General features: G+C 34.3%; 2 pseudogenes; both read right to left on the bottom strand.

Annotated features, from left to right (window-relative positions):
* Positions 1-14,564: 14,564 nt before the first annotated feature.
* LOC149538090 (uncharacterized) lies at positions 14,565-25,912 on the bottom strand (annotated as a pseudogene).
* Positions 25,913-29,236: 3,324 nt separating this feature from the next.
* On the bottom strand, positions 29,237-45,010 carry LOC149538091 (uncharacterized; annotated as a pseudogene).
* Positions 45,011-72,089: the final 27,079 nt, after the last annotated feature.

The raw sequence follows: 72,089 nt of genomic DNA on the forward strand, positions 1-72,089 counted from the left end.
GAATTCCTCTAACTTGACTTTCAGATTATCAATTGTCATTTCCTCTTCCCTTAATCTTTGTGATAAAAAGGATGCAACTGCATTTGATATTCCTTGCTTGATGTTATCAACAATCTTTTTCAATCGACTGGATTCCCTGGTAAAGCTTTCAAACATTTCCTTAGCCATGTTCTTGGATTTTTGGATTTGAACTTTCATCTTTGAACCTTGAATGTCTAGGACCGGATCACTTAGTACTTTGATCTTGGTACTAGAATTTTGGATTTGAGCATCTTTCTTGAATTTCTAGAACTAGAGCTCTCTCCTCCTTTTTCTTCAAATGCTTTCAATTCACTATTATGCCTTTTCTTACATTTTGAAGAATTCATCCTTTTTTTTTATCATCATTAATCATTTTTCTAGTCTTGGGTACACACTTGAAGAGGTTGAAATTCAAGATCTGAAGGAGAAATTTCTAGCACTTAATCCTTTTTCATTTTTCCATGAAGGAGAAAGTTTCCAACACTTAGCCATTTTTTCTTCCATGAAGGAGAAATCTTCAACACTTAGCCAGTTTTCCTTCCATGAAGGAGAAAGTTTCTAACACTTAGCCATTTTTTCTTCCATGAAGGAGAAAGTTTCCAACACTTAGCCAATTTTTCTTCCATGAAGGAGAAACTTCCAACACTAGCATTTTTTCTTCCATCAAGGAGGAATTGCCAACACTTAGCCAATTTTTCTTCCATGAAGGAGAAAGTTTCCAACACTTAGCCATTTTTTCTTCCATGAAGGAGAAAGTTTCCAACACTTAGCCAATTTTTCTTCCATGAAGGAGAAACTTCCAACACTAGCATTTTTCCTTCCATGAAGGAGAAAGTTTCCAACACTTAGCCAATTTTTCTTCCATGAAGGAGAAACTTCCAACACTAGCATTTTTTCTTCCATCAAGGAGGAATTCTCAACACTTAGCCAGTTTTTCTTCCATGAAGGAGAAAGTTTCCAACACTTAGCCATTTTTTCTTCCATGAAGGAGAAAGTTTCCAACGCTTAGCCAATTTTTCTTCCATGTAGGAGAAACTTCCAACACTAGCATTTTTTCTTCCATCAAGGAGGAATTGCCAACACTTAGCCAATCTTTCTTCCATGAAGGAGAAAGTTTCCAACACATAGCCATTTTTTCTTCCATGAAGGAGAAAGTTTCCAACACTTAGCCAATTTTTCTTCCATGAAGGAGAAACTTCCAACACTAGCATTTTTTCTTCCATCAAGGAGGAATTTCTAGCACTTCGTTGTTTTTGCTTCTATGAAGGACAAATCTCCAACACTTAGCCATATTTGCTTCCATGATTTCTAATTCTCTTGCTCGTGGAAATTTTGAGTGGTCATGGATTTTGTCCATGATGGAAGAATTTTGCAACAACCATTTTTCTCCAAGGCTGAAAATTTTGAGTGATCGGGGATTTTGTCCATGATGGAAGAATTCTGCAACAACCATTTATCTCCAAGGCTGGATTTTTTGAGAGATCGTGGATTTTTTCCATGATGGAAGAATTCCACAACAACCATTTTTCTCCAAGGCTGGATTTTTTGAGAGATCATGGATTTTGTCCATGATGGAAGAATTCCACGACAACCATTTTTTCTATTATCTTCATGCCTTTCTACTTTTGGATATTTCATGGGTGATTCTAGACTTGAGCATTTTTTTCTTGATTGACTGTCATGCTTGCTCATTCTTTTGGATATAGACACATGTACCCTTTTGGCTCTTTATCAACCATAGCTCACTTGTTGCAGAAATAGACCTGCCATAAATAGACATTCTAAAAATAGTAAGTTGTCCCAAAGTCAAAATAAGGCCAATCTAAGAGGTAGTGAAATTTACTAAAAATAGACTCACTAAAAATAGTAAGTTGTGCCAAAGTCAAAATAAGGCCAATCTGTGAGGCAATGAAATTTACTAAAAATAGACTTACTAAAAATAGACATTCTAAAAATAGTAAGTCAAGACATTCAATTCTCAAACAAGCAAATAATTTCCATTCTCAGAGCTACATGGACAACACTTTTCACATCTGGCCAATTTTACCAATTCTCATTTGAAAGAGTGAACTTTAGAAGATTTAGCCCAATACTACCAAGAACTAAAGCCAAAAGGACAAGACCAAGAGACAAAAGGGGGCCCCAGGCTTGGGCGATGATGTGACTATTGGTCACAACATCTGGTGACTTCACGGGTCAAATGTTACAAAAATTTCAAGGATAAAACTTAATCTGAACTCAGAATCTCTGGTTTCTCAATCTTACATTACCAATAAGAGAGAAAACAAACTCAAAAAGGGAGAATAATCATATATTGGATCAAAACACATTTACTCTGTGACAACCTAAGTGTGTGCAAATGTATTAATTCCAGCTCGACAAGACCATTCAGAAATCCTAGGATTAATCATGACAAGTTATTGATTCCTCTTGACTTCAAAAGCATCCTGGACATTGCCCCGCTGCTAGTCAGGTATCCATAGCCTCGACGGAGTTGTCGTTGTAAAACCAATGGAGATTGCTCCACTTCCGGTGAATTATTCTTTTGAACACCTATGGAGATTTTTGTGTACCCCCAAAGCCAATCTTATTATTTCATCATTTTATTTTGTATTCCTTTTGAATTGGTATTTCACTTGGCTTGTAAGCAATGAAGCTTACCATGGGTTTAGGAGTTACAATCGCGCTGAAGCAAGATTTTAAAAATTTTCACAAGTCATGACCTTTCCAAAGACACATGAATGGACTTAGAGCAATAGTTAAGAGTGTGAAATATGTGGCAACCTCAGAGTTCATGCATCAAGACACAATGTATGATTAACCTTCCGAGTCAAGTATGTTTTCTAACCCACTGAAAATATATGAAGGATAGCCATGATTCTAATGCTCTTCATAACAATTATCCAAGAAATAAAATAAAAAAACTTAGTGAAATCTTCAGATGAAGTAACCAAATCATCACATAACTCCACTTGCAAAAAAAAAAAAAAATTCTCACAACTATGAGCCACCTAGCAAAAGCCAGAACCAAAGCCAAACCAAAAGAAGAGAAAAAACTGAACCACCCAAGGAAGACAACCTAACAAGGGAAAGAAACCTAAACCATGCAAAGCCAAAACTCCTAACCAGGAGAGGGGAGACAAACCAAAACCCCACCTAACTAAAAAAAAAAAAAAAACAAAAACAAAAACACGCCACAAAGGAAAACCTAAACTAACTATGTACATGTTAGGTTTCTCAAAGAAAACCTAAGGGCAGAAATAATGCTTAAGGAATTGCCCATTGACAACCAACTGAACTTCCTTTCCTGTTAGAGTCTTAAGCTTGAATGCATTATCTCCCAAAATTTTAGAAATCTGATAAGGACCTTTCCATAGATTATCAAACGTGTCATGTCCACCTTTCTTTTCATGTGCCTTATCCCAGGGAAGTATCAGATCTGAAATTCAAAATTCTTTAACCTTTGCCATTTTGTCAAACCATCTCTTAACAACTCCTTGATGTTTAGAAAACTTTTCCAATGCTTCATCCCTCTTCTCTTCCAAGTGCAATAATTGGGTCAAACATGTCTGCACTCTATCTTCTCCTTCCATAAAATCTTGCATGAATCGTAGTGTTGGAATTCTTAATTGGATAGGAAAAACTGAATCTTGTCTGTAGACCAAATGATATGGAGATGTCCCCAAAGAACTCTTTATTCTGATCCTATCCACCCAAAGTGTGAATCTCAGCTGTGTATGCCAATCTCTAGGGTTATTGTCTAATAACTTCTTCATTGCACTCAATAGATTTTTGTTTGTTGATTCTGCCAATCCATTCCCTTGCAGATAGCGGTTTGATGAAAATTTTAGTGTGATCCCATAGTCAAAAGCCCAGTTTAAGAACTTCAATGATCTAAATGCTGGCCCATTATCACATACAAATGCATGGGGACATCCAAACCTGATAATGATATTTTCTTCAAAAAATTTGATAACAACCTCCATTGTACAATTTTTTAGTGATTGAGCCTCGGTCCATCTGGTGCAATAGTCTATAGCAGTCAGGATATACTGGTGGTGTCCTGATGATGGTGGATTGATGGGACCGATGAAATCTAACCACCATTTTGCAAATGGTTTTACTTCAATAACAGGTTGTAATGGCATAGCAGGATTTCTTTCACGTGTCACAGCTATCTGACATGTGTGACAAGTCTTCACGTGTTCATAAGTGTCTTTAAACAAGGTTGGCCAATAATACCCTGCTCTTGATATTTGATGAGCCATAGCTAGACCACTTCCATGACTAGTTCCATATTTACTATGAAAATGCTCAATGATGTGTCCAACCTCTTCCTTTCCAACACATCTCAAATAAACCCCATCATGATTCTTTCTATATAGCACAGATCCTTGAAGCATAAAATTTTGACTCTTCATTCTCAATGAACGCTTTTGAACAAAGTTCAAGTGTGATGGAGACTTATGGTTTAGCAGATAATGAACAATATCATCATACCATTCATCTGAGGATACTTCTTCTAACACATATACTTGTTGTACTAATCCCGGACCAGTTGTAGACAAGGTTTGAGCTAGAGCTTGTCCTCGTACCAACTTCATTGGTTGTATCTCCATGTCATATTCTTGAATAATTGCCATCCACTTTCCTCTTCTTTCTCCCAATTCAATCTGCATTAGCAAAGTCTTTACTACTACATCAGGAACTATTGCATAAACCTTGCTTCTTAGGATGTAATGTCAGAATTTCTTTATTGCTTTAACCAAAGCATAAGCTTGCTTTTCAACATTCAGATATCTCAATTCTGCATCTTTCATGGGCGAACTCATGAATGCAATAGGATGTTCATCCTAATCATCTGCCTTTTGGGTGAGGATAGCTGCGCATGTATGTTCTGAGGAAAAAGAATATATATAAAAAGGCTTGGTATAGTCAAGTTTCAACAAAATAGGAGCATCCACAATTGCTTGCTTGATTTCTTTGAATGCCTTTTTTTCTATAGGGGTCCAATCTATCCTTGCTCCTTTCTTTAGCATGTCATTTAATGGCCTTACTATCTCTGCAAATCCAGTTATGAACTTCCTTACAAAGTTAATTTTCCCAAAGAATGACTTTAATTCTTTCTGACTAGCTGGCAATCCTATCTTTGATATTGCCTCAATGCGCTCAGGATCAATTGAGATTCCTCGTTCTAATATTACATGTCCTAACAATTTCCCTTCAGTGATAGCAAACATGCATTTCTTTGGATTCAAGGAAATCCCATATCTTCTACATCTTTGGAAGATTCTCCTCAAATCAAAGATGTGATCTTCCCTATGTCAAGAGAATACTGTGAGATCATCCATGTATATGATGATGCACTTCTTTACCAAGTCCATGAAAGCATAATCCATGGCTCTTTGAAAAGTAGCTCCTGCATTGATCAAATCGAAAGGCATTCTTCTATAAGCAAATGTACCCCATTTAGTTGTGAATGTCTTCTTTAGTCTATCTTCTTCTTCTACCATCACTTGGTTATATCTAGAATAACCATCTAAAAATGACATCATTTGAGAACCATTAACAACTTGTATCACTTCATCTAATGACGGCACTGGATAATTATCCTTCTCTGAAGCTTTATTGAGATTTCTAAAATCCACAAACAACCTTATCTCTCCATTCTTCTTTCTAACAAGTACAAGGTTGGTGACCCACGTTGAGTGTCAAACTGGGAATATAATCCTTGCTGACAATAACTTCTTCACTTCTTGATGTATTAGTGGTTCTAACAATGGATTCATTGGTCTCTGCCTTTGTCTAAATGGTTTACTATTTGGCTTTAACGGAAGAGTATGTGTAACGAGAGACGTATCATATGTCTTCAGATCTTCATATCCCCAAGCAATCACATCAGGGAACTCCTTCATAAGCTTCAATATTTCCTCCTTTTTATGGGGGTACAAACTTTCCCAATAAATACATTCTTGACATTTTCTCTCGTTCCCAAGTTCACCTTTTCACATTCCCCTCCTTCAGTACTTTGGTACTTGAGGGAACTTAGTCTGTCAGCATCAAAAATTCTTTCTAGTTCAATCATTCCTTTTGGAATGGTATTTGTCCTTAAATTCATAATCTCATCGATTTCAAATTGAGCTTGTTGTTGTTCTCCTTCAACTATGACTTGTGCTTCAAATACCCTCGAGCTTGTCAAAAAATCAAGAATATGCTTGTCATCTTCAAACACTAGAAAATTTGTGATGTTGTCAGGGACTGATGGTACTGAAGTCATCTCAACTGTAAATTTCTTCACACAATCCATGGCTAATGGTTCTAATGAACTTGCAGATTGAGCCAAAGAGTTTGCTACTAGATTGCTTGTTCGACTTATCCTTTTAATATTGAAAGCATCAAACTTTCGAATAGGTCCCAAACTCTATTGCGATACCGACCCAATCTTTTATCATGGCATGTATATTTCTTGCATACCTGCCCAATGACTATGTCTAAATCTCCATGTAAATGTAGGATTTTGGCACCCTTTTTGATAGTGAAGAGTAATCTAATGACCAATTATTCATACTCAACCACATTATTAGTACAAGGGAATTGCAACCTATGTGTTGCCAAATATGTTTCTCTAGTTGGGCTGATGAGTTCAACACCAGCTCCACTACCTTTCTTTGATTTGGATCCATCAAAGGATAGAGTCCATACTTGATCATTTTCGTATTCCATGGGTGATCTTACCTTTGAATCCTTGGATTCTTTTTGATGTTCTTCTTGTCCTATTTTACCTTCTTGAATTCTTTCTTGTTGTGGGTCTAAAATTTTCATACAAGATGAGTTCATTCTGACCACTTTTCTGTTATCCATGCTTGTGAAACCATTTTAGAAACTTGTGCAATTGCTTCTTTGCACATAGTGCATGATATCTCAGAATGAAAAGCATCATGTATTCTACACCAGTTGGGTAACAACAGATTTTGAATGGATGCATCTTAGCAAAAATTGGAGTCACATCAGGACATCCCCCTTGATTGTAACCTTTCAACATTAAAACCTCTCCAATTTTGGGAATATATGATCCCAAAGTGGTTTCCATAAACAAGATCTCATTGTGTTCACCATACTTAGTGATCAACAACTGGAGCCTTGGAGTGCTCTCTATCCTTATCTGATTGGGAATTCCCTTCCATGGAAGCCACATGTGTGAAAAGTCTGTTGCAATATAACCATTCAATTTCCTTGCCCAATCTCTACTAAGAAGCATGCCATGCCCTTTAGGAATATCCACAATAGATATGTCAATACAACTTTGAACACGTGGATCAGAGGCCAATTGCATGTGAATATTATTCAACTCTCCCATGACTGGGACTTCAATTTTATCCAATTGTGTGACTTTCTTGTCATTCTGAAGTGGAATCAATCCCAACTTTCTACATATGTCCAATGGCATTACATTACTTGATGCACCAGAGTCAATTAAACAATTATGTAACATTTTTTTGAAAATTCTAACAGATACTAGGAAAGGTGCAGGTTCCTCCTTCCCTTGATAAAAAACCACTGGCTTCTGCCCTTTTGAATCAAATGTCTCATTGTTATGTATATAATTTCTCCCATTTTGAGTTGTCATGGAACTTTCCACTATAGGAGAATTATCTTTGATCATTTCTAGTGATGGATCCTTTGAAGATACTTGTCCATTTGATGTAATCTTATGATCATCCTGAGAGTTTTGCACCATTCCAATGAAACTTGAAAGATTCTGAGCAAGCTTAGATGCATATGGTGATACATCATCTACAACATTGGTGTTTTGCACAAAATTGTATTGTTGGACATTGGATACCCCTCTTGGAGGATGTGATACATTTTGAGAAACAATCTTTGTGGAGGCGTCATTGAAGCTTTCCAATAATGTATCTCTAATTTTTGAAATCTTCATCAATTCATATAGTGGAAGACTTACTTTAATTTTCTTGAATTCCTCTAGTACATAAGAACTCAACCTTTTCAATTCATCTCTAGAAGGACTTCCTTTCTGTGTTTGTCCTGGATTTTCACATTTCCTTTGTTCTCCTTGTTGAGCGGAGGATTGAAGATTATTGTTTCCTTTATCATTTTGTGAAGAATTTGTCATGGGAGATTGGCCTCTATCTCCTTGAGAGCCTGTGAGTTGTCGATATTCAGGGGAGTCTCTGAGAGGCTCAGGATTATTATTTGCATTTGGATGCGGGGGAGTTGAAAAGTTATTTGGAGGAACTGATGATGTTAATGGCTCATGGTTCCTATAATTCCTCTGATATGTCTTTATTGGAGTATTACCAGATGTTTGTTGATAAGCTTGCACTTCACTTGTCCCTTCCACCAAGACACTATTATATAGAGGAGGGAATAAAAATCCATCCTTATGTAGTGATTCATTCAGGGATACTGGTGGAGGTTGATTTTCCAGTGGGACTTGATAACGCGACATCTCTATAGGACCATTTGCTGAAGCTGGTGGGAATTTTTTATTAGCTTGTATTGGCATGTAATCTTGAGAATCAGGAGGAGGAAACTTAAAATCATCAAAAACCAATGCTAGGTCATATCTTGGTGAGGGTACTATCTCATATCCCGTAGGAGGAGGATTCTCAGATGTGGTAGTGTTCCTCACTTCTCCCTTGAAAATATCTACTGCTCTTTGAAATTCGTGACACTATAATTCAGAATGTTGACTAGTCTCATGTAATCTACACCATCTAGATAGTGCAACTTCTGCTAAGAAAACTTTATCAGCTAGGTGATTCTTAGATGGAGGATTATCCAATGGTGATGGTATGCCTCCATTATTTGGATTAGTGTTCTATGATCTTCTTTGATGACCTTGGTTATTATTACGATATCCTTGATTACCTTCATTGAATCCTTGGTTGTGTCCTTGATTACTATCATGATGTGGAGGGGTATTCCCTTGATAACCTCGGTTGCTACCTTGATATGACTGATAATTTCTTTGTGTATTTTGCAACTGATTATTTTGATTTCTAAGGTAAGTGACCTCAGTGGACAACTTTTTCACTTGTTCAATCAGATATCTCATCTCATCTTTTTCCTCTTGGGTCCTTGTAGAATTTGTCATGTTCTGGAGATAAATTGGTTGTGTGGACATTGCCTGTGACATAGGTGCTTCGAGGTGCAACACCAATTGGCTTGGAGGGGCAGGAACTGGATTGATAGTCGGAGCATAATTCAAAACTCCTTGATTCAATGCATTTGCATTTCCAAAATAGCAAGGTGCTTCATTCGTAGTTGTTGGTGATTCTAAACTAACTTTCTTTGCTTCAACATATGCTTGGATCAAACTCCCAAGAGCCAGATGCATTTTTTGAACAAACATAGATGTGAAACAGTCTAGGGCTGCATAGTAGATAGGTTGTGCTGCATCATCTCCTATGCGATATGGATCATGCAATCTCAAATAAGCCCTTTGAAATTGGTTATTGAAAGCACCAATTGATTCACATTCTTGTCTCCTTATCTTGATAAATTGTTTATACAATTCTGCAGGGGTGATAGGAAATCTAAACTTCTCGAGGAATGCATCCTTTAATTATTGCCAAGTCTGTATTTAATTTGCAGGTAGGTTGATATACTAGTAAAATGCTTCCTCACCCAATGAATAAGGGAATAGTCTACATGCAACATCCTCATCTTGCACGTTTCTATTCTGGAGGACATCCTCAAAAATTTTAATGTGTTTATCAGCAGTGCGATTCACATCATTCACAAAGAATTTAGGACAAAAGTGTTCAGCATTCTTTGGCATATTATTGTATGCAGAAAATGTTGCAAGGGGTGATGCATTCTGCGGACGCCATTGCTAGGCCGTTGCTGGAACTTGTTGTTGGATAGTTGCAAGTGAAACAGGTATTTGCACAAATGACTGTTGAATTTGTGTAGCTCCTGGTGGAACTCCTCCTTGGATTGATCCTTGTGCTTGATGTTGAGGTGGTGGAGTTTGGAATATCCTTGTGAGATCAGCTACACTTGGTGAATTCTGACTCATAGATGCTTCTTTATTTCCTCGCCTAGGCTTTGGATCAAAACTCAACTCTTGTAATTCGTGCACTCTCGGGGTGAATCTCAAGGATCTTCGATGTACCTTGGGCAAGGATGAATTAATGTTCTCTAGTATATGCAACTGCTATGAAATCTTTTAGTTAAGGCCCTCCTTCTAGCGCCAGTTTCTGTTGATGTGTGTTTTATGACTCACCAAATAGTAGAACAAAATATCGAAATATCTTATCCTCTCTTGAATAAATTCTTGTGTATGCTAAGATTGCTAGAAGATCATACAATGAATTCAAGGTTCCTTTAATACAAGGGGCCTTACGTGTTTATTCATATTCATTTCAAGCCATACTGGATGTGGGAGCTATCTTAAGGTTTTGCAATGAAGCGCTTTTTTTGGATTTTTTACAGAATATGCAGAAATTAAATAGGATGGGGTTCAAGAATTCTATTCTAATCCTAATGGTACTAATAACAACAAATAGTATTCTAGTGGACAAATTCCTCAATTTACTAAATTCAGCTTCACCAAGTTATACTACAACTAAGCATGAAACAGTGCAATCTTCAAGGGTTATGCCAAAGATTTTCATATCACCGCATACACCATCATAAAGAACAATGTATACAAATGATAGAAGCTGAGCATATCCATGAAAGAGGTTCATGCTAACTTTACACAATGAATTAGAATCACTTAAATGTCAAAAGTATGAACCAAAGGAATTCATCAATACACCATCATATTCTCCATTGTAATCACCACACATTGACTATGCTAAACTTAATCTACTTGAAGAAATTTTAGGAGAACAAGCAAGCACTAAGACACGTCAAGTATTCACCAAAATCCAATGAAAACTTTATTATCTCAGTAACTCATAGCAACAAACTCATAAAAATCTCCCTTACAAATGAGAAAATGAGGCCTTTATATAGGTCCTCGATTACAATGGGTGGCCCAGATGATCACAATAACCGATGGCCGAGATCATGCCACATCAGCCCTAATTAGGGTTAGGGAAATGGAAAAGAATCTATGTTAATGCCATAAGGAATCCACTACTGTAGTGGGTAATAAATTCCCATCATGCATGCTAATTTAAGAAAGAGTGGGGTGTAATAAATGATCCCTATGCACACCCACTCTGCATTTAATGCACATATCCTTGATTTCTTTGCCTGAAAGATCAAAATTGATCTAATACTATTTCCAACTCCTCTATACTGATGCTTGGTACAGATTCTTGCTTGAATTCTAGAACTGCAATTGCTCTTTCTGCTTTTCCCAAGCTTTCATCCCAATCTGGTAGTAAGTCCTTAGTAGTGTGCATTGTATTTGAGAAGATGGAGAAGTTCTTAAAATCATCTCTTCCATATACGTTTAGCTGAAAGAATTCCTCTAACTTGACTTTCAGATTATCAGTTGTCATTTCCTCTTCCCTTAATCTTTGTGATAACAAGGATGAAACTGCATTTGATATTCCTTGCTTGATGTTATCAACAATCTTTTTCAATCGACTGGATTCCCTGGTAAAGCTTTCAAACATTTCCTTAGCCATGTTCTTAGATTTTTGGATTTGAACTTTCATCTTTGAACCTTGAATGTCTGGGACCGGATCACTTAGTACTTTGATCTTGGTACTAGAATTTTGGATTTGAGCATCTTTCTTGAATTTCTAGAACTAGAGCTTTCTCCTCCTTTTTCTTCAAATGCTTTCAATTCACTATTATACCTTTTCTTACATTTTGAAGAATTCCCCCTCTTTTTTTTTATCATCATCAATCATTTTTCTAGTCTTGGGTACACACTTGAAGAGGGTGAAATTCAAGATCTGGAGGAGAAATTTCTAGCACTTAATCCTTTTTCATTTTTCCATGAAGGAGAAAGTTTCCAACACTTAGCCATTTATTCTTCCATGAAGGAGAAATCTTCAACACTTAGCCAGTTTTCCTTCCATGAAGGGGAAAGTTTCCAACACTTAGCCATTTTTTCTTCCATGAAGGAGAAAGTTTCCAACACTTAGCCAATTTTTCTTCCATGAAGGAGAAACTTCCAACACTAGCATTTTTTCTTCCATCAAGGAGGAATTGCCAACACTTAGCCAGTTTTTCTTCCATGAAGGAGAAAGTTTCCAACACTTAGCCATTTTTTCTTCCATGAAGGAGAAAGTTTCCAACACTTAGCCAATTTTTCTTCCATGAAGGAGAAACTTCCAACACTAGCATTTTTCTTCCATGAAGGAGAAAGTTTCCAACACTTAGTCAATTTTTCTTCCATGAAGGAGAAACTTCCAACACTAGCATTTTTTCTTCCATCAAAAAGGAATTGCCAACACTTAGCCAATTTTTCTTCCATGAAGGAGAAAGTTTCCAACACTTAGCCATTTTTTCTTCCATGAAGGAGAAAGTTTCCAACACTTAGCCAATTTTTCTTCCATGAAGGAGAAACTTCCAACACTAGCATTTTTTCTTCCATCAAGGAGGAATTGCCAACACTTAACCAGTCTTTCTTCCATGAAGGAGAAAGTTTCCAACACTTAGCCATTTTTTCTTCCATGAAGGAGAAAGTTTCCAACACTTAGCCAATTTTTCTTCCATGAAGGAGAAACTTTCAACACTAGCATTTTTTCTTCCATCAAGGAGGAATTTCTAGCACTTCGCTGTTTTTGCTTCTATGAAGGACAAATCTCCAACACTTAGCCATATTTGCTTCCATGATTTCTAATTCTCTTGCTCATGGAAATTTTGAGTGGTCATGGATTTTGTCCATGATGGAAGAATTCCACAACAACCATTTTTTTCCAAGGCTGGAAATTTTGCGTGATCGGGGATTTTGTCCATGATGGAAGAATTCCGCAACAACCATTTTTCTCCAAGGCTGGATTTTGTCCATGATGGAAGAATTCCACAACAACCATTTTTCTCCAAGGCTAGATTTTTTGAGAGATCATGGATTTTGTCCATGATGGAAGAATTTCACGACAACCATTTTTTCTATTATCTTCATGCCTTTCTACTTTTGGATATTTCATGGGTGATTCCAGACTTGAGTATTTTTTTCTCGATTGACTTTCATGCTTGCTCATTCTTTTGGATATAGACACATGTACCCTTTTGGCTCTTTATCAACCATAGCTCACTTGTTGCAGAAATAGACTTGCCATAAATAGACATTCTAAAAATAGTAAGTTGTCCCAAAGTCAAAATAAGGCCAATCTGAGAGGTAGTGAAATTTACTAAAAATAGACTCACTAAAAATAGACTTTCTAAAAATAGTAAGTTGTCCCAAAGTTAAAATATGGCCAATCTAAGAGGCAATGAAATTTACTAAAAATAGACTTACTAAAAATAGACTTTCTAAAAATAGTAAGTCAAGACATTCAATTCTCAAACAAGCAAATAATTTCCATTCTCAGAGCCACATGGACAACACTTTTCACATCTGGCCAATTTTACCAATTCTCATTTGAAAGAGCTAACTTTAGAAGATTTAGCCCAATACTACCAAGAATTAAAGCCAAAAAGACAAGACCAAGAAACAAAAGGGAGCCCCAGGCTTGGGCGATGATGTGACTATTGGTCACAACACATACAATCAACCTGGAGCTTCTTGGAGCTCACACAAGAGTTACTAAATCTGAAAGACTTCCTTTTTGGCTGGTGCACTCTAACTGACTGAATGAGAATAATGGAATGAAAAACATCACCTCGTTTCTGTCTTATTGTTGTCCACAAACCTTTTCTACACAAAAACTGAACTCAAAATTACCTACTGTAATCAATTTTCTGACTGTTGTTTCCCTAACAGGTAGGTGCGCGCATGGCTCAAGGGAGACCCAAATAATATTAAATTCTAACACTTTAAACGCCTTTGTTTCAAGTATATATATATAGGCTATTTTTCTTGTGTTAAAAAAAAACTGTCCACATGTGTATATACCATGTACATGAAAACAGCCCAAAAACAAAATAAAACACATTTAAGATTGCTTACACAGATCATCACAACACATGAACACATGGGCCTTGCTCAACACCTGTTCATCCTTCTCACAAAACATGCTGTCTACAGGGGTAAACTCGCTAAGCTGAAAATACTTATTTACAGTGAAGGACAACTCAGTAGAGTAGGGTGAAGCAAGGTGGCATTTACAAATTCCTGTAAATGAAGATCTTCATGATTGGTCATTCAATACGGTAAATGAAGATCTTCATGATTGGTCACTGAATTCAACTTAGCAACACTCTTAACAAATTGAATCCTGTTACTGCCTATTTGAAGTGGAACAAAAGGGCAGTTTTACAGATCTATAAATTGTTGTGCCAGATCATGTACCCAATCAGTGAGCCTTTAATTCTTTTCCTAAAGATCAACCAACAAGAATTCCTAACCCGACACAGATCAAATATCAATCTCTTCAACCAGGGAAATCAATAAACACTGTTGAACTGCAATTTCTTTTAAGCCATCATCATCCACAACTAATGGTTCATGCTGTAGTTGATCCCTTAACATGGACAGCCTGTCTGCTTCCGTTTGGAATATTAAATAGCTTCCAGTTTTGTGGAACAAATCCAGAATTTTCCTGAAAAGGTGTGAAGGAATGGGTCAACTGCTAGACACTCTGCTAGTATTTCTAGTTTTTCAGTTCTCTCTTATTCAGCCAGTTTTTTTCAACATTTTTCAGTGCTCTAGTGAAGTTGGAGGACATCATTCCAGAATAAAGAATGAATGGCATTACATATAGCAAATATAGAGAGAATACTAAATAGTAAACTATTCATTTTATCTACTAAAAACTATGTAGATGGGCAAACAAACAATGGGAACAGCTTCTATGCATTAATTTGAAAGGCATGCTTGTGATCTGGGTCTGATTTATCAGCATCTTATGACATTGTTACAGAATTCAACTGAGGAGTTTTCAAGTCGATATTGCATTGATAGCAACTCATACAAACTTATGTCTCATGAAAATCAATTGTGGACTTAACAGTCATTGAATCTAAAAATAAGAGTGAAGCATGAAGATTACCTATAGTATCACTCAAAATAAAACGTACGCACTTGGCTATACAGTTTTCTCAAAATAAAACCCACTTAAGAACATGCTCAAGTTGGACAGCCAGTCTGCCCCCATATTTGTCTCTCTGTGACAATGATTAACTAAAAGGTCTTGAAATTTCAGAAGCAATGCCCAAACCTCCTCCAGTACATACTAAAGTTTCCAACTCATTATATTAATTACTAATCAAATCAGAGTATTCTAGAGATGCATCAATTTATAAAAGCAATTCAAAAGGAATAGAGATTCTTTAGTAGCTCTATTAAATTATTTCAAGGAGAAGCAAATAAATTCCTTTGTGAATTAGAGAAAGAAGAATAATGGTTTATTTATGACACAATTAGATTAATCTTAGCTTCAATCTTCTGTCCGAATCATACGCCTTCCACTGAAATAAGTGGTAAATCTTAGATCATGAGACATTGATATTAGACATAAAATTATCAAGAGAACTAAAATCTCAAGAATATTCTTAAGACTAAATTAGATCACATCTAAATTATTTAGAAAACTTGGATATAATGAAATATTTGTTTACAGATGATTTGAAATGCACTGCAATTGACAAAAAAGTAATTTATAATACTATGTAATGAATAGTTTTGGTCTCCCTTCACAGTTATTTGGTTTAAGGGAGAAAATAATTAAACTTATTTGAATATTTTAAAAAAAGAAGTAGCGAAGCCATCCATGCTAGACTTGTGGCTCTGGAGGGCTACAACAAATGTTCACTTCCTGATTCCAAAAGCCTATTTGGCCTCAAGTAATATAAAGCTCATGCAGACCTCTATATATAAGCTATAAGTAAGTTGAAGGGTTTAAACCCTTCCAAAAATTGTCAAAATAAGGATCTAAGGTGTTACATTTCACTATACTTCCCCATATAAAGTAAGCAATAGCAATATATAGAATAAGTATTTACTAAGATTATCTCATGATCAGAACCCACATTACTCATGCATGTTATGCATGTCACTCCAAATAGTGGAAACTGAAGTCTGAATAGAAGGTGTCATCAAGTTGTTGTTGCATGTTAAATTCTCATTCCCATCTCTTCCAAGCTGCTACTGAGTTAAATGGTATAAGCCAATTCCTAATGGATCTGCTGAAAATATGGTTTCATAGTTTGATGGAGCTTTGGAAGCAACTGGTCCTTCTGAATTGTCACTAAAGTGGGTGGCAGAAACAACTGATGAGTTGGCGAATTGCGTTATAGAAGAGTTTTGCATTCTAAACCCATTTGTCGCTAAAGTGTTTGAGATGTCATTGTAGATTCCAGCAGTTGAACAATTGGCTTCTACAGATACCAAGCTCATGTGATTGTGCAAAATAGTGTCATTGGTTGGTAACATGGATGGGTGAGGATGATATGCTGCTGCCATCGATGGATATGCTTGTTGTTGGAATGACAGAAGAGGGCATTCATTTGCAGCTAGGGCATTGTCAAATCTTACAGTATCATGCGTATTTTGGGAAATCAATGGCCCTTCCAGTATAGTCTGCTTAAGATGAGATGATTCTATCTATTTAATGCAGTTTGCACTATTTATGATGCTACTCACATCATAATTCTGATTCAACTGCATTTGATAATCTTGGTGTGTTTGGCTGTCATTTGCCTATTTCGACCACATGCTTCTTTGTTGATATGTTTCTGGCATTGATGGATTTGCTTGCTATTGAAAAGGTGTTGGAAAATTTAATACGGCAGTTGACATTTGCCCCTGGAGCCAAATGCCCACCTACCACCTGACGACCAGCAGAACAAACATAAAACATAAATATGATGGGTGATATTTTGAAATCAGAAAAGAGGGGTGAAAACATTTTGCAAGTATAACAAAAGGAATGATCAGATTCATTTGTTCCGGAAGAGTTAGCAAATCAAGTAGATTAGAGAGAAGTTGTAGAGCTAAGCAGAGAAGGAAGAAGGAAAGAAGTTTGTGCCTGCAGTTGCACATGTTTTCTTTCCTCACTCAGTAAGTTTGTTGTTGTTTAGATTTGTCCTGTTGAAGCAGTGATTTCTCTAGGTACCATTGTATGCATCCATTAGAGTTGCAGGTTTAAAAGTTTATTGAAGTTTGAAGTATTATCAGTTTAGGGTTATTTTAGGGTTTTTTGGTTGAAGTTGAATGCTCCCAGATTTTGTAATAGTTTAATGAAAGATTAAATAGAGAGCAAGCAAGGATATTTGAATCTATTGATCTTCCCTTGTATGTTGCATTTGAGAAATTCGTTTGAAAGCTTAAAGCTTTGGCTCTTTGATTTTAATGGTGAATGCATTCACGTTGGAATTTTCTAAGTTATAAATTTTAGTTGGAGCCGAGCTCACTCAGCATCTATTGTTGCAAAGCATTTTTTTGGAGCCGAGCATACTCGGCATCTATTGCTGCCGACCTTTCAAGTGCTAAGCTCCTCTTTGTGCCAAGTTCACTCGGCACTTGTTTCCTGTCACTCGGCACCATCAAGTGTCGAGCAACTTGCGACTCGGCACCATCAAGTGTCGAGTAAAATTGGCACTCGGCACCTTCATGTGTCGAGCAACTTTTATGTGCCAAGCAAAGATTTTAAGTTTAGGGTTGTGAGTTTAAGTTAAATTTTAATTTATATTTTTCACATGGTATCAAAGCTTTGAGGCCCCACATCCACAGTGAGTTAGAGCATTTTTTTTCTTGGGATATTTGACATGGCAGGAGATGTAGGAAAGATATGGCAGTAGCCACCATAATTTAATGGACAGAATTATGATACATTTGCAAAGAAGATGAAGACCATTATGGTTGTAAATGATTTGTGAGAGTTTGTGGTCAATGGATTCAATGATGTGACTAATCCAACTCAGTATGTTGCTCTCACAAATGCACAGAAGACTCATTTGAAAGAGTCAAGGAGGAAAGATGCAAAGGCATTAAGTCTTATTGAAGCAGCAATGACAGAGATAGTGTTTACAAATATTGCAGTAGAAAATTATGCAAAAGAAGCATGGGATATCCTTGAGACGAACTTCAAGGGGACTAATAAAGTTTGTACAGTAAAGCTACAGAATATAAGGAGAGAATTTGAGAACCTTCAGATGAAGGAAAATGAATCAGTTGTAGACTTCAGTTCAAGGACCTCCAATGTGATTAACCAATTGAAGTCAAATAGAGAAGACTATCAAGAGTAGAGGATAGTGGAAAAGATATTGAGGAGTTTACCTCATAAATATGACCATTTGGTCATGACCATAGAAGAGGCAAAAGACCTCACTGTTTTGACAATGGATGAGTTGATGGGCTCTCTTCAAACCCATGAGCATAGGATCAACAGATCTACTTCTTCATCTTCCCAAGAGCAAGCATTCAAGGCTCAGAAAAATCCAAGAGGAAGGGGGAGAGGAAGAAATGGCTTAGGCAAGAACTCCAAAGGCAGAGGCCGAGGAAATGGAGGACAAAGGAATACTGCAGCAGAAAGCTCAGGAAGAGCAGATGGAGCAAGTAGCTCACAAAATACTTCAAGAGGAGGTAAGAAAAACTACAACTCAAATAAGAGTAATGTAGAATGCTACTACTATCATAAATATGAGCATTATGAAAATGAATGCTGGAAGAAGAAGAATGATCAGTCAGGACAAACAAATGTGGTTGATGTAAACATGGGAAGTGGACCCAATGCTACTGCCTTCATCATGTGTAATGTTGGTGAAGAAGGAAGCCCTGAAGTTTGGTACCTCGAAAAAGGATGTAACAACCACATGAGTGGTAGTGAAACCTTTTTTTTATTCATTGACAAGAGTTTCAAATCAGAAATTAAGATGGGTAACAATGGAACCCTACTAGTTGTGGGCAAAGGATCTATTATGGTCCGCACCAAGAAAGGTGAGAAAAGAGAAATACAAAATGTGTATTTCGCCCCTAGTATGAAGCACAAATTTGATGAGCATTGCTTAGCTCATTCAAAATGGATACAAAGTTCTGATGGAGAATGACACGTGTGTCATTCATGAAAAGGATGGGAGCAAGAACCTACTTGCAGCAGTTCAAATGACAAAGAACAGAATGTTTCCCTTGAGGATAGAGACATGTTTCTCATCTCAAGTTTTTGCTGCACCTCACACACAATCAGCTCTAAGGAGTGTGATTGAAGACCCTTCACGGTTGTCGCATCTTAGGCATGGTCATCTTGGCTATGCTGGTTCAAAATTATTGTCAAATAAAAGAATGGTAGATGGTTTGCCATGTGTAGAAAATTCTTGTGACAAGTGTGAGGCTTGTATTTTGGGAAGGCAACATAGGCTTCCCTTTAATTCTGAAAATTCTAAGAGGGCTAGATATCCATTAGAGTTAGTGCATACCAACCTAGTCGATCCTATGCAAGTTACTTCCATTGGGGGGAGTACTTACTTCATGACATTCGTTGATGATTTCAGTCGTAGGACATGGGTGTATTTTTTAAATAATAAATCTGAAGCATTTGGTAAATTTGTAGAATTTAAAGCCCAGGCTGAAAGAGAATGCGGACATTATATCAAGATCCTTAGATCAGATAGAGGAGGGGAGTATACCTCCAATTCTTTTGTAAATTTTAGCAGGAAACATGGCATAAAGAAAGAACTCATAGCCAGCTATACACCATAGAAGAATGGAGTGGCTAAAAGAAAGAACAGGACCATTGTTGAAATGGCAAGGAGCATGATGAAAGAGAAAAGTCTCCCAACTGAATTTTGGGGAGAGGCTATGGCAACAACAGTTTACCTAATTAATAGGTGTTTTACAAAGGTAGTCTATGATAGAATTCCAATGGAAGCATGGTCACGAAGAAGATGGACAGTTGAACACTTAAGAGTGTTTGGATGTGTAACATATGTGCATGTGCCTAAAGAGCAAAGGCAAAAATTTGATGACAAAGGTGTGAAATGCATTTTCATAGGGTACAACCTAGAATCAAAGGCATACAGATTGTATGACCCTTTGAATAACAAGATAATGCTTTCAAGAGATGTGGAATTTCTTGAAAATCAGTATTGGTATAGTTGAATTGATGAATCACGGAGCACATCAAGTAAAGTGCCAATTATGAGTGAAGAGGATGCTGATGAATAGCAAGAAGAAGGAGCAAATAGAAGAAAAGGCAAGCAGGTTCAGTCATTGCCGAGCTCCTCTAGGCATGACCCAATGTCAGTGCCAAGTACCGGTGAAGACTGAGCTAGTCGGCAAAGCAACAACAATGAAGATTCTAATCCCACACTCTCTTCCTTGTTACCAAGAAAGACCAAGAGTCTTAGGGAGATATACCAAGATGAAAGGTATGAAGATTATGATGAGAGTGTTACTTTTGCATTATTTTCTCATAGTGATCCAGTATATTTTGAGGAAGCTATTAAGGAGGAGAAATGGTGTAAAGCCATGGAAGAGGAAATAGATGCTATAGAAAAAAATGAGACATGGGAGCTAACTGAATTTCCTCCCAAAAAGCAAGTGATTGGAGTGAAATGGGTCTATAAGACCAAATGCAATGCTGATGGCAAGATTGATAGGCATAAAGCAAGGCTGGTAGTCAAGGGCTACAAACAACAGTATGGAAGAGACTATGATGAGACCTATGCCCCTGTTGCAAGAATGGAAACTGTGCGTGTTGTCATAGCAATTGCAGCTCAGCACAAGTGGAAGGCATTTCAAATGGATGTGAAGTCTGCCTTCCTGAATGGTGTATTGAAAAAAGAAGCGTATGTGGAGCAGCCACCTAGTTATGAAGTTGCAGATGAAGAGCACAAAGTATATAGATTGAAGAGAGCTCTTTATGGGCTCAAGCGAGCTCCACAGGCATGGTACAGTAGAATTGACTCATATTTGATGAGAAATGGCTTTAGCAAAAGCAATGGTGAGCCCACTCTTTACATCAAGGTAGCAGATGGTAATGTATTGATTGTTGTCTTGTATGTAGATGACTTAATTTTTACTGGAAATGACAAGGCTCTAATTAGTGGGTTCAAAGAGGCCATGAAAAGTGAATTTGAAATGATAGACCTAGGTCTCTTGAAATACTTTCTAGGCATAGAAGTAAAACAAATGCATGATAGCATATTCATCTCTCAAGAAAAATATGCAGGGTAGATCTTGGAGAGATTTAAAATGCAGAATAGTAAGATAGCCCCCACACCAACAGCAATAGGTTTGAAGTTGAGCAAGGAAGACTCTAGCAAGAGAGTGGATTCAATAATATACAAGAGTATGGTTGGAAGTCTAATGTATTTGATTGCAACTCGGCCAGACCTAATGCATGCAGTAAGTCCAATTTCCAAATTTATGGAAACACCAAAGGATTCCTATTGGAAAGTGGGAAAGAGGATCCTAAGGTATGTGAAAGGTACCAAGGGATTTGGAATTTTATATATTGCAAATGATGATTTCAAGTTGGTTGGTTACACTGATAGTGATTGGGCTGGAAGTTTAGATGATAGGAAGAGCACTTCTGGATACATGTTTCATATGGGATCGGGTGCAATTTCATGGGCATCCAAGAAGCAACATATTGTTGTTCAATCTATAGCAGAGGCTGAATACATAGCAGAAAATGCAACAACATGTCAAGAAATTTGGCTAAGGAGGATCTTGAAAGATTTGAATGAAAGGCAAGAGGATGGAACCACAATTTATTGTGACAACATCTCATCAATTGCATTGTCCAAAAATCTAGTATTCCATGGGAGAAGCAAGCATATTGGAATCAGATATCACTTCATTAGAGAGTTGGTGGAGAATGAGGATATCAAGATGGAATTTTGCAGGTTTGAGCAGCAGCTAGCAGACATCTTCACAAAGCCATTAGGCATTGGATCTTTTGTACACCTAAGAGAGTGTCTTGGTGTAGTTGATTTGGATCAGCTATGATCCTTTTTTGTTTGGCTCGAGACAAAGGGGGAGTGTTGAAAAATTTAATACGGCAGTTGAAATTTGCCCCTGTAGCCAAATGCCCACCTACCACCTGACGACTAGCAAAACAGACATAAAACATAAAAATGGTGGGTGAAATTTTGAAATAAAAAAAGAGAGGGGAAAACATTTTGCAAGTATAACAAAAGGAATGATCAGATTCATTCATTCAGGAAGAGTTAGCAGATCAAGCAGATCAGAGAAGGAAGAAGGAAAGAAGTTTGTGTCTGCAGTTGCACGTATTTCCTTTCCTCACTCATTAAGTTTTTTGTTGTTTGGATTTGTCTTGTTGAAGCAGTGATTACTCTAGGCATCATTGTATGCAGCCATTAGAGTTGTGGGTTTAAAAGTTTATTGAAGTTTGAAGTATTATCAGTTTAGAGTTATTTTAGAGTTTTCTGGTTGAAGCCAAATGCTCCCAGATTTTGTAATAGTTTAATGAAAGATTAAATAGAAAGCAGGCAAGCATACTTGAATCTATTGATCTTCCCTTGTATGTTGCATTTGAGAAATTTGTTTGAAAGCTTAAAGCTTTGGCTCTCTAGTTTTAATGGTGAATGCATTCATGTTGAAATTTTCTAAGTTATGAACTTTAGTTGGAGCCGAGCTCACTCGAGATCTATTGTTACCAAGCATTTCTTTTGGAGCCGAGCATACTCGGCATCTATTGCTGCTGACCTTTCAAGTGCTGAGCTCCTCTTTGTGCCGAGTTCACTCGGCACCTGTTGCCTATCACTCGGCACCATCAAGTGCCGAGCAACCTGCCACTCGGCACCATTAAGTGCCGAGTAAAACTGGCACTCAACACCTTCATGTGCCAAGCAACTTTTATGTGTCGAGCAAAGATTTTAAGTTTAGGGTTGTGAGTTTAAGTTAAATTTTTATTTATATTTCTCACAAAAGGTAAAAGAGGCCATTCGGGTGCAGCTGAGTCGCTATGAAATCTTACAGTATCATGTGTATATTGGGAGATCAATGGCCCATCTAGTAATGTCCTCTCAAGATGGGGTGATTCTACCTTTTTAATGCACCCTGCATATCCTTCAATGGGCAGTGCACTGTTTAAAATTCTATTAACATCATACTTTCTCATGTCAAAGTTTGTGACAGCTTTGAGGCCTCTGAGTTTGATTGCAGCGATGTTATATGCCTTAGTTGCCTCTTCCTCGTGCTGGGAAATCCAAACAGTTAGTTCAATTGTTTCCTTTTTCACGTGTTGTTCTCATTTTCTTTGAATGTTCAAATAAGAAAGAAAATTCAGGTTTCAAAAGACCACCTAAGAAATGGTTATTTAGTAATATGTTTCTTGAGGATTGAATCATAGGAATATATTGATAAATTCTTTATTTCTATATATTGCTTGATCAAAATATACGCTCAAATTATTGTAGACTATAGACTGTAAAAATCTAATATCTTCTATTTGGTCAACTTACTGTAGTATAATATAAATGCTCCATTTATATTTTCCATTCTATGTTGTACAATACAATGAAAATGGTTTACTCACTAAATTTTCTAAGATACAAATTCTTGTTGCCAACAACTCTTGCAATCTTAGCTTGGCACTTTTCATTATAACGCACTCTGCCATAGAGTTACAAATAAACATTACATGAAATTACATTCTATAAAGTTTGACTCAATATTTACATTAATATTCAATATCTTTTGAAGACCTTAAAAAGTCTAGTTAAATTGATAAAAAGAAACCTTTTTACTCCGCAGTAAGTGGATGCACCCCTAGAAAATGAACTGTTGTTCTTGTAAAGTTAACAAATGCCAATTAATGCCTCTAATTGTTGGAATGAGTAATTTCTCCCTCAAATGAATATAATAGAGAGGATTCTAGAAATTCCTAGATGGACAAATAATGTTAGGTAAAGTTCTGGAAGTCATAGATAATTCTAAAAAAGTCTATTTAAATGTTTCCAAAAGACAAAACAGTTATTGAAATGTATTACTACCGCAACAGATTGAGCATTTTTCAATTTTAGTTTATTTTGTCCATCCACCTTCCACAAGGTTTATTCCTAGATTTCTAAAATTTGTATCAGAGTTGTTCTAGGTTTCTACAAGTGGTATCAAAGCTAGGGCAAGAAAATCCTGTCACCATTTGTAACAAATGAATTAGAGTCAAGTTAATTGGGAGCATCCTGTCATTACTTTTTAATAGAAGTAGCTAATCATTGGATGGCTAAAGAAGGAATTTGTTTGTCACCATTTGTGACAACAAAGAGAATTTGTTTTGTGGAGCAAGGTTAGCTAAAAGAAGACATGATTTTGATCAACGTTATTAGTGAATCCTGTCATCAGCATTTGTGATAGATGATGTAAGATATTTTTGGAAATTAAAGACCACAGCCTTGGAAGACACTATTCATCAAGAAATTAATTGATATGAAGCATTTTGGCATCAGGGAAAAGAAAGGATTTGGATTCATATGCAAAAACATTTGAGGTTGAAATTAGGGGGAGTGTTCAAATGAGTAATTTCCCCCTCAAACGAATAGGATTTTAGAAATTCCAAGATGGACAAATAGGGTTAGGTAAAGTTTTGGAAGTCATAAATAATTCTAGAAAAGTCTATTTTTGTTTTGTCAGCTAATTTAGATGTTTCCAAAAATGATATCAGACATCTATAAAAAGAGGCATCATGTAATATAATTGATATGGACAAAACAGTTATTGAAATGTATTACTGCCACAGCAGATTGAGTATTTTTCAGTTTAAGGTTATTTTGTCCATCCACCTTCTACAAGATGTATTCTTCGGTTTCTACAATTTGTATCAGAGTTATTCTAGGTTTCTACACTAATGTGAAGAACAAATGCAATCAAACCTGTATTAAAATAGACTTGAGGACTCACCTAATCTTTTTTGAAAAGTGGAGAGCTAACATTTAATACCTTCATTTATATTACAAATTAATGGAATTTTCATTATGCTTAATTAGATATTAGAAATAAGATCTAAGGACCCTTAATTTCTTAGGGTTTTTGCCCTGGAACAAGAAATGATGGTTCTGTCGAATGCATTGAAATTTAAACTTTTCCTTCCTTATTTTTCTTATAACTTTGACATCACGGTCATAAAAATGCTCTATTGCATTGCTACATCATTTACAAAAGTTAAATGTAAGAAAAGTCATATTGGTACCTTCCGAGATGAGCAACCTAATCTTCCCTGGACATAGGTTTCATCTCTTCTAGCTCTTGCTCGTAGTTGGAAATCTGCATTTAATATTGGCAAAATTAATATTAAAACCTTAATACATCAATGGACGGTACATACATAAATTGTGCTTAAATCCCAATACCAAAAAACAACAAAATAAATTTAAATGTCATACAGGAAAATTCGTTATGGTGGATGGACCCCAATATTTGAGAGCTCATGCCAGACCATAAGCCCTAGCTGCTTTCTCTTTCTTGTCCTACCCACTTAGATTAAAATTTCAACCACCAATTCAATCTTAAAATTTTAAGAGTGAAATAAGGAAAACATACAACGGCAACTAGCTAAAAAAAGAGAAGAGATTTCAGGAAACTAAAACATGATTAAACCAGTGATAAGATGTTTCCTCACCCAAATATACTACAGAAGATTATAAGGATCGTCCACAGTTCATGGTTACAAAGACAAACGAAAACTTTTTTGATCAGCACACATAGAAAACAAGTGATGTTTGCATAATCCCATCTTAATTAGCAGTCTGCAATCGACCTCTAAAACATCTAAAAGCTTACTAAAAAGGAAAAGGGAATTAGGAATTCTCATCATTGCATTAAACTTACCTTGTGTACCCTTTCGTCTCTGGCCATCCTCGTTGTGGCTATAATCCCACAGATGCGCTTCATATCTCTTTATTTACTCTCTATTTAAGATATAGTTTACAATACAATTTAAAACTAGATTTATCTTTTTATTTACTCTCTATTTAAGATATAGTTTACAATACCATCTAAAAACCAAGGATTAACTATGTCATAGATAGCTTATAACACATAGGAATATAAACAAAATTCTAGATATAAATAGTATCGAGGAGTTTACTGTATCTATAGGGTATGATCGACTATTCTATTAAATAATAATAACAGAAAAATTTAGCGAGCTCTTTGGCCAAAGGTATTAACGGATTTCTCTTCTCTGGATTACTCCACTGGTACAACTGCCTGCTCAAAACTTATTTTCTTTCTCTTAGAAGAGGGGCTTATATTTTCAATCGAATTATCCTTCTGAGCAATGACATTTATCTCAAGTCACAAAATCTTTGAACTAAAAGAGGGGTAAAATTTTTATTGAATATCAAAGAGAGCAGAACAACACAAGAAACAAAGAGAACCACATAGCTTTATCTTGGTTCACAAGTTGAACCAGCATCTGAGATAAATCAAGTGGAAGCATCCTATGATCAAGAATATTCCAAGCCAAACCCTGCTCAGAGGCCCATTTAGCCAGACAATCAGCCACACCATTCCACTCACGAGGGATATGCACAAAAGACACAGAATTCAGAGAATTGCATAACTAAATGATCTGCTGAATAACCTAAGCCAAATGCCAATTCACATGCACAAGATTCCTATTATGCAATAAGTTCACAACCACCTATGAGTCAGTCTCATAGATGATTCTTTTCCAACTACAACATTGTTCCACTACAACAAAGATAGCTAGGGCTTCCATGAAGTTTTTAGTATGGTAACCCTTGTATATAGAAAATAGAAATTGAATATCACCAGAACTATCACGCCCAACTCAACCAATACTAGCCGGACCAGGATTTCTCCGAGAAGAACCATCAATGTTGATTTTAAGAGTGCCAAAAAATCTTTGCTCAGCAAGGTATTTAAGCAAATATATCAAGTTGCAAAAATGTTTACTAAGAATCATTGATGAAAAGAGAAGGGAATGAAGTAGTCAATATCATGTCAAAACTAGGAGTTACATGAAAGAGATAGACAAAGAAATGGTGTTAGAGGATTTTAATAGTATTAAACAAAATAAATAGTGTATCCCTCAGTAGATTTATATTTAGAAGTATATAATAGTATTAAGTTGAAACAAAAACTTTTAGGCATGTTAATGAGGTTTAAAGGGCTAATCCCCATCTACCAAAGGTTGAAGAGGTGGCATGGATACCATTTGAAAAAGAGTGAACAAAAAACTATTTTAATGGGCCTTAATGATTAGAGAAATAATTTTGATGGAAGGGACGATTGGGGTTTTTCACATGATTGACTTATGTTTACTATATTTTTACTTAAGAACTCATGTCAGTCTAATCCTATGTTCATTGGCATACAATATTGTAATTTTGTTTAGACTTCAATAGAGCAAAATTTAAAAATTGTTTCTAATGTAGGAAATACTTCAATGGATGTAGCCAAGTACATGACTCATCAAAAATATTACTTGGAAATCAAAGAAACAAATAGTTCTAATTGACTTGAGGAATGAAGAAGAATATGTAGCATTTTTTGAAGCCACAAAATAAATCATAGGTAGATCATTCCTTGATGGATTTCTCATCAAATGAATTTCTTTAGCACATTTACTATTTAGAAACAAAAATTGCAAATCAATCAAACAAGAATCCTAGAGTTTCAGAGTATTGAACCAAGCATATAAACATCAAATATCACTTCATCTGATATCATGTTGAGGCCAAATCATACATTTGAAACACCCCAGAAGTGTAAAGGAAATTATCAATATACTTACCAATCATTTGTACGAATCAAGGATATTTTTCACTATTTTTTAGTTGTTAGATAAGTTTTTGTATCTTTATGTTTTGAGGTGATTATTTGCAAACCTATATTATCTTGCAAATCTATCAAAATTGTTTTCTTGTTTCTTTTATAAAAGAGAAACTAATACTTTCCCCTAAAGTTTTTAAAGTCTTCTATGAATATATTTATCTTGTATATTCTACTTATTCTACTTAATATAGGAAAGTTCTTAACCTACAATAGACATTTTTATATTAGGGATCTTCTAAAACTTTAAAATATCAATTAAAAACAATTTCAAATTATTTGTTTATTTCTATATTTCAAATTATTTGTTTATTTCTATATTTGAAATTAATTTAATTTTAAAACTACAAATTTGGAGTGATTTTTATAAATATGATTTTAAATTCAAAATGGCTAAAATGCATTCACAACACTTCTAAATGTGCAAATTGTATAATTAAGAAACATTTCCACTCTATATTTCTATATTAGACTGCACGCATGGCTTGAGGCATTTGGTTGAAGAAATCACGTGCACTCTCTATAGTTAGCTCCACACTGCAATCACTTGCAAGGTAGCTGACACCTGCATGAAGATCAAGCATCGACCTTGGTATTGCTAAAGTGTTTCTAAAACTCCTCTTGTTAAATTCATATTTTGAAGCCTTCCTTGCAAATCTATTTGCACACAATCTGCAAATGCTTCATTGCTTTCTTTTTCACAAGATTGCATTTCTAACAAATAATTCGAACTCGTTGCTTATGGTTCTACATTTTACTTGTCAATCTCTGCAGTTTTGTGACGCCTTCTCTTTAGGCGTTTTGATGAACAGTTCACGTGCATGGTGATGCCTTGATAAAGCAACCCATTTCTTGTTTTTCTCCTCTTATAGTTATCGGCCCCCTCTTGTCATCATAGCCATCATCTGTTATCGGCTTTACAGCCACGGCCGATCTCAAAAAGACTAAACACCACAGTTCTTGGTGCTTATCCGGCTCATCACCCAAATTATATTGGGTACGCACTCAAAACCGAGCCGTCTCCTTACTACATTGGCTAAGTGAAGAATAACATTTTCTTGAAGACCCGAGCTCTCATGCTTGCGAACACGGGCGTGCATAGAGGCTCTCTCTATTCCTTGCAGCGGTTCCATGAGATGAAAATAGGGACATTCAGGTTTGGCATTTTGTCAAACGTTTGACAAGCTAAACAGACGTCTCTTACCAATCTTAGTGATGGAACGAATGGTATATCTGGCTTGCTTCACTGCCTTGTACAGGCTTGCGGGTTGAAGGCTATGTCAAACAGTTGACATGAGTTATTATTGCCGCCTTCAAATACTTGGAGTGCTGAAACTATATTGCAAGGATAAATTACCAATCCTAATCCCAGTTAATGTTTTCGCGGGCTGAAGAGTGGGTTGTAGACGAGTTGTGTTATTCTCCATCAAGGCCGTCGGTTGCATGAAATGCCTTAAATGGAACAGTGCAGCTGCCTTGTCTATGATTTGAAGTGCAGTGATCCGAAGGTATTGTCTCTGTGAGCCGGTTCTGAGTGGCATAAACCGTGGTTAGACTGCTACATTTACCAAACTTCCACAGTATTTCTCCACTGAATTGATTGTCTGACAATTCAATTTCAATAAGATTGTGCAGTTGCCAAGTGATTTTGGAATATTGCCTCCAAGATTATTGAAAGTAACATACAGATATGGTAACTTTGAAAGCTGGCCCAGAGATTGAGGCAACTTCCCAACGGGCTGATTCTTTTCCACATAAAACTCTACTAGGTTCTTACAATTTGTAATGGATTTGGGTTAGGATTAGGTTAAAAAGTTGGTGTATGTAGAGAGAGAAAGTATGCTTAGTACGTGGAGAGAGAAAATTTTGTGAGGGAGAAGGCAATTCAAACCTGTACTTCTCTCTAGAAGTTAAAGTATGTAGAAAGAGGTAGTACAGGGAGAGAGAATATGTTTGAAGGGGAGAAAGCAATCCAAACTCAAACTCAAACTCAAACTTTTCTCTAGAAGTTAAGGTACGGAGAGAGAAAGTTCGAATAATGGAAAATAATCTCTCACACTCTCTATCTCTCTGAAGTTAATTTAATTTACTCTATCACAAAAATATCCAAGTAACACATGTACATGAAAATAGCCCATAAATAAAACAAAACAAAACACATTTAAGATTGCTTAGACAGATCATCCACCAGTCAAGAACACATGGGCCGTGCTCAACACTTGTTCATCCTTCTCACAAAAAATGCTGTCCACAGGGGTAAACTCGCTAAGCTGAAAATACTTATTTACAGTGTAGGAAAACTCCGTAGAGTAGGATGAAACAAGGTGGCATTTACAAATTCCTGTAAATGAATATCTTCACGATTGGTCATTCAATACCGTAAATGAAGGTCTTCATGACTGTCACTCAATCCAACTTAGGAGCACTCTTAACAAATTGAATCCAACTGCTGCATATGTGAAGTGGAACAGCAGGTTAGTTTTACCTCCCTGTAAAATTTTGTGCCAGATCATGTACCCAATCAGTGAGCCTTTAATCCTTTGCCTAAAGATCAACCAACATGAATTCATTAACTCGACACAGATCAAATATCAATCTCTTCAACCAGGGGAATCAATAAAAACTGTTGAACTGCAATTTCTTTTAAGCCATCACCATCCACAACTAATGGTTCATGCTCTAGTTGATCCCTTAACATGGTGAGCCTGTCTGCTTCAGTTTTGAATATTAAATAGCTTCCAGCTTTGTTGAACAAATCCAGACTTTTCCTGAAAAGGTGTGAAGAAATAGGTCAACCGCTGGACACTCTGCTGGTATTTCTATTTTTCAGATCTCTCTTATGCAGCCTGTTTTTTTCAACATTTTCCAGTGCTTTAGTGAAGTTGGAGGACATCATTCTATAATGGAGAATGTATGGCATTACATATAGCAAATATAGAGAGAATACTAAACAGTAAACTATTCATTTTATCTACTAAAAACTATGTAGATGGACAAACGAACAAAGAGAACAGCTTCTATACATTAATTTGAAAGCCGTGCTTGTTATCTGGGTCTGATATAGCAGCATCTTATGACATTGTTACAGAATTCAACTGAGGAGTTTTCAAGTCGAAATTGCATTGATAGCAACTCATACAAACTTATGTCCCACGGAAATGAATTGTGGACTTAAACAGTCATTGTATCTCAAAGTAAGAGTGAAGCATGAAGATTACCTATAGTATCACCAAATAAAATGCACGCACTTGGCTATACAGTTGTCTCAAAATAAAACCCACTTAAGAACATGCTCAAGCTGGACAGCCAGTCTGCCCGCATATTTGCTTCTCTGTAACAATGATTAACTAAAAGGTCTTGGAATTTCAGAAGCAATACCCCAACCTCCCCCAGTATATATTAAAGTTCGTAACTTATTATATTAAATTAAATATTAATCACTAATCAAATCAGAGTATTCTAGAGATGCATCAATTTATAAAAGCAATTCAAAAAGAATAGAGATTCTTTGCTAGCTCTATTAAATTATTTCAAGAAGAAGCAAATAAATTCCTTTGTGAATTAGAGTATATTACATTAAATGTTAATCACTAGTCAAATCAGAGTATTCTAGAGATACATCAGTTTATAAAAGCAATTCAAAAAGAATAGAGATTCCTTACTAGATCTATTAAATTATTTCAAGGAGAAGCAAATAATTTCTTGTGTGAATTAGAGAAAGAAGAATAATGATTTATTTATGACACAATTAGATTAATCATAGCTTGAATCTTGTGTCCGAATCATGCACCTTCTACTGAAATAAGTGGTAAATCTTAGATCATGAGACATTGATATTAGATAAAAAATTATCAAGAGAACTAAAATTTCTAGAATATTCTTAAGACTAAATTAGATCACATCTAAATTATTTAGAAATCCTGGGTATGGTGAAATATTTTTTTACCGAATAGTTTTGGTCTCCCCTTCATAGTGCTTTTGTTGAAGGGAGAAAATAATTAAAACTTATTTGAATATTTAAAAAGAAAAGCAGAGAAGCCATCCATGATAGACTTGTGGTTCTAAAGAGCTACAAAAAAAGTTAACTTCCTGAATCCAAAAGCCTATTTGGCCCCAAGTGAATACAAAGCTCTTGAAGACCTCCATATATAAGCTATAAGTAAGTTGAAGGGTTTAGACCCTTCCAAAAATTGTCAAAATAAGGGTCCAAAGTGTTACATCTCATTATACTTCCGCATATAAACTAAGCAATAGAAATATATAGAATAAGTATTTACTAAGATTATGTCATATGATCATTGAATATTTAAAAAGAAAAGCAGAGAAGCCATCCATGATAGACTTGTGGTTCTAGAGAGCTACAACAAAAGTTAACTTCCTGATTCCAAAAGTCTATTTGGCCCCAAGTGAATACAAAGCTCTTCAAGACCTCCATATATAAGCTATAAGTAAGTTGAAGGGTTTAGACCCTTCCAAAAATTGTCAAAATAAGGGTCTAAGGTGTTACATTTCATTATACTTCCACATATAAACTAAGCAATAGAAATATATAGAATAAGTATTTACTAAGATTATGTCATATAATCAGAAACACACATTACTCATACATGTTATGCATGTCACTCCATACAGTGGAAACTGAAGTCTGAAGATAAGGTGTCATCCAGTTGTTGCATGTTAAATTCTCATTCCCATCTCTTCCAGGCTGCTGCTGAATTGAACAGTATAAGCCACTTCCTGATTGATCTGCTGAAAATATGTTTTCATAGTTTTATGGAGCTTTGGAAGCAACTAGTGCTTCTGAATTGTCACTGAAGTGGGTTGCAGAAACAACAGATGAGTTGGCAAATTGGGTTACAGAAGAGTTTTGCATTCTAAACCCATTTGCTGCTAAAGTGTTTGAGATGTCATTGTAGATCCCAGCAGTTAAACAATTGGCTTCTCCAGATACCAAGCTCATGAGATTGTGCAAAATAGTGTCATTGGTTGGTAACATGGATGGGTGAGAATGATATGCTGCTGCCATCGATGGATATGCTTGTTGCTGGAATGGTACAAGAGGGCATTCATTTGCAGCTAAGGCATTGTCAAATCTTAGAGTATCATGGATATTTTGGGAAATCAATGGCCCTTCCAGTATAGTCGTCTCAAGATGAGATGATCCTGTCTGTTTAATCCGGTTTGCACTATTTATGATGCTACTCACATCATAATTCCGATTCAACTGCATTTGATAATCTTGGTGTGTTTGGCTGTCATTTGCCTGTTTCCACCACTTGCATCTTTGTTGATATGTTTCTGGTATTGATGGATTTGCTTGCTGCTGAAAAGGCAGAAGAGGCCATTCGGGTTCAGCCGAGGCACTGTCAAATCTTACAGTATCATGTGTACTTTGGGAGATCAATGGCCCTTCCAGTAAAGTCCTCTCGAGATGAGGTAATTCTGCCTTTTTAATGCACCCTGCATATCCTTCAACGGGCAGTGCACTGTTTAAAATTCGATTAACATCATACTTTCTCATGTCAAAGTTTGTGACAGCTTTGGGGCCTCTGAGTTTGATTGCAGCGATGTCATATGCCTTAGCTGCCTCTTCCTGCGTGCCTGGAAAGAAAGAGGAATCGGGTTTCAAAAGACCACCTAAGAAATGATTATTTAGTAATATGTTTCTTCTCGCTGTTAATGACTGAATCATAGGAATATATTAATAAATTCCTTATTTTTATATATTGCTTGACAAAATTATACACTCAAATTATTATAGACTATACACAGTAAAAATTTAATATCTTCTATTTGGTCAACCTACTGTAGTATATAAATGTTTCATTTATATTTTCCATTTTCTGTTATACTCACTAAATGTTCTAATATAGAAATTCTTGTTGCCAACAACTCTTCCAATCCTAGCTTGCCACTTTTCGTTATAACGCATTCTGCCATAGACTTACAAATTAACATTACATGAAATTACATTCTATAAAGTTTAACTCAATATTTGCATTGATATTCAAAATATTTTGAAGACCTCAAAAAGTCTAGTTAAATTGGTAGAAAAAAACCTTTCTACTCCGCGGTAATTGGATGCACCCCTGGAAAACCCACTGCTGCTCCTGTAAAATTATGATGCATTGAAATTTAAACTTTTCCTTCCTTACTTTTCTTATCAACTTTGATATCACTGTCACAAAAATGTTCTATTGCATTGCTACATCATATACAAAAGTTAAATGTACGAGAAGTCATATTGGTACCTTCTGAGATGAGCAACGTAATCTTTCCTGAACATATGTTTCATCTCTTCCAGCTCTTTCTCGTAGTTGGAAATCTGCATTTGATATTGGCAAAACTAATATTAAAACTATAATACATCAATGGACGGTACATAAATTGTTCGTAAATCCCAACACGAAAAGACAACAAAATAAATTTAAATGTCATACCGGAAAATTCGTTATGGTGGATGGACCCCAATATTTGAGAGCTGCCAGATCATAAGCCCTAGCTGCTTTCTCTTTCTCGTCATACCCACCTAGATTAAAATTTCAACCAGCAGTTCAATCCTAAAATTTTAAGAGTGAAATAAGGAAAACATACATCGGCAACTATGTAAGAAAAGGGAAGAGATTTCAGGAAACAAAAAGACGATTAAACCAGTGATAAGATGTTTCCTCACCCAAATATACTGCAGAAGATTATAAGGATCGTCCACAGTTCATGGTTACAAAGACAAACGAAAACTATTTCGATCAGCACACTTAGAAAACAAGTGATGTTTGCATAATCCCATCTTAATTAGCACTCTGCAATCGACCTCTAAAACAGCTAAAAGCTTACTAAAAAGGAAAAGGGAATTAGGAATTCTCATCATTGCACTCAATTCAAAATGCCCATTTAGATTCTTAATACTGACCTTGTCTACCCTTTCGTTTCTGGTCATCCTCCTTGTGGCTATAATCCCACAGATGTGCTTCATATCTCCCTGTCCGTTTATGTCTAGAACGATACAATTTTAAAACTAGATATTTAGTTTACAATACCATCTAAAACCCAAGGATTAACTATGTCATAGATAGCTTATAACACATAGGAATATAAACAAAATTCTAGATATAAATATTATCGAGTTTACGGTATATATAGGGTAGTGATCGACTATTCTATTAAATAATAATAACAGAAGAATTTAGATACATTGAGTTACCTGGTAACTCCACGGTAGCGAGCTCTTTCGCCAAAGGTATTAACGGATTTCTCTTCTCTTGATTGCTCCACTGGTACAACTGCCTGCTCAAAACTTATTTTCTTTCTCTCAGAGGAGGGGCTTATATTTTAAATCGAATTGTCCTTCTGAGAATTAGGAATTGCAAGAGCCACTGCAGGAGACTTGGACTGTGTACTCGCAATGGCTTTTATCTCAAGTGGGGTATTAGTAGTGGGAAAACTGCTGATACTACTGTACAACTTGGGATCTTCACATAACTGGCTCCTCGGCCATGTATCGAAATCTACGAGCTCACACATATTATTGTTGTTGTTCACTGAACTCTGAGAGAGTTGGAAGTTGTTGTCCGGAAAAATGTTTCGCCTCCGATGTAAGATGATAGTAACGGTGATCGCACGGATTCTCCAGAGATCGCATGCAATAGCTCGCTATTGCATGAACATAGCCCGTTGAAAGTTCATTAGGTCTAGTTTGGGAGGAGGAAAAATTGTTATATAGAGCTCAGCATGAAAATCAAGGGTAGCGATTAAAAGGTGAAAGAATGGATGACTAGAATAAGAAAAAATGTGACAATGGTGGAGATTAAGAGGCTAAAGAATGGAGGGATGATATTGAGTGGTTAGGAGAAAGATATAAAATTCTGGTACAAGATGTATTGAACATACAAATATTTAGAGATGTAAAATTTGGTAAAAGATGTATTGAATGGGGATTCTAGAGCAAGGTATTTAAGCAAATACATCAAGTCACAAAATCTTTACTGAGATTCATTGATAAAAAGAGAAGGGAATGAAGTAGCCAATCTCATGTCAAAACTAAGAGTTACATGAAATAGGTAGGCAAAGAAGTGGTGTTAGAGGATTTTCATAGTATTAAACAAAATAAATAGTGTATCCCTCAGTAGATTTATATTTAGAAGTATATAATAGTATTAGGTTGAAACAAAAACTTTTAGGCATGTTAATGGGATTTACAAGGTTCATCCCTGTCTACTAAAGGTTGAAGAGGTGGCATCAATACCATTTGAAAAAGCATGCACAAAAAACTAATTTAATGGCCCTTAATGATTAGAGAAATAATTTTGATGGAAGGGACAATCGGGGTTTTCACATGATTGACTTATGTGTACTATATTGTTACTTAAGAACTCAAGTCAGTGTAATCCTATGTTCATTGACATACAAGATTGTAATTTTGTATAGACTTCAATTGAGAAAAATCTAAAGATTGTTTCTAATGTAGGAAATACTTCAGTAGACGCAGCCAAGTACATGACTCATCAAAAATATTACTTGGAAATCAAAGAAACAAATAGTTCTTATTAACTCAAGGAATGAAGAAGAATATGTAGCATTTTTTGAAGCCACAAAGAAATCATAGGTGGATCATTCCTTGATGGATTTCTCATCAAATGAATTTCTTTAGCACATTTACTATTTAGAAACAAAAAATGCAAATCAATTAGAGAAGAAACTTGGATTTTCAGAGTATTGAACCAAGCATATCAAGATCAAATATCACTTCATCTGATATCATGTTGAGGCCAAATCATACATTTGAAACACCCCAAAAATGTACAAAAAATTATCAATATACTTACCAATGATTTGTATGAATCGAAGATATTTTTTCACTATTTTTTAGTTAGATAAGTTTTTGTATCTTTATGATTTGAGGTGGTTATTTGCAAACTTGTATTATCTTGCAAATGTATCAAAATTGTTTTTCTATTTCTCTTATGAAAGGGAAACTAATACTTTCCCCTAAAGTTTTAAAAGTCTTCTATGAATATATATATCTTGTATATTCTACTTAATATAGGAAAGTTCTTAGCCTGTAGTAGACATTTTTATATTGCAAATCTTTGAAAAACTTTAAAATATCAATCAAAAATAATTTGAAATTATTTGTTTATTTCTATATTTGAGGTTAATTTAGTTTTATAACTACAAATTTGGAATGGTTTTTATAAATATGATTTTAAATTCAAAATGGCTAAAATGCATTCACAAAACTTTTAAATCTACAAATTGTATAATTAAGAAAGATTACCACTTTATATGCTATGTATTATTCAAACAAGATTCTGGTGCAAATTTTTGTTTGTAAATTATAGAAATAGTTTCAAGATATAAAATATTTTGATTTATTTATGTATTTTATTAGTGTTATGTAAAAATCTCTACTTTCTTGCTTAATTATGCTGAAAGTTCATTAGGTCGAATTTGGGAGGAGGCCAAGAGGAAAAAATGTTATATAGAGCTAATCATGAAAATCAAGGGTAGGGATTAAAAGGTGAAAGAATGGATGGATATAATAAGAGAGTAGGTAAGAATAATGTGAAAAAATGTGAGAATGGAGGAGATTAAGAGGTTGAAGAATGGAGGGATGAGATTGAGTGGTGAGTAGAAAGATATAAAATTCTTGTACAAGATGTATTGAATATACAAATATTTATAGATGTAAAGTATGGTAAAAGATGCATTGAATGGGGATTTAGAGCAAGGTATTTAAGAAAATATATCAAGTCACAAAATCTTTGCTAAGATTCATTGATGAAAAGAGAAGGGAACGAAGTAGCTAATATCATGTCAAAACTAGAAGTTAAATGAAATAGGTAGGCAAAGAAGTGGTGTTAGAGGATTTTCATAGTATTAAACAAAATAAATAGTTTATCCCTCAGTAGATTTACTTGGAAATCAAGTTCTTATTCACTCTAGTAATGAAGAAGAATATGTAGCATTTTCTAAAGGCACAAAAGAAATCATAGGTGGATCATTCCTTGATGGATTTCTCATTAAATGAATTTATTTAATATATTTACTTTTTAGAAACAAAAATGGCAAATCAATAGACAAGAATCTTAGATTTGACTATTAACTAAGCATATCAACATAAAATATCACTTCATCTGATATCATGATGAGACCAAAACATACTTTTGAAACACCCAAAAAATGTAGAAAAAATCATCAATATATTTACCAATCATTTGTACCAATCAAAGGATGTTTTTAACTATTTTTTAGTTGTTAGATAAGGTTTTTTATCTTTATGATTTGTGGTGTTTATCTACCAACCTATATCATCTTGTAAATGTGTCAAAACTTTTCTTCTTATTTCTCTTGTAAAAGGAAAACTAATACTTTGCCCTAAAGTTTTTAATGTCCTCTTTGAATATATTTATATTTTATATTATATTTAACCTTTGTTTATACAAAGAAAAGTTCTTAGCCTATAATAGATATTTTTCTATTGCAAATCTTAGAGAAAACTTAAAATATCAACTAAACGCAGTTTCAAATTATTTGTTTATTTCTACATTTGAGCTTAATTTAGTTTTAAAACTACAAATTGGTTCTTATAAATATGATTTTAAATTCAAAATGGCTAAAATGTATTCACAACACTTTTAAATCTGCAAATTATACAATTAAAAAACATTGTCACTCTATAAGGTGTGTGTTATTTCATTATTTCTTCAAACAAGATTATGGTGCAAATTTTTTTTGTAAATTGTAGAAATAGTTTCACGATATAAAATATTTTGATTTATTTATGTATTCTATTAATATTCTCTTGAATCCTAGACTCTCTTGCTCAATTATGTTGATTTATTAAAGGATGATGATAGATGCACTGAATTAGGTATTTCTTTGGTAGGTATAATATCTAATAAATTGCATCATACTCTAGTAGATATTGTTTAGTAGGAATACACCTTAGAACTTGAAGTGTGGATAAATTTGTTAAATCTTGATCACTAATTTAATCTCATTCGTTGGTGATACTATATTTATCTTGTATATACTATCTAAGATATGAAATCAATGAATTAAAGATAATCTAGTTTTTTTCTTACTATATAATGCTTTTGTAGTTTTTATAATTTTGATTTTCCATTCCAAGTTGCTAAATTGTATTCATAGCCATTTTAATTGTGCAAATTGTATTACCAAGGAAAAATGAGATTCTATAAGGTGTGTGCTCACTCATCATTTCTTTGAACAAGATTATGGTGTAGTTTTGTGTAATTTTCTAGATTTTGACTCCATTTTTTTAAAGATAGCATGTCAAGTCACTTTCTATTTGTAAATTCTAGAAAACAGTTCCAAGATATAAAATAGATAATTTTATTTGTGTATTTTATTAGAATTAGTATTATATATATATACTCTAATGCTTAATGATATTGCATCAGAATCTAGTAGATATTGTTTACAAGGAATGCCACTTAGTTTTGTAGATATGCATTGTTTACAAGGAATACCACTCAGTTTTGTAGACCTTAAAGTACAAAGAACTTTATTCGAATTTTATCATTAGTTTAATCTTATTTGTTAGTCATTGACCCAAGGGAGTTGGATAATTAATTATAATCATAAAGAAAAGACATAGGATTAGCTGTGACCATCTTAGTTAGTTTTATCTCTCAAGTTTGTCAATACAAGAAATCTATCATTCCTATATTTGATTAAATCAAGTTCATTGAATATGCACATCATTAATCATATTCACCCACTATATATTATATTGATCGATGAAAACTATTGCTCTTTATTTTTTAACCTATATTAGATTATTTTGATTTTTACATATCTTGGGAGCTTGAGTTGTTTAGTGACTCTAAAATTAAATTTCTAAGAATAATTTATAGTTATTTCTACATTATCAACTAAACTCATGGTAACATCTACATCTCAATAAACATTGGTTTTATTTGCATCCTTTTTACATAAAAAATTATGAACTAGAATTAAGAAGAATGACAAATCTTATCAACATTTCTATGAGATTTTAAAAAAAAATTCAAAAAGTGACATAGAACTTATCTAATATATTTATTAATAAACGAGTTCAAGGGCTCATCAGAGAAAGAACTAGCAAGAAAAATATGAATTGTTGCCGAAGTACAAAAGTGTTAAAAGCTGATATGTCATACTAGGCATACCTACAGTGAAATATAGTTTCTCTGCACTAAGAAAGAGTTCTCAAAATATGATATTTATCAATACTCAACAATGATCAGGGTCCAATTATGCCAATGAACCTCTCCTTCTAAAATATTTAACTAAAATCAAGAGAGAATTGGACCTCATGTCTAATTGGAGCATTTGTGAACCAAAAAATACCATCCAAATCACCATGAAGGCCAACTCTAAACTTTCCATTTTCAGCAAAAAGATGAATCATGCACAAAGAATATGCAAACTAATAGCCATGTGTCGATCAATTATAGTACTAGTTTCTATTAAGCTTCATTATCCTCTTTGTGTCCCAAATATGGAACTCTGCTAAGCATGGGAATTTCAAAAAAATAACCTTTGAATGGCAAGATTCAAATATGGAGCCTTCACAACCAAGATTAGCTAGAGAATCGGTTAGTTTATTGCCCTCCCTCAGAGTATGAGAGAAACAAGTAGCTTGAAAAGAATCAATTAAATCCCATCATTGTTGAAGGATATAGGCTAGTTTCCAAGTATGAGAAGATCGTGAGAGACAAGAGTTTATAATTACCTAAGAACCACCTTCAATATGGATGGTGGAAATATTACATCTCTTTGCCAAAATTAGACCTGCCAATAGGGCTTGAGCTTTAGCAAGGTTGCTAGTACCAACTGGTAAAACATCTGCTTTGATTGCAACTACTTCACCTTGCCAATTCCTAATACAAGCACCCAATCTTGACTTACCAGGGTTCCCACGAGAGCAACCATCAAAATTTAACTTTAAAAAATTTCTAGAGGGGGAAGACCATTTTACATGAAATCGATTAGATTGATGATTAGAATTCTAGTTTGTAGAGAAACCTAGAGGTAACTTAATTTTTTTCCACAGTTTTTGAAGAAGATAATCCCAAGAAGATACTGTAATATTATTCATACAATTGAACATATTTGCATTTACTCTTTTTGAAATTGCATTCTCAATCCCATCTAGAACAGATTCTAGGTTTGATTTTTCATTACGAAAAATGATCTTGTTATGTTCCCACCAGATGGCCCACACCACAGTAGCTAGGATGCACTTCCACATACTAGCAAATAGAGATCTTGAGAATAGAACTGGCCATGATTGAAATAGGTCCCAAAGACTATTTGGCAAAGGTAAAAACATTTGAAGCTTGTTCAACACAAAAACCCAACACTGATAAGCAAAAGGACACTGGAGAAGGAGGTGATCTATAGATTCTAGCTCCTTGTTGCATAATTTGCAAATAAAAGATTCAGTAATACCTAGCCTAGACCACCATTCATTGGTGAGTATTCTTTTTCTAAGGGCTAGCCAAGCAAAACATCCAGCCTTGGGCAACACAGTGGAGTTCCAAAAAAAGGAAAAATCTCTACACTTCCTGCTTGAATTATATGTTTTTCATAGACCATAATAACCTTCCTTGATTAAATAATCACCACCTTTGGTTGGGGCCCAAATAACTATATCTTCCCTATTAGAAAGAAAAACAATTCTTTCAGCAAGAGAGTCCCTCAAGGAAAGGAGACTTGGCTGACTAAGAAGATGTGTTGGAGGTTCTTTCTAGAGAACCCTTCTTGAATGAATTTCAATAGCCAAAACATAGTCCCAAAAAGAGGAGCCCCACTTAGCTTTTAGGACTTGGCGTGCTTCATCCAACTTTTCTTGTCTACATAGAGGGGGAAATCCATTCCATGAGTCTTCCCAAAACTTTACTTTCTCTCCAGTGTGAATTTCCCAAGTAACATAATTACAAACAATATCCTTTGAAGACATCATAAAGTTCCATATGGCTGAACCTAAAGGAGGATTAGACACAGTAAAAATTCTAGAAGGACTTGGAGAATCTAAGTATTTTTCTTGCATGATTGAACACCATTTTGCATGAGATTTTGTATACATTTGTCACACAAGCTTTCCTCCAAAAGCCTTATTTTTAGTAGCAATATCATGCAACCCCACACCCCCAGATGCCTTATCATGAGACATTTCAAGCAAAGAAACAAGAGGAATTTTATTTTTATCTAAAAAAATTCCTTTCCATATAAAGTCTTTGATAATCTTTTGAATTTTCAATATTATAGAAGAGGGAGCATTAAGAATTGACAAGTAATAGTTTAGGATAGGTGTTAGGACAGCTTTAACTAGCAAAATACGGCCTGACAAAGATAACCATCTAGCTTTCCAAGTAGAGATCCTAGCCCTAATTCTGTCAATGATAGGAAGCCAAAAAGTTGTCTTGTTTGTTCCCATAAAAAAAGGAATTCGAAGATAAACGGATGGGAGATGATCCATCGAGAAACCCAAAGTTGAAGAAATCCTTTGAGCTACTACATCGTTAGTGTTGAAAATGAAAATTTTGGATTTGTTGGCATTGATTCTCTAACTTGAAACTTCTAAATATAGGTCCAAGGCATATTTAATATGGTTAGCTTCCTTTACATTTGACGTACCAAAAAGAAGAGTATCATCAGCAAATAGGGAATGGGTAACTGTGATAGATGTACAAGGAATCAAAATTCCTTGCCATAAGTAGAGACACTCATATGTTGCCTCTATATGGGTTTATATTTTGCATAAAATATGAATACAAATATTTATAACCTCAAAATCATCAACTAGAGCTTTAGCCTAAAAATTACCTTTTGCATAGGAAGTGCATAAACCATATGAAAGGAATTGGATTGTAACACAATAACTAATCAAGTATTTAAAAGAAACTCATACTCTTGGTATCAAATATTTAGATGTTTTAGACTTCAAGCTTACTAGTTATTCTAACTCAACTTTTGATGGCCATAAAGAAAATTGGATAAAAAATTATTACTTGGAAATGAAAGAAACAAATAGTTCGTATTGACTCTAAGAATGAAGAAGAATATGTAGATTTTTTTGAAGCCATAAAAGAAATCATATGTGGCTCAATACTTGATTTCTTAAAATGAATGTCTTTAAAATATTTAATTTTAGAACTAAAATTGTGAATCAATCATACAAGAATATTAGATTTGATTATGGAACCAAGCTTATTAATGTGAAATATCACTTCTTCTCACATCATGTTGAGGCCAAATCATACATTTAAAACATTCCAAAATGCTATTTTCATTATTTTCAATGGTTTGATAAGTTTTTATATCTCTATGGCTTGAGGTGGTTATCTACCAATCTATCTTACTTTGTAACTGTGTCAAAACTTGTTTTCTTATTTCTCTCATAAAAGGGAAACTAATACTTTGCACTAAAATTTCTAAAGTCTTCTATCAATATATTTAGCTTTTGTATTCTATCTAATCTCTATAAATACAAAGGAAATTTCTTAGCCTATAATACACATTTTTATATTACAAATCTCATAGAAAATTAAAATATCAATACAAAACAATTTCAAATTATTTGTATATTTCCACTTTTGACCTTAATCTAGTTTCATCACTACAAATTAGTAGTCCTTTTTACAAATTTGATTTTAAATTCAAAATGGCTAAAATAAACATTCACAATAGTCTTAAATCTATAAATTGTATAATTAAGAAAGATTGTGTGTACAATTGCAAATTTTTGTTTTTGATGTATTAAAAAACAACTAGAAGGGGGGTTGACCTCAAAGTATAACATGTCAGAGAATATTCAGTAGTAACACCCCTACAATTCAACCTATTCCTTTTATAGACATAAAAAACATAGATTATCGATAAAAATAATCCATCTTCTTCTTACTAACAATATTTAACATAAACAACCATATTACTATAAAGTCTAAACCAAAAATATAGTGGGAGCATAATTTATGGGTGTTACTCTCTAACCAATAGTGATCCAAATTAATCAAAATTTACTCATAGGGCATGAAGTTCACAATAAACTATATCATAACAAAAAATAAAAGAAGAAAAAGCATAGGTACTAGCTCCTATCTTTATCATCTAGTTCATGCTTACCTAATTTTTTCTTCTCCTCCTTGACAAGCTTGTCCAATGTGATCTTGAGCAATGCATCTACCAGAAAGCTATAGATGGAGTGGGTAGTTTCACTTTATTTTCTCGCATCCTTCTCTTCCTTATTAACCTATAGAAAATACAAAGTAGTGGTTGTTGAATGTAGAACCTTCATAGAAAACTCTAGAAGGGTCCTAAATTTTTGGTATAGGACCTCTTGGTTTTCATTTAGATCATACATAGACTTCTCTACCCTAGCCATCCTAGTTTTTTTTTATCTTGTTCATGGTGGTGACTTACCATCTTCCCCCTACCCTTAGCAACCTCCTTCATTAGAGAGGTGATATCCTCACCCAAGCTCTTATTTGGGGATGTGTTAGCTCGAATTCTATTAGAAATATGGGATGGGCTAGGGATATCTTTTCTCTTAGAGCCAAGGTGGATCACATTTATCTACCTCTTCCTAGTAGGTTTCATTTCAGTCACTATGGATTTTGAGCTCACTTAGTTTCTTGGGGGGATCCTAAATTTCTCCATTTTGAGCCTCCTATTGTATCTCTTAGCTAATTTATTATCTCACTCAGTATCTATATTCAAGTCAATAAACCTAATGCCTTTTCTAGTAAGAGGGGAATTCTTGACAAATCTCTTTGAGGCTAACCCAGGGTTCGTGTCAATGAAGGCTTGGGGAGTCACAATGGCTAGGGGACTAACCAAAAGAGGTGGGTTGAGGGAATTTTGAAATTTGCAGAGATTGAACATTAAGGCTTGGTGTAGGATATAAAAGGGTTTTCCTTATTCCCTCTTTTTTTGGATATTAAATACACTATCCTCCATTGAATGCAAAATAAGGTGTGAAAAATTCACAAATTATAGGGACACATGCTCATCATACCCTTCAATATAATCCATGTATGGTAAAATCCCTCCTTCCTACAAATAAACTAACATTACCTCACTATCTCTGATGCAAGCTTCAATTTCATCTGACTCAATACGGCTAGCACTAATGTTGCCTTCTCTGAGCTCAATCACCAAGCCCTCAATTTTCATCGACATTCCCTTGTTGCAGGACATAACTTGAAAGTGGAGGTCATTTAAGATTATTTCATAGAGAATGATATCTTTGAAGTAATCGATTTCCATTTAATGATCACAAGGCATCACATTTTCCAACTTCCATCCTATCTTTGCACTTATGAACGATGTCTTTCCCATTGTGGTTAATCAATACAAACTATACCCCCTTTACATAGAGGGATACACAAGGGAATTTCTATTATTGTCTTTCAATATGCCCATCCTTGGTAGCTGTAATCCTCTGACCCATCCTTGGTGACTATAATCCTTTGACATGATCCTTGTGGATCATCCTCTCCCCACCATTATAAATATTTATGATGAGAATGTGTCAAACGGAAATAATCTCAAATTATTTTTTATCATTAAAATATTTATGACACTTAACCCAAATAGTTTCTTTCCCTTCTATGGTAATGGTAATTTTCCATCTATTTTACCTTACCATACTGCATTGCAATGAATTTGTTCGCTATCCACTACATGTTGGGTGGATAGTGGGGTCTGAATAACATCATCCCACTCTTTTATTACCTCCAAACTATGGCCCATTTTCTCTAGGTCATCTACCACACCATTTCCTTCCTAGTAAATGTGGTCCACATGGGCCTCCTGAAGTCCATTCATTAAGGTGTGAATTTCCTAAATGGTCAACTTAAACTTTGAGCTATTACTTTTGTCTCCCTTAACATCTTTGATAATTAACAATGAATCGCTCTCGATAGTTAACCTATTAATTCTTCTTGCTTTTGCTATCATCATACCCCACCAAAGGGACAAGCCTTCTACATCATTACTTACTAAGCCTTCTGCTTCATTATTTGATCCTCCTCCATATTTTCCCACATAGGCCACTACCAATTTTCCCATACTATCCCAGATAACCCCACTAGTTGCAGTCCTTCTAGCAAAGGCCAACCCATCAAAGTTAAGTTTCATCCATGAATGTAGAGTGTGGTGCCACTCCATTTTTTTATCTATCATCAACCTTGGATATATCAAATCTGACCACCTTCAAGTTGAGGTCCCATGAAGTAACTCATTTAATATCCTTCTCACTTGGGTAGTTTGGGGAAGTTTTCCAATACTAGATATCACTACATTCCTTTAGGAGCTTCGTGAATTGAATAGCCACTACCAAGGAGGGAGTGATTTTATCTTGAAATATGTGGTTATTTTGTTCCTTCCAAATTTGCCAACACACAAAATTAGGGGTGATGATCTATAAAGTGTTAAGCAATGAGTGGTTGGAAGGGCCTTTCCAGTCAACAAATTGATGGAGATTCCTATTAAAATACCATTGAATCTCCTATTTAGAGAGAATCTCCCTCCAAACTTCCTGAGCATAGGAAGAATATATGAGAAGGTGTTGGATCGATTCCATAATAATTAGCTAGTCGAAAGCCTTTCTTCTAAATGTTATCAATGGTGAGGATGGTCCCATAAAAATTCATCCACCAAAACAAATTAATTTTTAGTAAGATCTATAGATGCCAATAATGCTTCCAATCCTTCACTGCTTAACCTCCCATAATGCAACAATTGTAAGAAGATTTCACTATGAACTCTACTTAATGGGGTTAGGATTCAAACTAAGGAGTCTTCCATAGTGGTGGTGGGGATATGACAATTATCAATCATTTTCTGTAGCTCCACAAGAAATCTTGTCTCAGGATTAGCCTGATCTTGAAGTCTTTTCCATTAGTTATTAGGTGTGATAGAGTTCCAAGCTATATCACTAACTATCTAGAGCAATATTTTCTAACTAGTTGGAACTTGGTATAGGTGAGGGGATCTCCCTTAATCCAACGATGCTCCTAGAAGTCAATCATTTCCCCATTCCTTAAGACCCAGTGTATACCCTTCTTAAGAATTCTTTTGGTGAGTAAAACATTGTTCCATATTCTTGATCTTGTAGGGAGAGCAGTGCTAAAGAGATGATGATGAAATGAATCACCCATAAAGTACTTATCCCTAACAATATTGCACCAATTACTTGAGGAGTTGAACAATCCTCACTACACCTTAGACAAGAGGGTCCTATTCAAATTTTTTATCCTTCTAATGTTGAGACCACCTAGAGCCTTTGGCATATAGACTTTATCTAACCTCACCAAGATTATCTTGGTCAATTTCTTAGTCCCCAACAATAGAAAATTTCTTAGTATTTACTCAATAATTTTCTTGAGAGTTTAAAAAGGGAGAGAAAGCACATTGGTATTGCCTATAAAGAGGCTGAGAGGAGCTGTAGTTTCCTTGCACTACTTAGGATTTTTCTTTTTCATCCTACAACTTTTCTTTGTATGTATTCCAACAATCCATTATAGTACTTAGAAGAAACCTACTTAATAATGAGTGGGAAAACTAGATAGGTTTTAGAAAAACCCACTTCCTAGCATTTCAGAGTTCTAATCACCTTTCTCATCAGGTCCTTGTTTGGGTTAAAATAATACACCTTTATTTTTATATAGTTTATATATTGGCTTGATATCACCTCATACTGGTTAATAAAGTTTTTCTAAGAAATTTCTTCATGAATTGAGGATATACCAAATAGGAAGGTGTCATCAAAAAATTGCTGGAGCACTTGTGTTGGAATCAAGGAGGCATGTCTTATGCCCTTTATTTTTCCTTACTATACTAAGGCCTTTAAGTTTCTTCCATGTGCCTCTTCCACAATGATCAATAAATAAGGATATAGGGGGTCCCCTTGCTAAAGACTTTGACTGGGGGTAAAAATCTCTCTAGGGTCCCATTCAATAGAACTAAGAATTGGACTATAGTAACAACAACCATGACTATCTTAACAAAGTTTTCTTTAAATCAAAGCTTGCTAACAATAGTAGAAAAAAATTCCATCCCTACTTTATCATAGGACTTAGAAATGTAAAGTTTTAGAGCCATACTTGGGGTCCTACATTTTTCCATGGAGTTGATCACCTCATGGGTTGTAAACCTATATCTAGAATTTGCATTCTTAGGACAAAACCATTCTGGTAGGGGCCAATGAAAATGTCTAATAGGGGTTTGATGTGATTCACCATTACTTTAGAGATGATATGCAAATTATGTTGCAAAGGCTTATAGGTTTTAATTCCTCTAGATGCCTTGGTTCATTTTTTTGTATTAGAAAAATAAAGCTCTGGTTGAGTTCCCTCAACAATTTGTGAGTTCTAACAAAGTCCCTAGAAGCATGGAAAGCATCATACTTAACAATACTCTAGAACTCCTCAAAAAAGGTAAGGGGAAAACCATCAGGCCCCTGGGATTTATGTGGGCTCATGAAAGAAAAAGAACTTATCTCACTTACTCTTCTATGACCTTCCCAACTAGGTCTTTATTCATCTAATCATCAATGACTGGGTTCACAATCTTTAGAATAGTATCCTAAGTATTGGTATTGATATGGACTAGGGGAGGGTTTTAAATATCCTAAAAAATTTAGAAACCCACTCCTCCATCCTAAACTCCTCTGAAATCCCATGGCCAACATTGTTCACCAATATGTGTATGGTATTCCTCTTTTTCTCTTCAAAACTAATCTATAGAAGAAAGTCATGTTCCTATCACCCTTTGCTAGCCATTGAGTCCTTGACCATTGCTTCCAAAAAAATTCCACCATATCTAATATCATTTTCCCTTGGGCATGACATGCCCTTTCCTTGTGTTGGTCTTCTTAAGATGAGTCCAAGTTGCCCCTCTTCTCTAACAGGTATAAGGGGGTGTTAAAGTCTCTCAAACACATGTTCGAATTCCTCAATGAGTCATAATTTTTCATTGTGATGCCAAAATCTTTCTATTATGGGTTCTAGAAGCATATAAATTAAATAGGTTCCATTTATGTGTTTTAGAAACAAATATAAAAACAATGAAATGGCAGTTTACGTGGACCTCTCTATGTGTGACATTACTAGGATTTGAAAGAGTTTGTATGCCCCATGAAACACTTGTTAGTATGCTATATGATAAATTTTAACCCAACCAAATGTACTCACCCACTTTTGAAAATATTTGTATTTTTATTTTAACTTCCTACAAAACAATCATATCCATTTTCAATTCAATGATCTTCTATTTGACTTCATACTACTTCCTATGGCTATTAAGCACCCTCACATTCTAGGATATAATCTTCATTTCTTTTGTATCTGTATCTCCTATAGGGTCTTTTGCTTTCCTTATGCTATATCTCTTATTGTCTCATGATTAAAAAGCGTATTGGTTGGGGGTTTCCCAATTTTTATAGTCATTCCAACATACACCTTACTCAGTCCCCTTAATTTCCTTTTTGGTATGGTCCATCTAGTATTATTGTCTAGGTTGTGATCATCTTTGTTAGCAAAGCTCTAGAAAAAGGATGCACTTTAGCAATAATTGAGATGGAAACAACTAGGGTACCATTTAGATTAGGTGAAATATTCCCATTCTCAAAGGGGTTCTTGAGGGGGTGCAAAATATGGGTATTCCCAACCTCCTCCAAAAGATTCAAAAAATTATTCACCATCTCCTCCATTTGGTGAGTGGCCAACTTAGTCTATATTGAGGAAATATCCCCTTCTTCAAGTTGAGGATCCTCTCCTTCCTCAGTCACTAAGATCTTAGCAACATTCTCCTTGGCTTCAAGGTTACCATTATCTTGTGCCTCAAAGGCCATTTCCACCTCCAAATCAATGGTTTTCCCTTCATCCTTTTTCTAGGGTCCCTCACTCCCACCCAAAGGTACATCCATCTTCTCCTCCAAAAATTTAGGTGATTTTGTGCTATCTCAGTCCCTTTTTTGGTTTTTTTGAGCATTCAACCATAACTACACTAGGAGAGGAAAATTGTTCCTTCATCTTCTAACTACATCTGCAGTCCACAACTAGGTGACCAAACATATTGCAATTTTGGCAAAAGGGTGTGACATTCTCATATAGTATAGATTGTGACCAAGTACCCCATTTCAATTTCACGTCTACACTGATTAGCGGGGGATTATTCATCAAGACATTTACACAAAATCTAGCAAAACATAGTTTGGACTTGGTACTAGTGGTTATGCTATCTTTAATGAAGTTCTTGAAAGATTCTCCAATCCACTTCAAAACCCTCTCACCCCATATTTCTAGAGGGAGCCCTAATAGTCTTGACCCAAATAGGAACAATCCCATGTAGATCAAGATTGGGGAAAAAACCCATATTCTATTTGGCAAGAATTAAATAGTGCTTACCATTATTCTAGGAGCATGCTAGAACCATATTTCTACCAGTTTCAATTGTGAAGATAAATAGAAAGATAGACCCTACCATCACAAAGATAGTTACAAATCCAACTAGTCTCCATCTAAAAAAAAACTATTTCCTAACCATGTCCACATTAGGTCAGAATGAAACAAATTTCCCAACTAGGATTGTGGAGATCCCAGAGAAGATCGAGGCAACCACCAGTTTTGATAGTGAAATCTTTGATCCTACTGATCCCAAAACCACCTTAGGTTGTTCCCCACAATCTACAAGCCTCTTAGAACCTAAACAACCCATTTGTAGTCTAAGTTTAGGATTGCATCTCCCTTGGACCTTTCAAACTTAATTGGGCCCAAAGGACGGAGGGGGCCCATGTAGGCCAGGTCAATAGGGTTGGGTAAATGATCAACACAAAACTCCACATGGGTGTTAAGTTATTTTGCAAAAAGATCCAAAAGAAGGTATTAACAAGCTTGCTTAAGATTTAGTGGTTGGAGGGGAGGTGTGGGGGGTGTGCCGAGACCATGAACAAGAGATGCAAGCAGGAGTTGCAGGTCAGAGAATCAAGTTTTAGTTATTTTCTATATTTTGACTTGATTTTTCTTAAGATAGTCAAGTTAGGCCACTTTCTATTTTAAAATTATACAAATTGTTTCAAGATATAAAATATCTTAATTTTATTGTGAATTTTGTTAGTACTAGTTTAAAATCTCTACTCTCTTTCTTAATTATGTTGATTTATTAAAGGATGAAGCTAGATACACTAATTTAGGTATTTCTTTCGTATGTATAATATCTAATTAATTACATCGGACTCTAGTAGATATTGTCTACTAGGAATACAACTCAATTTTTTAGATGTTGAAGTGTGGAGAACTTTATTAAAACTTGATCATTGATTTAATCTCATTTTTTTGGCCAATATATTTAGCTTTCATATTCTATCTAAAATATGAAATCAATGAATTAAAGATGATCTAGTTTTCTCACTAGAATATTCTAGTGATTTTTATAAATTTGATTCCACATTCAAAATTGCAAAATGTATTCACAATACTTTTACATGTACACATTGTATTATTAAGAAAAATTGAGACTGTGTAAGGGGCATGTGTAGGATCATGGTGTGCCAAAAAGTGGTGATTTGAAAAATTTGTAGTTTTGAAATATCTCAATCCATTTTAAAATCTATTCCAACTTTTTTCCCACCCAACATGATACTAAATGAAAAAAATTAATATCTTTATAAGGTCTACTATATTTTTTGATACCAAACCTATATGGTCAACTTTAAAAACATCCTAAAAATGTGCTTTTGGCTTGTTTTTATAGGATTCTTACTTCAAACATGTAGCCAACGACTTTTTTTTTGCCAAAATTTGATAAAATGAAAAGGGTTTCTTAAGAATGTACTTATCTTTCCATAAGTGTAAGGTTTGTCAAATTATGAGTTCAGTAAGTAATTATTACTTATTTTCTAATGGAGTTACATATAAAGTGTTGATTGACAGACTATTTGAAAAACAACTATAACTTTCAAATGGTACAACATTTTTAAAATCCAAAAGATGCATCACATTCTATGTTTCTTCTACTATAAGGGAAAAAAATAAAAATTGAATTTTACAAAGTTTTGAATTAGTTAAGGTGTTAGAGACGAGAGTTTTTTTATTGGAAAAATACTAAAGTCAAAAATTAATTCTTAATTATCTATTTAGAATAAAAATACCCAAAAACATGTGTCACATCCAGGCATGAGTCTACTAATTATATCTAGAATATTATTAAAAGATATTGTAATTTGATTTTGATTAAGGTGGTTAGACATACGTCTACTTTTTTTTTTTCTGAAATTTTTGTAATATTGCATCAAAATTCAAAATTTTGACAGTCAACTTTTATTTTTTTGAGATAAGTCCTGGTAGTTTAGAAACTAGATCAATTTTCTAGAGATTCTTTTCTCTCAAATTTTTGATATAAAGTTAATAACAAGTAGAAAATTGCATGTCAAGTTGACATAACCTAATTTTCTAAATTGTTATTTCCACTTAAGGGCATAGTTTGGTTGACCATGATCTTGCACATACCCTAAGGTGTATAGTTATTCATCATTTCTTTGAACAAGATTATGGTGCAAGATTTTATTATTTTCCATATTTTGACTCCACTTTTGTTAACATAACATTTAAAGTCCATTTCTATTTGTAAATTCTAGAAATGATTCCAAGATATAAAATATCTAATTTTATTTGGATATTTTATTAGAATTATTTTAAAAGAACAAATGAATCTTTTAGGATGTCAAGATTGGAGTCATGCATCTTTGATGGAAGATTTCCCACTCTCTTTAGGAAACTATTCAAGATAATTTTAAGTTAGATGGAGGTATGGATCCTTCTAATCTTTCTATTTGCAATTGCCTTAATTTTCATTTTAAGGATGAGTTCTCAGAGGTTGCAAGTCAATAGTATCATAATGTTACAAACCATACTAGACGCCAAGGGAAGCAACGGGTAAACCATGTTGTTCATTGGTCACCTCCTCCACCTATAGTCTTTAAAGTCAACACTGGTGGTTATTCTTAGGGAAATACATGTCAACCACCCTTTGATCTATCTCCTAAGTTAGATGACATTGTTGCTTATGATAGAGCTCCTTGTTGAGTTCTCCTTTTTGTTTCTCTTTTCTTCTTAATAATTTTTCCCCTCTTTTAGTTATTTGCATTATCTTGAAATCTATACTCTCATGCTTAATGACATTGACTATCTAATGAGGAAGCTAGCTAAACTAAATTAGATATTTCTTTGGTATGTGCAATATCTAATAAAGTGCACTAGAATATAGTATATATTGTATATTTGTAGATCTTAAAGTGTAGAGAAATTTTCTCCAACTTGATCATTGGTTTAATATTCTTTTTTGGTCATTGACCCAAGGGACTTGGATAATTAATTATAATGATACAAAAATGACATATGATTACCTATCATCATCTGAGTTAATCTTATATTTCAAATTTGTCAATACAAGAAATATACGATATCTATATTTGATTAAATCACATTGATTGAGAATACACATCATTAATCATATTGACAAACTATATATTATATCCATTTCTTAGAACTATTGTTCTTTCTTGTCTAACCTATATTAGGTTATCTTAGTTTTTGTATATCTTGGGAGCTTGATTTCTTTAGTGACTCTAATATTACATTTCCAATAATAAATTAGTTATTTCTATATCATCAACTAAAATTACTGTAACATCTACATTTCAGTAAACATTGGTTATTATTAGCTTCTAATATATTAAACAAATAAATTTTGAACTAGCATTAAGAGGAATGAGATAAATCTTATTAACTTTTCTACTAGACTCTTATTGTTATACGTAGGTTAATCTTCCTCTGTCAACACTTTGTACATCTACATATCTCCAAAATATATTTTGTTAAATGATTAAATTTAAGATACTCTTAAGTTCCCACTATATGTGTCCAATTTCACATAAAGCATGAATAAAAATATTTATGACCTCAAAATCATCCACTAGAGCTTAAGCCTGGACTATTTTTATAAAAAATAAATTAAATATAGAATAGTGAATTGTAATGATGTTATTTGATATAATTTAATCAATAGTTGATTAAGAGTGAAAAATTATCATAAATAATGTTTTCTAATATTAAAAATTTATAACTCAATTTTTTTTTATCTAATTAAGATTTGCCATATAAACATTAGAAAAAATAAACCATTAAATTAATAATAAAAATATGAAATTTCATTCGTTCAAGTAGGAAATATTGATCACTAGTTATGCAAAATAATATATTGGCACGTTTCTAACATATTCTAATTATTTTAAATAAGTTTATAATGTGAAAATAAGCATTCACTTGAATAAAAATAAAACTTAATCTTTCTTTGACATTCTTATTACTAAATCCCTAAAAAATATAATATATACATTAAAATAATATTTATGACCTCAAAATCACCCACTTGAACTTAAACCTATTTTTCTTCATCAATAAAAGAAGCCCACTTTGCATAATCATTTCGTCAAATCCATTTAGATATGAAAGTCAAATAATTTCATACTTTATGTTTTTTAATTTTAAATAAACCAAACATATGATAACCATCTCTTTTATTTGAAGATTTTGAATTATAGATATTTGGAGATAATTTATTAATAACATATTTTTAAATTTTTAAAATTGAATTCAATATTTCAAGGAAAATTTCAAACCTTTAGATCTCTATATAATAATTTCCAACATTCAAGTGTGATTATAGCTTGTTGGATATGACTATAATGGTTTAATTTAACATAAATGTTAACAAAAGTAATATTTAAAGGCCCAACTTCTAATGGAAGCTTTTCTGTCTGTCTATCTGTCTGTCTGTCTGTCTGTCTGTCTGTCTGTCTATCTATCTATCTATCTATCTATCTATCTATCTATCTATCTATCTATCTATCTATCTATCTATCTATCTATCTATCTATCTATCTATCTATCTATCTATCTATCTATCTATCTATCTACCTACCTACCTACCTACCTACCTATCTATCTATCTATCTATCTATCTATCTATCTATCTATCTATCTATCTATCTATATATATATATATATATATATATATATATATATATATATATATATATTATATACAAGATAGCACTAATGCTTGTATGTTTATATTTGATATAATTTTATAAACCAAATATTTTCCTATGAAGAAAGTCCATGCCTATTAATATGAACCCAGAACAAAATAAGGAGACAAATGCTATGTTGTGATCTTGGGTCAAAAGAAAATGTGATGGAAATAGTTATTTTCCTTGGAAAACATGCAAGATCCTAAAGAATCGAAGAATTCTAATCACAGCATCTCAGAGACATTGTAGGCAACATGATCACAATGAAGGGAGAATGGATTTTCATCTTTTGGTGAACGTGGATTTCCAACTTTGGGAACATGAAGATGTGAATATCGAGGTAGATGGTGATGCTCCCATGGAAGAAGATGTTCTTGAGGTAGAGAACATAATTGAAGATGTTGGTATTGGCTTAGTTGATGATGTAATGCAAGGTAGGAGAATCTCCAATGGAGTTATCCTATCCCCTAGCAAATAATCGCATAGCGGAATATAAAAAATAATACAAAGATTTAGATCCACACAATGTCAATTCTTATAATAATATTTTCATCAAAGATTCTTGACTGTAAGGCCTTTTGGGTTATGACCAAATACATCAACAATTCAAATAAAATTTCAAAAAGATCTATCAAGATCCAAAGCATTAGGTATCCCAGATATGAAACCTAGTAGAGAAATCCAAGAAGAATATAAAGTCATCCTCGTAAGCCACCAAGAAATCTCCTTGATTTCCAAGCCAAAACTTAACTATAGCTCTACTCAAACTTCTCTCCTCTTGGCTACTCCTCCATGTAAGATGAATGATAAAAAAAACTGAACCTAGACTCCAAAAAATCCTCTACTTATATAAAGCCAAGCCATAGGTTGGCCTGGCCAATTACATTAATTAAACATGCCTCCATTAAATATACACATCAAGCCACAAGACAACTTGGCTAAAAATATAAAAACATATGACATCAATTAAATACTTAGGATAGGGCCCAAGTTTACAATGTGTAACTAACTCCTTGGACCACAAAAGAATATGCACATTTAGCCATAGGTCTATGTGCCAACCAGCTATCAAAATCCAAGAGCGCACACAAGAACTCTAGGGTATGTGCAGGATCATGGTCAACCAAACTATGTCCTTAAGTGGCAATAAAAAATTAGCAAATAAGAGTTATGTCAACTTGACGTGCAATTTTCAACTTGTTATGAAATTTCTATCAAAAATTTGAGAGAAAATAATATTTAATAAATTGAATTTAGTTTCTAAAATACTAGATCTTATCTGAAAAGTATAAAATTGATTAGTCAAATTTTTTAATTTTAATGCAATAGTATACAAATTTCAAGACAAAAATAAGTAGACGTTTGTCTAACCACCTTAATCAAAATAAAATTATATTATTTTTTAATAATATTCCATATATAAGTAGACTCGTGCCCAAATGCAACACATTGTTTTGGGCATTTTTATTCTAAATAAATAATTAATTTTATGAATTTTCTAATGTAGTATTTTTAGAATAAAAAAAATCATGTTAGACCACCTTAACTAATTCAAAACTTTGCAAAATTTATTATTTTTTTCCCTTATTGCAGAAGAAACATAGAATGTGATGCATCTTTTGGATTTTAAAAATACTGTACACTTTATATGTAACTCCATTAGAAAATAAGTAATAATTACTTAATGAACTCATAATTTGACAAAAATTACATTTATTGAAAGCTAAGGACAACCTTAAGAAATCCTTTTCATTTCATCAAATTTGGGTGAAAAAAGTCATCAGATACATGTTTGAAATAAAAGCATACACAAGAATAGTGCACAAAAATGTTTTTGGGACATTTTTAAAAATGACTAGGTAGGGTTTCTATCCAAAGATATAACAGGCCTTAGAGAGGTATTAGTTTTCTAGTTTTGTATTAGGATGGGTGGAAAAAAAAATTTGGGATAGATTTTGAAGCTCTTTGAGGTATTTCAAAACTACATATTTTTCAAATCACCACTTTTTTGGAACACCATGATCCTACACATACCCTCCCTTGGATCAAAGCTCATAAATACAATCTCCAAAGCTCTTCTAGTAAATAGAAACACATTACTAACAACCACTAAAATGACTCTAACTCTAAGATGATGACTCCAAACATCACACACACTCAAAGAAAGGCTTCCCAATATTCCTTGAATAGATCCGCAATCGCATGCATCTTAACTCCACAAACTCAAACATGAAGCTAATGCATGCAGGATTTCTAACTTCCCTAGGATGCTCCTACATCAACTAATCATGTGCTAGAGAATAGACTCAAAGAAGATGTTACTAGAACAACTAATCAAGATGATTAAGATGATGATAGTAGCACATCGAATGATAATTATGAAGAGAACCTTGATATACCGTATGAGACCCTATACCAAGGCTCCTAAACAATGCTTCTCTCTACTATATTGTTGTTGGTGAAATTCAAGGTTATGAATGGTATATCCAATGTAGCAATCTCACGTATGCTAAGGTATACTATCATTTTTCTCATCTTCTATGTTAGCATACCATTAATCTCTTTATATTAACAAAAGAAATCTCCATAGGTTGATAGGTAAGTGGTTTTGACTACTGTTAAAAATTCTATCTCACTCTTATTGATAATTATCAACCATTGTCTATAAAATAATATGAGATCAAAGGGGAATACGCTTATTTCCATATAGTTTTTTGGTGGGAACTCAACCCCTAATTTTAAACATTTTTCAACAAAAAAAAATGATCTTTAAAAAATAGGAAAATATATCAATTCTTATTTCAAATAATAATTAAAAATTATAATCCTAAACTCCATCAATTTCTACACATTTCATTAGTTTACTTTATTTTCAAATTCTAAATAATAATACAAGTTTTGCATCATCGAAGGTGAAGATATATAATTTTGTTAGTCTTTTTAATTTGTGCTTTTACCCTTGGAGGTTGATCTTTTAAGGGTCATAACTTAGAGCTCATGGGGGCTATTAGTGAAATGCCAGATGATATAGGATAGTGATGTTGAGGTCTAAAATAATTTATCTCATTTTGGAGAGATCACATACTGTTTGGATTTGGCACAATGATCTCACTCAATGAATAAGCTTACAGTGTTCCTTATTTCATTGGTGCATCACTACATAACTTTGAAACCACTGATCTTGGCATCGAATCATCAATGCCATTAACTCTGGATAGGCAAGTGAACCCTAGTGAAACCTTTTTTTGGACTGCAAGGAGCCTACAACATTCATGGCCACCCAATACCAAAGAGTCTCAAAGATGCTCTAAGTGCATTTGGAGGTTGACCTTCTGAGGGTCGTAACTTAGAGCTCATGGGGGCTATCGCTGAAATTTTGAAAGCTAAATGATGGTGATGTTGAGATCTACAATAATTTATGTCTTTTGGGAGAGAGCACATTACATTTGGATCCAGCATATCGATCTGGCTTGGTGCCAAAACTTACAGTATACCTTAGTTCATTGGTGCATCATTGCATGACTTTGAAACCCCTAATCTTGGCATCGAATCTTCAGCACCAGTAGCTCTAGATGGGTAGGTGAACCCTAGTGATACCCTTTTTCTAGCTATAGAGATCTTAGAACATTAATTGCTATGCCATACTGAATACTATCAAATATACTCTAAGCATGTTTGGAGGTTGATCTTCCAAGGGTCATAACTCAAAGCTCATGGGAGCTATTGGTGAAATGATGAATGCTACAAGACATTGATGTCTAGGTCTATAATAACATAGGGACACCAAGTGACACACCTATTTCAAATTAAACTTATATGATATAATTTCTAATTAAACATTGCATCCAAAATTGATAATAAAGGTTGTTAAAATATTCTTCACAAATTATTGCATTTGAATTGAATATAACAAACATGATCAAAATGAGTGGCATTCCATAAACATGAAAAATATACATGATACGTGATAAATTGAATAATACTATACTAAATTAATATGTATATCCTTGTGTACATAAATTACAAAAATTTATATCAAAATACATGTATTCATAGACAAATTATGCAAATATATATCAAAGTTCATGTATCCATAGACAAATAGCGCAAATATATATCAAAATACATAGATCCATATACAAAATATGGCTGATCATGCCACTAAAATATGTATGATATCAATATTTTTTTATACAGTGTGGCATATTCCATCTCAAAATGTCTCATGACGCATCTTATGAAATCTATACTATCCTATGTTTTTGGGGAATATCAAAATGAAGCCTCTTCTCTAAACTACGTGGATCGAATGCCTCCTACATAAATAAAAAAGGAAAGCCCAAAGTTAGACTACTAAATTTATATGATTATATGTATCTAACTTTGGATTACTCAACTACATAATGATCCTTTTTTTTAAATTTAGATTTAGAGTTTTAAAATTTCATTATTAATACCTCTCTCGTTGACCTTCTGCGGTGGTTAGGAGTCCTCTCATATGTCAAATTTGTGAAACCTAGTTGGTTGTGGCATGTATATGTTCAAGTATGTTTGTTAGATGGATCTGCAACATAAATTATAACATTATAATTTATATCATACTAAATTTATAACATATAATCAAGAATTCAAACTAAAACTTACCTCTATTGACCGCTGCTATGGATATAATAGTTGTGTGAGAAAATATACAAAACAATGACATTTAACCTCCTATGCACTAGGTGTTTCCTATGATATACAAAAGCCTAGTTGTTAATATCATGGAAATTAGTTTTGAATTTTTTTATTAAAATAAGGAAAATAATAAATAAATGATACAATTATACATATGATGGGGCTCTCATTGAAAATGAAAATGGTAGAGGGTCTATTATCTTGAATCTTCCTAGACTTGTAATTAGTAACCATACCTAGTACAATAAAGAAATTAATTAAATTTCATTAGCACAAAATTTTTACAAGAATGCATCAATATTTAATCATTTTAATAACACTTAATGACCTTTGCCTTGTCAGTGGGTCGTGCCCCACCCCTCATACTTTGGCCCCCATTGACGGGTGATATTTGCAAGAGAAAAGAAAGATTAGAAACCATATATGTTCCAATATCAAATAGAAAAACAAGGAGAACATAATATAATGCATTGTAGAGTCTCAAGCCCAAATGAAATAATCTAGATTGTGACATCATCCAATTTTCTAAGCTCCTCCTTAGTCATCAACTAAACATAAATGAAGATCACATACATATATAAGTCAATATGTTTTAAAATTACTCTATTACAAAGATTAACTTTAAATCACATATATTATAACAAAAAAATGTATACAAATATTGAAATAGAAGGATCTCATGGCTTTGCATGCCCCTCCTCTCTCACATCAGGGTGTTTAGCCTCTATAGGTGAATTTGGTGTATCATCCTTCTCAAATAGAAACTAATACTTAGAAAGATCACCTATGGGACCAAGAAAAATATTCTTGCACATTATGCAAGTATGGGGCATGCAAACATGTGATCAACTCTCTGATGATGAACTTGCACTAGCATCATCAACATGGGAAGGCAAAACTGACCTAGCCTAGGATATCAATGGGCTACTCAATCTATGGATGGCTTCAATAGTCTGAGAGCTAGACTCTCCAATAATATTAGGATGATGCACTAGAGGAGGGGATGAGACATCGGTAGGGGTGACAAAAGTGCTATGTTTCTTCCACTAGGACAAGGGTATATCTTGAGGAGCTCCTCCTCCTACACCCATGTAGGGCCTCATGCTCTAGTTGTTCACCTTGAGATCCAACACAAATTTGGCATACAATTTTTTAATGAAATAGAATGGCATCTCTAAATTTCTATGTGCATGTTTGTCAAATAGCATCCACCAATAATCCCAAAAGTTCACACACACAACCTTATTTGTGCATCATTTAATTCATAATTTGGGCTTTTTGTAGTGTACTATTTTATTGATTTTTTGTGTTTATAGGAAGTGATGAAGGGTGCTCCCCTCAAGAACATAAATTATAACAAAAAAAATAAATAACAAGAAATGTAAGAACAAAATATGGACTTCTTATTTGCACTACAAATACAAAATTATGAAATTCACAAGTACAATATGCTAACCCACATGGGCACCTTCGTTCTAGTAATCAAGAAGACAAGCTACAAACTATCGCCCAAAGTAGTTCTAGACAATGTTCAGGCCTTTCTTAAATAGGCAATTATATGCTACTTGGGAAGGTTCTAGATGCAAAAACTTAATACCTAGGGCTGACAGACACTAACAATATATAGAGAGTTGGCCAAATACATCTTTGACAATTATTTTAGATATTTTAGGTAGCCCAACTTTGAAAGGCCATAAATCATGAACCATTGCTCAGTTTGGCTATTATAACCACTTTTGGAAACACTAGCTCTTTAACTTTAGGCACTCATCTAGGCACTCTAAGGCCCTTCCATCAAGTTTTTGGGCCTCATTTGGGCACTCAAAGGCCTCCAACGGTGACCCTAAAGATTTTTCTACAAAATTTTCTACCAAAAATCAATAATAACTTCTCTGATACTTAAGATGGAGCAATGATATTTTTATGGTAGGCTTATAAGTCTAAAATGAACCTTCATGTAGAAAATGAGAACATTCTAAGCTCGTATGAAAAACTTACTAAAAATAGCCAATTCCCATGAATAGTAACCACCCTGTCTACTAGTCCTTATAAAAATAAAAAAATACTAAAAATAAAATATTTTTGGGTGATGCAAGAATGCTCTTACACCTAGGATGTTCCTGCATCAAAAAGGTTAACCATATCATCTTCAGTTATGTTTAGGGTTGTAACCTCATCATAGTCCAACCCATTATCAAACATGGCATGCATTTTCTCATGCTAGTGAAAAGCAACATTTTTTTCATTGGTAAGTGTTTAAATATTATCCACTTATGTGTTTCACTTGGATAACATGTGACCCAATGCAAGTATAGTGTTATATGTGGTTTGCAAACACCTTAGTTCGGTAAGGTTTTCTTCTATCAAATCTTCAAATCGAGGAGGGTTTTGAAGGGGGTATGGGATTGTTTGGTGGAAGGTTTTGAGGGTTGTGCTGGATCATTTGGTGGAGGATTTTGAGGAATATTGTTTCATAGCTTAGTGTCATCAATATCATTCAAGTCAGCCATATGTATTAAATTGCAAAAAAAAATTATTTCTTAAATTAAAATAAAACAAATCAACAATTTCTATTTAGAAAAACCTATTTTTACATATAATTCATTGAAAACCATTAAATAAAACCTAATTTTAAATAAAATGCATTCAAAACAATAAATTTTTTTTTAAAGAAATTACTTATCTCAATCATATACCCATTCTTAGATCTAGTGCCCGATATAGAGGCAAAAAATACTACTGACCAAAACTGACTATTTTGCTCTTGGTTTTTTAAAACAAAATTCCAAGTCACAGGTTTCACGTATTTGATCTCATATGGGATACCCAATGTTATATCAAGTACCTGATATGAAATCTATAGGGCCCATTTTCCGTTGCACCAAAAGCCATGACTGTTAGTGAACATGGAGCACCACATAATTAACCACTTGTGAGCAGGGGAGCGTGTTGCATCACCCAAAAATCTCCCCCTCGACGTGCATACCAGGTGCTTACGCAGGTCAAAAAGGCACCGGGGAGATTTGAACCCATGACCAGGCCCAAAACCAGGCTCTGATACCAATTGTAGAGGATAACTAAAAAACAACCTCGCTCTGATACCACTTGTTAGGATAAACCACAGACAGAAATAAAAACTAAATGCAAATATAACCAATAACAGAAAATAATAGAACACACAGAAATGAACACAAGGCACCAAGATTTAATGTGGTTCACCCAATCCCTGGGCTACGTCCACCAAAAAACAAGTCTGATCTTATTACAATTCAGTGATTACAACCTGATTACAATCCGTAATCCCTTATAGCTCAATTCCGCCACAAGAACCAATTTCGTATCGCAACATAATGAAAAATACCCAACCCTAAGCCCTTTTATACAAGTATTAAACCGCTTTAGGGTTATAACATGTCGGCCATATGTCGGCCATAATATGTCAGCTACCATGTCAACCACTGCCCAAAATTTTTTTTTGGGGGCGATGCCCCAAACCCCACTATTTATGAAGTATGTATAGTACTTTCCTAATCAGTCACCACAATCTAACAAAATATAATACCTGATATGATATAGGTACCGTATAATGGATCTGATACCTGATATGGTTTAGCATAACCTTTTTGCCTTGGTATTAGGATGGTTGGAAAATGTCAGAGTGGATTTTTAAATGTTGTTAGATGTTTTAAAACTCTATTTTCTTCACATGACCACTTTTTGGCATACCATGATCCTCCACATGCCCTTCTAATAGATTGAATCGGGGAAAATTTCTTAACATAGTGCTTTTAATAGACCTTTGTAAATCTCCTATCATAGACCTTTCTTTATTGCAAGTATAAAATCCTTTAACACAGTAAGAACTAAAAACCTTAAATACATTTAGTAGGGTAGAACCCTAATAGGGTAGATTGTACGAAGTGATGAAAATTATAACCTTAACAGGTTAACTTTTTTACTACTATTGTGGAGATTTGTGGATGTCATCCCCACCACAATTTTACCTTCACCTTGGAGGTTTTTTGGGTAACCAAATATTTGTGTCAACTATTTACATTGCATGGATGTGATTGATAGTTAGAACTATTTATTACATCATTATATTTTACAAATTATGTTATGCATAAAATAGATATGAGAAGGTCAATATGGTGAAAGTAGTAAAGTTGTTTTCAAAGATAAAAGTTTTACATATCCTGATTCAACCTGCCCTCCCACTCTCAATATTATAGTTTACCAATTAAACTTCTAACAATTGGTATTAGAGAATTAGTTCTCTTGAAAGAATTCTAACATCTTGTGAGTTCAGATCTTGGAGATGGAGGCTTACAAATTGGGAAAGGTTATTGACAATCAAGTGATTGGTAACTAGATCATACTATAACAAATTGAAGAAACAAGAGGGGAAATGATGAAATCACTCACAAAGAGAAAGGACTTAGTTATTCAACATAATGATACACTTTATGGAGAAGTTTATACACAATGATTCATTAACAATGGAAATTCTAATGAGAATGATGTAGCTATTGTACATCTACTAGAGAATAATATCCTAAATGAAGAAGCCAAAGAATTAAAAAGAGAACATGAAATCTAGTTAGTAAAGCTATGTGAAGTGACCAAACAAAAGAAGAAAGTTTAAGAAGAAAAAGTTGTAGCGGAACAAGAGAAAAGATAAATGGCTATCATAATTGAATAATGGTCATCTAATTTGCAAAAAATTACAAAAACTCAACTTGACATGTTAAATCAATTGATGCTTGCAAATAAGGAATTCAATAGGAAATACATGGAGATAGAAAATATATGGTCATAGACTGACCTACTAATGAATTAGTTAAGATCTAAGAAAGAACTTGTGGAAAAGATGAAAAAACCCAATGAATCATTTAAATACTTTGAAGAACTGATGAAATGACCTAGGTCATTTGGCAACACTTCTAGACAAGGACATACAAAGAAAAATTCATCTTATGAAGAAGAATAATCATCCAAGAGAGGAGAGATAAGGAATGCAAAATCAAAAGGAAAACCTACATGCTATCATAATGGTAAACTTGGACACATTGCAAATATTTGTAGAACCAAGAATGGTATGCAAAACCTTAAACCTAAGTTTACTAGTTATTATTTTTACTGCAAGCAGAAATGACATCAAATACATGAGTGTAGATCTAGATTGAGAAATACATCTACTGCACCTATGTTTGAAGGTTATTGTTACAATTTTCAAAAGTTTGGGCATAAATCATATGAATGCATATCACGGGAAAAACCCTACAGGACAAATAGGAATGCACCTAAGATAGGTTGTGTTAGGATTAACGATAGATAGAAATAACAATTACATTCAAATATAAACAACATCGGGAAATAATTAATCACACAGAAGAGAACACAAGACACCAATATTTAACATGGTTCACCCAAACCTTGGGCTACATCCAACAAACAATAATTCCAATATTATTATGATCTAATGATTACAATCTGATTACAATCCATAATCAATTACAACATAATACCACTATAACAAGCAATTTTTGCATCATTCACAATGAAATAATCCCTAATCCTAAGCCCTATTATACAACTACTTTTTCCACTTTAGGGTTAAAATTATTTACAACATGGTAACCATAAAATGTTGATGAATTATGGAGTAAGTATAGTACAAGTACCTAACTAGTCACAAAAATCTAACAATCTCCCACTTGGGGTCTGATCAAGATCCACACTAAACAACAATCTCCCACTTGGAGATTGATCTTGTAGCTATGTTTCTACTCCATGAGGCTCGCATTGGATCAAACCACCTTGGACTCTATTGTTCTTTTATTTTGTTCACTTTAGAAGATCAACCAAAGTTGAAGAGGAGTTAAATTTCTCTCTTGTCACTACCTTTGTAAATATATCTACTGGATTGTCATTTGTATGTATCTTGTCCAACTTTAATTCTCCATCATCCAAAACTAACTGAATGAAATGGTACCACAACCATATGTGTTTTGTCTTTGAATGCAGAGAAAAATTCTTCACAAGATGAATGACACTCTAACTATCTGTAAACAAATAGTTATCCCTCTGAGGGTGTCCTAATTCTTCTAGGAAGAACTAAAGCCATATCATCTCCTTGGATTCCTCTATAGTAGCAACATACTCTACCTGTGTAGTGGATAAAGCATTAACCTTTTGCAAATGAGAAACCTAGCCCATTGCTACCCCACCAACAATAAATACATAACCTATAGTACCCTGCCTGGTATCAATATCCCCTACCAAATATGAGTCAACATAACTCTGTAAATTAGTAGTAGAGCTCACAAAATGTAGACACTTACTGGATGTTCTTCTCAAATATCTAAGAATCCCTTTAACAATATTCCAATGCTCAAGCCTAGGATGACCCATATACCTGCTAATGACTCCCACTATAGGTGCAATATCTAGCCTTGTACATAGCATAACATACATCAATCTTCCTATAGATGAAGCATAAGGTACCTGTTGATGTGTGTTTTATGATTCACCAAATAGTAGAACAAAATACCGAAATGTATTATCCTCTCTTGAATAAAGTCTTGTGTATGCTAAGATTGCTAGAAGATCATACAATGACTTCAAGATTCCTTTAATGCCAAGTCTTGACTATGGATAAGATCGGTGGTTGATGTGATTTGCTAATGATCACAAGGGGCCTTACATGTTTATTCATATTCATTTCAAGCCATACTGGATGTGGGAGCTATCTTAAGGTTTTGCAATGAAGTGCTTTTTGGATTTTTCACAGAATATGTAGAAATTCAATAGGATGGGGTTCAGGAATTCTATTCTAATCCTAAGGGTAGTGATAATAACATATAGTATTCTAGTGGACAAATTCCTCAATTTATTTAATTTCTCTTAGCCAAGTTATACTACAACTAAGCGTGAACCAGTGCAATCTTCAAGGGTTATGCCACAAATTTTCATATCACCGCATACACCATCATAAAGAACAATGTATACAAATGATAGAAGTTGAGCATATGCATGAAAGGGGTTCAGGCTGACTTTACACAATGAATTAGAATCACTAAAATGTCAAAAGTATGAACCAAATGAATTCATCAATACACCATCATATTCTCCATTGTAATCACCACACATTGACTATGCTAAACTTAATGTAATTGAAAAAATTTAAGAGAACAAGTAAGCACTAAGACACATCAAGTATTCATCAAACTCCAATGAAAACTCTATTATCTCAGTAACTCATAGCAAAAATCTCATGAGAAATGATGCCTTTATATAGGCCATCGATTAAAATAGGTGGTCCGGATGATCACAATAATCGATGGCCAAGATTGTGCCACATCAGCCCTAATTAGGGTTAGGGAAATGGAAAGGAATCTACATTAATGCCATAAGGAATCCACTACTATAGTGGGTAATAAATGCCCACTATGCATGCTCATTTAAGAAGAAGTAGGGTGTAATAAATGATCACTATGCACACCCACTATGCATTTAATGCATCTATCCTTGATTTTTTGCCTGAAATATCAAAATTGATCTAACACTATTTCCAACTCCTTTATACTGATGCTTGGTGCAGATTCTTGCTTGAATTCTAGAACTGCAATTGCTCTTTCTACTTTTCCCAAGCTTTCATCCCAATTTGGTAGTAAGTCCTTAGTAGTGTGCATTGTATTTGAGAAGATGGAGAAGTTCTCAAAATCATCTCTTACATATATCCAACTTGACTTTTAGATTATCAGTTGTCATTTCTTCTTCCCAAAATCTTTGTGATAACAAGGATGCAATTGCATTTGATATTCCTTGACTGATATTATCAACAATCTTTTTCCATCGACTAGATTCCCTGGTAAAGCTCTCAAACATTTCCTTAGCCATGATCACTACACTATACCATCGAATAAAATCATTGACATCCCCCTCGTTGATAACTTGACCATCAATCAATTCTTGCTTGGGGGTATCGATCAGATTCTGTATGTCGGCAATCACCTCTTCTTGGTAAATATGCTCATCCATCCATGATTGCTCCATGCACTGGATCCTAGAGATTGCAGCCAATGCCCTATTGTGCACTTGCACTAATTCTTTTACATGTTTGAAGGCTACCTCCTAAATTCCTTTGATCCAAATCTTTACACCCTTAGCAATACGCTTGATTTTGTCAATATCACCTACCACTTCACTAGAAACACCTGTTGGAGGGACACACGATGGACCTTCCTCTCTTACTGGATGAGGCAAGTTATTGATGTACTGACATAAGGCCCAAATTTCTCTTTTCTTCTTTTCATACCCTTCTACTTTCTTCAGCCTATCCTTCAAAGCCTATGTGGAGTCATCAAATTCTTCTAATATTTTCTCTCGAGAGGCCTGACCAAGATTTACTTCTGTAACATGATATTCATCTGGAGCAATCTAATTTTTCCCTTTGTCAACTGTGGGAGTCACAATCTGCAAGATTTTGGATCCTGATTCTCCTCTAATGAATTTAGTATATCTTTTTTCTTTCCCTTGTTCTTCTGATCAGTTTGATTGGTCCAAAATTTCCTATAATTCAATTACTGGATCAACCTCCCTTTGTTGATGCAATTGAATTCATTGCCTCAACCATTCCGAAATGGGTATACTTTGGTCCCCTAGAATTACCAATTGTTCTTTCCTTTGGACTGCTTGAATGTCAATCTCCTCTTCACCTCCTGGACTATCCATCGTAACCTCAAGAACTATGGCCTCAACACTTGGAAGATGTATTGCTACTCCTAGAGTTTCTTCCTCTAGTGGACCATCTCCATCAATAATCATTTCTTGCTCTAAGATCGTAGTGAGACTTTCCTCTATAGCCATATCTTGATCTCTCCCTCTTTCTTACATGGACTTTTCATAAGCATTTATACTCAACCTATCATGAATTGGCCTATCCAAATTCTCTTCTTGCTCAAGTCTCCTTATACTTGTCCCTACATCCTGACTTTCAAAAATTTCTGTCTCTTGGACACTTGGAGTTTGACTTAGAGAAGAGGGAGCATCTCCATGTTTCTGCTTTTTATTTTGAGATTCTTGAACAACTTCCTCAATCCTAGGACACTTTTCTTGAGGTACCTCCTTTGCTTTCTTGGTTCCTACATCTTCGGATGGAGTTCCTCTCTCCTCAATAGTCCCTTCAGATATTTGTCCTGATCTTTCATCCCTAAGTGGTCTATGGCCAAGCAACCTATATGTGAATAAATTAGCTAGTGCAACTAATTTTTCAAGCTTACTCTTGATCCACCACTTTGTAAAATCTAAGACTGGTTTTGAAAGGGCTTCGAGATCTATAATTTCTTTCTTCTTCCAATCAAATGGTTGAGCTATCATTTCTAGATTGAATCCTTTTCACATCACATTTGGGTCCTCCTCCATTTGATCAGGAACCTTGAATATGTTGCATGTTCTAATAATGTTCTATGGTAGTCTTGAAATCAACCTTTTTCTAATCTCGTTCTTATTTGTTGCATTTTCCCAAAAGTCTTCAAGGCGAACCTTGTGTTGGTACTTTGATCCTCTTGCTGATGAGATCTTGTTGTAAGGATCAAAATCATTCCTCTTTGGATAAAGCAGAAGGCGGAAGAAGTGGAGCTCATCTGATGATTTCTCTATAGCTTTTAGACATGGGCATACCTCAGTTTTCCCTTCTCCTATGGAAATTGGAAATTGCAATCCCAACTTCTTCTTCCCTTTTTGAATCTTGTCATAGGTAGTAAGTTGTTGAGTAAGCTCTAACAAGACCATCTTATCCGTTGGATGCCTGGGAAGTTTGTATGACTTCGCAGAGAATCCTTGAACTCGGATGTATGAAAAGTTAGGAAACTGAATGAACTAGGTACCATATTCCTCAACCAACTTCATTGCACCCATTGACATTCTTATATGTGGCCTCTTTTGTAGTGTTCTTACTATGCACATAGAAAATATATCATTAACCCTCATGTAATCATCCTTTGAATACAAATGCAATTGTAGGTAACATTCATGGACTTTGAGGTGTTGGGTTCTGCTTCCAATCAATTCTTTACATCATAGTCCATCATAATTTGTCCTCCATGCTAGCATGTAGATGACACAGGAGCTCATGCAAAATCTCCTTGTATGCTCTAGTTCATCAACTGTTCATTTAGGTTATCACTTATGAGCCCTACCCAATCTATTCTGTCGCCTTCCTCCATCACCTGCTCAACAAAATACCACATCCAAGATTCAAACCTTTAAGAATAAGGCATGCCAAATATGAAACTCAACATCATGACCATGTCACTATATTCCCTCTGCAAGTCAAGCCATACTATCTCTTTAGGAATCTTGGAATGATGCAGTCTATTCTTTTTCAACCATCTTTTGTTGATTATTTCTTCACAAAAATTGATTCCAGACTTGTAGATTCTTTGTGCTTGCTCCTGTGTTTTTGTGACCATCCTTGGGTGAGAAGGAATTCCAAATACTTCAGAAATGGATGCTAGAGAAAAATCTGCCACAATATTTCATTCAAAATCTTGGATGGTTCTATCTCTAGGACTGTAGTGCTTGGTACATTCCACGATTAACTCTGGATGCTAAAAAGAAGGAGGGAAACTAGCTGCAGCAAAAATTTTGCTTCTCACAATTCTTGTGGCCAGGTGTCCTGGGTGATAGCCATTGTATCCGAGTGTTCTCTGGTTAAAATGTTTCAAATCAAGGCCACCAAGGCTTGTATCTTTGATTTCTGCCCACTTTGACACAATTTTGGATTCAGGATAGAATCCTCTCATTTCATTCTTTATTAGTTGTCCTCGCTTTTCTCCTGTTCCCCTGGGCTCTGCCATTCTCCTTTCTTGCAAAATAGAAAATGTACACACATAAGACTATTGCAAGGAAAGTATTAAAAACAATAGATACAACTTCTCCATAAGACAAAGATTTTTGGATTTTCTCCAAAATTTCCATACTCCTTTCAAGATTCACTTTTGAACTCTTCTGCGAGAAATATGAAATTTCACAACTTACTGCAAAGAAAATTCCTTTTTGATAGGATTCAAATTCTTCTGTCATGAATTCCTAGAAAACTCGTCAACAATTTCAAAAAATTTCTCAAAAAAAACTACTTCCTTGAACTCCTCGAATCTTACTCCTATTCTCAATTTGCTCTTCAAATTTTTGTGTGAGCCTGAATGAACGACAGGGTTTCTTATAGAAATCATCCTTCAAAAAGATGCCTTTAAAGCTATAGACTAAAATTAGGTAGCTGCTTTACTTAACCATCAAGGTTTCCATCTTTTGTGCCACTTGTCACTTTTTTTCTGTTTGATTCAAAAAGTTTCTATTTTGATGCTCTTGACTTCATGATGAAGCTAAGTATTTCTTAACCCATTTTGATTTTTTTTCACTTTTATTAATTAAATATCAATTAAAAAATCAATATTTAATTAATTTCCATATTTAAATGAAAAAATCAAATTCATTTCCAACTTTTCTCCATCTTTTATTTTTTTGGATTATTATTCAAAAAAAATCAAATTAAATATTAGTAAAATTAATTTTTAATTTTTTAATGTAAATCCAAAAAAAACATTTTTTTTTTGAAGGAACATTTCTTTTTTCGCTTTTCTCTTAACCCAATTTTCACTTCATAAGAAATTTCATTCTTTTCTTCTAAATTTTTGGATTTTTCCTCAAAATTTTCCACTATTCTGGCTTTTCATTGGATGTCCATCGCTTCAATTTTCCACTATTCTAGCTTTTCATTGGATGTCCATTGCTTCAATGATAATATTTCCATGCCACACTAAAATTGTGCTCCAAAATTTGTGGGATCGGACTTTTCCCAAAATGGAGGATTTTTCCTTCACAATATTTCCTTTAAAAAACATTGTGTTCCATGCTTAGGAGGTCGGGGTTTTCATGGAATGAAAGATTTAATATTTTTCCCCCACTGATTTAAAACTATGCTCTTCACTTTATGAAAGCGAGATTTTCAAGGAATGAAGGATAAAATCCTTCATCAAAACATTCCTCCATTTCCTAAAAACTACACTCCAGAATTTCAGGGAGCGGGCTTTTTATCAAACAAAAGATTATATCCTTTGCAAAATATTTCCCTCGTTGTCTTAAAACTACGCTCTTTACTTTATGAAATTGGGATTTTTAAGGAATGAAGGGTAAAATCCTTCATCAAAACATTCCTCCATTTCTTGAAAACTGTGCTCCATGCCTTAAGAGGTTGGGGTTTTTGAGAATTGGAGGATTTTGTTTTTTCTAATCATTCCTTGGGTCCTGTTGACCTACGCTCCATACTTTATGGAACCTACAACTGGCATATGGTTTGAAAGAAAAGTGGAGTTTTGATGGAATGAAGGATTTTGTTCTCAGCACAATATTTCCTTCTCATCTCAAAATTGCACTGCATTCCATTTAAAGGTGCAGTTTTAAAACCATCCAAGATTTCATTTA

The sequence above is a fragment of the Cupressus sempervirens genome, chromosome 9, assembly GCF_028749045.1.
Source record: "Cupressus sempervirens isolate cs-2001-9-10 chromosome 9, ASM2874904v1, whole genome shotgun sequence".
Taxonomy (NCBI): domain Eukaryota; kingdom Viridiplantae; phylum Streptophyta; class Pinopsida; order Cupressales; family Cupressaceae; genus Cupressus; species Cupressus sempervirens.